This window comes from Myripristis murdjan, chromosome 9 (genome assembly GCF_902150065.1).
Source record: "Myripristis murdjan chromosome 9, fMyrMur1.1, whole genome shotgun sequence".
NCBI classification, from domain to species: domain Eukaryota; kingdom Metazoa; phylum Chordata; class Actinopteri; order Holocentriformes; family Holocentridae; genus Myripristis; species Myripristis murdjan.
The window spans coordinates 1,529,372-1,601,460 of NC_043988.1; the positions used below are offsets into that span (position 1 = coordinate 1,529,372).

A 72,089-nucleotide genomic window follows, 5' to 3' on the forward strand; every position below is an offset into this window, starting at 1 on the left:
CTGAAAAATTCACCAGTTGTTCCTTATTTATCCAATAGGCACACTGTAAAATTTTAGTTTGCTCGGATGGATACTTTTTGAGATACGGCCAATTTAGTGAGGGGAGTATGTGTCAATTTTGGTGCGATTTTGGCATGTCCTTATTTTTCCTCCATTTTCAGGTGTCAGTATCTCAGGAACTACACCACATAGGAAAGTGAACTTTGGTATGATAATACACCTCCACCTACTCTCTCAGAATATACAAAAACATCTGTCATACATCATAACTGGTAGGCATGCCAGCCCCTCAAAAATGGAAAAAAAAATTACACAGGTTTTGTGATCGACCATGTTTGGGCCTTCAGAAAACAACTTTGTTTTTGCCCCAGCTTCTTGATTTTTTCAGAGCTTTGAGATACATACATGGACTGTTCAAAGTATTAATGGTTAGTCAGATATATGCATTGGTTTCTAGATGGCAGCCTCTCCAAATCCCAAAAAAGGTTTTCATGTCACAATTTCATTGGCCCATAACTGCATGTGGGAATGTCTTAAAAAATATGATCTCTGTTTTAAGTTCAAAGCTTGCTCTTTCTTGGGATATAAAACATTTTTTCTTTATGCAAGTTCTTCATTTTTTTTTTTTTTTTTTTTTTTGTTATCCCAAACATGGGGCTATTTCACCACTCGTGAATATTGAAATTCCTCAATATTAGACCATTGTAGCTTCCTTCTGTGTCTTATATTCATTTATTGTTTGTTATTTGGTCATTATTAACCTAAAATATAATGACCATTGCACCAGAAATTAATTTATTTGTCAAAACATCAACATTTTCATGAACTTTTTACCAAATCTCTTAAGCTGCACATTCATACAGTTTGGGTTTTCGCTTCCAAATTTCCACAGTAAAGTACACATTCTGAATTTCACAATACATAAAATATGCATAAAATTGACTGCTTTACAAATTGAAACCATTTTGGTGTGATTATCTTCAAAATTGAAAAACTGTAAAATGTCACACAGTAGGCTACTGTGCAGTAAAGTGCCCATTCTTCATTTTTTCAATGAATGGCTGTGCTGGCTGAGGGCTGCGCCGTGCGCGCGCTATGTGAAAGCCGCTTTAGAGCGTTGCACCACTGGAAACGGCAGTCAGTTTTGTTTATCTACAGTGAAAACGGCGAGCTCGAAAAGTTACCAACCACCTGACGAGAGGCAGTCAGAAGTAAGAAACAACTACCACAAACAGTGTTTTATTGTTACAAGGTAACAATAAGCTTTTAGAGTGTAAATATGATGATGATTTATTGATGAATGAATGAATGAATGAATGAACAGTTTATTTGGTCAACGCAAACATTATAACAGACTCATATTTCTTATCACTACAGTTAATTCAAACAACCTATGAAGATGATGAAGATGATAAGAAGACAGTGGTGTAATGAAGATGTGATGATGATGCTGATGAAAATGCCTGATAAAGATTTTAGAAGCACAAGTTTGTACTAAGTGAGGAGTTGGTCTGTACTAAGGTTACACTGAAAAATAGGATGTTTCCATTGTTTCTGTCTCGTACTTGTGTCTCAAATGTGATATTTTGAACCATTCAGTGTGGTTACAATGGGTAATCACTAGTTTTATGAAAAAAAAAAAAAAAAAAAAAAAAAAAAAAAATCAGATAAAATTTCGAATCTTATGCCCCGGGTTGAATGTGCCCCTCTGACAAAACCTCTGGCCCCAGCCAGGCCCCTTCAGTAAAATTGGTCCAGAACTGCCACTGGTTTATAGACATGTATTTATATAGGGAATATCAGTGGCCACCTTATAATCATCCTGTCTTTTCTTTAATCATTGAGCACGTTTACATGCACACCTTATTCCTGTATTAACCGGAATATTCGCAATATTCCGGTTGCGCACGTGTCATGTAAACACGCACCGAACCGATTAAGGTCATATTCCGGTTGGAGAGAATTCCGAATAAGCCCCCTGGAATATTCCTGTTCCAACCGGAATATTGGGGCATGTAACCACCTTAGTCGGAAAACTCCCCGAACCAGAATATTCAGTCACGACTGCGCATGCTCGATTCTGTAGCGTCTTTGTTGCTATGGTTACCTGCAAGCGGGGAAAACGGCAGGGCGAACAGCAGCAAAAGCCAGGAGACTGCAGTCCACCTTCAGCTAATGAAAGACGGAGTATCACGGAGTATATCGATGGGAGAAAACATAGAAATAGCGACAGAAGAAGAAGAAAAAGAAGAAGAAGACGAGGAAGAAGACTTCTTCGTCTGTTTTTCCGGCAGACCAGACGCCTATACGCGTGCTGCTGCCCCCCGCGGCTGAGTGTCGCATTACGTCAGAGAGTGGAATACGCCGAAACACGGGGGCATGCCAAGTAACATGTAAACGGAATATTCCAGTTGCCGCGGCGCAGTTACCTTAACCGGAATACTGACCCGAACCGGAATATGGTGTGCATGTAAACGTACTCAATAGGATGACCGTGGGGGCTGTATGCCCACCTATTTTCAATTCCTCTACTGGCTTTCAGTGTCTTCCTGCAGGAGAGTGTGAGGTTCATTTATAAATACATTCCAATGCGGGTCATCATAGCATACCAGACATACCTCTAAAATTTGTATCAACACACCACACACACCCTGATCCTCAGGCTGAAACCATTCTCACAGACATTTCTTTGCATCGCACTTTGATATCGATCACTCCAATTTGCTGGGAGATACCATGGAGAAGATAGCTTAGCATAAGGCTGGCATATCCAAGGTTAAGAAAAGCTGTCATCTCCACATGAAGGTTTTCCGTAAATAAATCTTTTATATATCTTTGACAGATTTCATAACTTTGAGACATTTATACGTGTTACTTAATAGCAGACGTTCATAACACTGCAAGCAAATGAGACCGCCACTGAGAAGACTGGGAGCTTCTACACTGTTTTTTTTAGGTTGTGTGCAACTTGTTCAGATTTGGAGCAGTGTTACTTTAGTCAATGATAAATGTGATTAATTATTTATCTAACAACCCTTTTCTCAAGTGAATGATTGTGACAAAGACTAAAGACTAAAACTGTCATGAGAGGAAAACAAGTTTCTCTAATATCACGGACCAGTTGTATTCACGCACAACAAACGAAGGTTTAAGTGCCATGAACTGCATCCCTGTCACTGGCCAAATTTGCCTCCCACTTATTGTCTTCTGAACACTGTAACAGAATAACAAATTCCAGCACTAGATATAGGCTCACCTATATTTGCAAATCTGTGATTGTTAAAGGATAGAGTTCAGAGTGTATCATGTCGAATACAAGAAAGCAATAAATTTGTGGCCTATGAATAGAATGACTGACATATAGTAGAAGCCACTACTAATTGCTGGGTCCAGGCACAATGAGAAGTCTTCAACTTTGACCTTCATAAGATTTGAATTTGAATGCATGCCATTCTATAAGGTTAAGAGAAAAAAATCCTCCATATCAACCATAATTTACTGGATTTAAGCTCATAACCTTGGGGTTGAAAGACAAGTACAGTAAACCATTGCCTAGACCAGTAAACTACAGCTTCAGATATGGTCACTCAGGGTTGATGAGGTCGATACCAAGGCAACTGAGACATGAACCTAGATCATGTATAGTGAATTTTTTACGAATCCATGCGGCTGATTATCTGTATATACACTACCAGTCAAAGTTTGGACACACCTTCTCATTTAATGTTTTTTCTTTATTTTTATGACTATTTACATTGTTCATTCTCACTGAAAGTATCAAAACTATGAATGAACACATATGGAATCATGTAGTAAAAAAAAAGTGTGAAATAACTCAAAGCATGTTTTATATTTTATATTCTTCAAAATAGCCACCCTTTGCTCTGATTACTGCTTTGCACACTCTTGGCATTCTCTCGATGAGCTTCAAGAGGTAGTCACCTGAAATGGTTTTCCAACAGTCTTGAAGGAGTTCCCAGAGGTGTTGAGCACTTGTTGGCCCCTTTGCCTTCACTCTGCGGTCCAGCTCACCCCAAACCATCTCATTTGGGTTTAGGTCAGATGACTGTGGAGGCCAGGTCATCTGCCGCAGCACCCCATCACTCTCCTCAACTTCTGCCCAAATGAGTAGATTCCTTCAGTCAGCTCTACTGTACTGTACCACAGCTGACAACAGAATACAAAATACAGCTGTTAGTTTGAACAAGGTTCTCCTGTGTGTGACACATTCAAATGTGAACTTACAGTAAAGAATTGCATCCAAACTCAGAAAGACTTTGAAGTGAAATTGTACTGTATTGATGGCAAAAACTGAAATATGGTAAGTCGCATACAGTGTTACACAGAAAAACTCAAAGGAGTTGAAAAAAAAAATACTGATACTGATTGATTGGTGAATGGTGATTGGTGGAAAGGGTAGTGATGCAGGTGCACTAGTGATTTCACAGTGATGCAGCTCATTTCTATCAGCTGTGAGCAGATGTTTTGCTTTTGACTACCATAGTGAAGTCAATGGAGTCAGGGCCGTGTAAATGACACATGTGAGAAGTGTTTTGCAAAAGAGCGTGAAAAATGTGTGAATCCAATGAAAAGGTATGAACACATTTGCAAACGAAAACTTCTGCTGTGGTTTGGAGGTGAAGATGACGACAAAGTGGATCCCAGTTTCATTATACTTAAAAAAAAATGATTGAAAAAAAACTGTAAACAATTTATCAAATGTTCCAAGAGATTCATATATGGTATTATTCATGGTATTATGTTCTTGACTAATTTTGACAATTGAACAGACTATTGTGCATGTGATGACTTATACAATGAAATGATGCTGACATGTTTTGGAGAGAACAACCATTAGACTGAAAACCCAACAGTCAGTTTAGATCAACAAGATCTATTCACTTGGAAATTGTGCTAACTGTAGGCTAACTGTACTTTATCATTTGCAAAGATGTACTGAGACATTGAGACATGTACTAAGACATTTGCAATTTCATGAAATGAATGAGAAGTTCCAGTATGTTGTGAAAAATTGCTAAGTGGTTTGAAGTTTTGTCCATGTTATTTTGAGAATGTAATTTCTGTTTCAAGAAATGAGCCAAACCAATGGAGAAAAACTGTAAATAAAAATTAGTTCTAAGAGATGAGCAACAGGAATGCCAGATGTGAATTTAAATAGAGAGGTCACTGGGTCACACACTTAGCTGGAGAAAATGTGGGTGTGGAGAGTGAATGACTCACCCTCTCCTCACCTTAAAGGTTTGATTTTCTTGGCTGTATGTGGAGTGTTTCTACTTTTGCAGAGGAATGTCTCTCATGTATTTTCTTGATTTGCTTTGCTGCTGTTCTCCTCTGCAGCTCACCACAGCATCAAGGCATCTGTGCAGCACATGTTGGCTCACTGCATAGAAAACCAAAGCAGCTAGCAGAGGCTGAGGGCAAGAGAAACACATTACCACTGATGCCGCCTGGTGGCTGGCACTAGGAGCTGCATCCCGGTTTTCCCCTGCATCCTCAGCGCCCTCCAGTGGATCAGTCAGGGAAAAGGCTCAAGGAGCTCCAGCAGTTTTCAATCTGTGTTCACAGAGTCTGCTGAAACCCTGAGAGAGGCAGGCCACACCTCTGTGCTGGTGACTGGTAGCCTGCACCTGGTGGGGGGCATGCTGGACCATTCACTGGACTCATAAAGGAGAATGAAAAATCACACTCATCGGTGCCCAGAGTGACATATGCTTCTGTAAGGACTCAGGATGTCATGTGCAATGCCATTACATGGTGCTCAGCAGTACCTTTATTGTTGCCTTTATTATGGTTTATGGTTTTCTCATCTCCCATGGCAGCACAATAATATTACTCCAGCTTATAGGGGCAGCCTCTTGGATAGAGATTAAGCCTAGTCCTGAGCCGTGGTGGATTGTAAATGTTGACATGGGGTGGCAAAGGGGTGTCATGGAGTTTTGGCAGGGTTTCTACGGGATTAGGCAACCATAATGCAAATCAGTTACATTTATTTAGATCAGAGGTGCAATAATAATAATTACCTACAGCTCCTCAGAAAAGATCCCCTCAATAAAAGAAACAAACTATTCAGACAACCTCTCTCCAGCAAGATCGAAGCACAAGTTCAAAGCAGCTGAGCTGCTGCTATAATGGTCACATTTAATAAATAATATAATCCATAAGGGTTTCCCAAAGAATGGTGTTAGCTGGGGAGAAGTCCACCTCAGTGGCATCCAGTATCCAGCCAGTATCCAGCACTCAGTAATGAGAGGAAGATAGCACCACTGTCCTACAGAACAACTAGGGGAAAGTGAAATATCACATTTTTCAAAATGGGTGAACTATCACTTTAAATTTTTCTTCAATTTAATCAAGGATTCCACAGAGGAGGAATAACTCATTTGAAGTTAAACTGTGTTTCAGAAAAACATGTTTTCGGCCATTTTGGATAGAGGCCTTGTCCTGTCTCAATTTTACCGCCCATTAGTGCTTATTGTACTCAGTTTTATACAGAAGTGACTATTGTTCCTTATGGTCTATGAGTTGTGCTTTGATATTTGCACGATGTATAGAATACTTCTATAGGATTATTACAGCTTATTTTCAAAAAGGGATTGTCAAAGGCTTTCTATAGTTGGGTTTTATGTAGGATTCACAGCTTTCTTTTGTGCTGTTTTTATTTAGAGCAGTGCCACACCCAGACACCTGGGGGCCTTGGGCAAAAAATCAGTGCAGGCCCCTGCATTTTACCATGAATAAATCAGTGCAGGTCCCAAAGATGAAAAACCTGAATGATTTTTGAAAAAAAAAAAGTTAAGTAATTGTATGGTAATTTTTCATGTAATATAATTTTAAATGTATAATTATGCAAATTACAAATAATTGTATAATATTTTTGTATTTTGTATAGTTCTAAAAATAAATGTGATTCCTTTTCCTGTAATTTTGCTGTCTTTTGGAGGTTATTTTAAACTACATATCAGGTCATTTTCTAGTAATTTTTTTGTCAATAATTTCTTGCTAATTTTCTGGTCATTTCTTCCTATCTTGACATACACTATATTACCAAAAGTATTCCCTCACCCATTCAAATGATCAGAATCAGGTGTCCTAATCACTTGGCCTGGCCACAGGTGTATAAAATCAAGCACTCAGGCATGCAGACTGTGAAACAAGACATTTGTGAAAGAATGGGCCGCTTTCAGGAGCTCAGTGAATTCCAGCGTGGAACTGTCATAGGATGCCACCTGTGCAACAAATCCAGTCGTGAAATTTCCTCGCTCCTAAATATTACACAGTCAACTGTCAGCTCTATTATAACAAAATGGAAGCGTTTGGGAACAACAGCAACTCAGCCACGAAGTGGTAGGCCACGTAAAGTGACGGAGAGGGGTCAGCGGATGCTGAAGCGCATAGTGCAAAGAGGTCGCCGACTTTCTGCACAGTCAATTGCTACAGAGCTACAAACTTCATGTGACCTTCAGATTAGCCCAAGTACAGTACGCAGAGAGCTTCATGGAATGGGTTTCCATGGCCGAGCAGCTGCAGCCAAGCCACACATCACCAAGTGCAATGCAAAGCGTCGGATGCAATGGTGTAAAGCACGCCGCCACTGGCCTCTAGAGCAGTGGAGACGCATTCTCTGGAGTGATGAATCACGCTTTTCCATCTGGCAATCTGATGGACGAGTCTGGGTTTGGAGGTTGCCAGGAGAACGGTACATTTCAGACTGCATTGTGCCGACTGTGAAATTTGGTGGAGGAGGAATTATGGTGTGGGGTTGTTTTTCAGGAGCTGGGCTTGGCCCCTTAGTTCCAGTGAAAGGAACTTTGAATGCTTCAGGATACCAAAACATTTTGGACAATTCCATGCTCCCAACCTTGTGGGAACAGTTTGGAGCGGGCCCCTTCCTCTTCCAACATGACTGTGCACCAGTGCACAAAGCAAGGTCCATAAAGACATGGATGACAGAGTCTGGTGTGGATGAACTTGACTGGCCTGCACAGAGTCCTGACCTGAACCCGATAGAACACCTTTGGGATGAATTAGAGCGGAGACTGAGAGCCAGGCCTTCTCGACTAACATCAGTGTGTGACCTCACCAATGCGCTTTTGGAAGAATGGTCAAAAATTCCTATAAACACTCTCCTCAACCTTGTGGACAGTCTTCCCAGAAGAGTTGAAGCTGTAATAGCTGCAAAAGGTGGACCGACATCATATTGAACTCTATGGGTTAGGAATGGGATGGCACTTCAGTTCATAGTATGAGTAAAGGCAGGTGAGCGAATACTTTTGGTAATATAGTGTATTCTTGATATAGAAAGTGATCAGTGATGCTGGTTTGACATTTGATGTCTTGTGTTTGAATGCTTGTGAAAGTGTTTGAGTGCAGCCTTAAAAGCATAAAATTGAACTTTAAAAATCAAATTGGTTGTGGGGGGCTTATATTGAAGAGAGCAGGGCCCTAAGTGCTGTGCTTGATCTGTCAAAAAAAGAAAAAGAATCTGAAAAAACGAATAGTTTTTTTTTTTTTTTTTTTTTTATGAAAATGTATATTTTTTATTTATTTTATAGCATATAATTTACACTCCATTGTGTTTACCATTAAATTCCTGTCCTTGTCAAAGGGTTCTTGATGTCATATCAAAAAATCAAAAAAAGTCAAAAAAGTATAGCATTTGCATTAAAACTACATAAAAAGCGCAGAGCCACTGGCCTGTAATACCCTAACACTGCTGGACAAAGGCAAAAAAAAAACAAAACATTTCTGTCTCGTCTGTCTGCAGACCCCCTCTGTGAATTCCCAGTAATGTCATAACTAAGCTTACAGACAGACACAATCTTAAAAGCTAAATGGAATGCAATATTTTGCCATTACATTTACCTTCAAAGTATTACTGGAGGAAGTTTGCTCCAATCCCCTTAGCTTCGCTCAATCCCTTTCATTACTTGAGCATTTGAGCAGACATCCTTCGGGCCAGCTTTGGGCCATAAAGGGTTAACAGGGATGCTTTGGAGGGTTGCGGGGTCCACTGGGGGCCTACTGGGGGCCCGCTGTCTCTCTGGTTTATTAGCCCCTCATCAAGATTACTCCAGACAGGAGGCCAGAGGACAGGACAACAGATCGAAGCCTGACAGTCTCTTTATACCATACAGAGAAAATATCATTAGTGCTTGAGGTCAGCTGTTTTTCCAAACTGTGGACATTCTCATGCTGAGCTTAGAGATTTAGGCATACATCCTGCTAGTATATTGGAAACAAACTTGTACAGAACGCTGTAGCATGGTGATGGCATCGTCATCACAAACAAAAGGGAAGAGCAGATCCCACTACAAACAGTTTATTAAAGCAGTGTTATCAGAGAAAACAATGGTTGACATGCAAATCGCATCTGATTGTGCTGATCATTATTTAAGACAGCCAGTCATTAGCAGAGTCACCACAGAGGTTTGTTGTTGTGAGCCAGGCCACCCCTGTTTCTGCTTCAGTGAGAAACCCTGGGGCTTTGGTCATGTATGCTGATGCTTTTTAAGATGCTCCAATATCCCAGAATCCTCTTGTTGGGACTCCAACCACTAATTCCTCTTGGATGAGATGAAGTATTGATCCTGGTGATATCACAGACTCAAATTCTGGCAATTCATACAGGTCTGGTGTTGCCCAATTCATGCAATTTCTCAGCTGAAAACTTACCAGGCCAGTTGTACAAACATTGATATAATCAAGTTGTGCCAGAGCCACAGAAGCCATAGCCTATTAACTAACCCAGGCTAATACAAGCAAATGGATAAAGATATACACACTGTTATTGATGTTGTTTTAAATACATTATAACTAAACACACTCAAAGCAGAATGCCTGGAGGCATTTTTTTGACAGAAGAGGATTTTTGTGTTCTGCTGATTTGAAACAGTGCTGTAAACTAGCTAAAGCAGCTACCATGCCATAACATTTCCCACATAGATTGAATGGAGGTCAACTGGACTTGTTTGTAGATTCTTGAAGACATTTCACTTTTCATCCGAAAAGCTTTTTCAGTTCTGACAGAGTGGTGGGGAGTCCCGGGTATTTAACCTGTGTGGGGACAGGGACCTCAGCAGAGGTGGTTCCAACATTAGTATCCGGTGCCAGATCCTCTCTCAAACTTGTGCCAGCCTCTTATAACCTGTTTACTAAAGTGCATGTAAACAGTGATTGTCAAGCTGCGACCTCTTTGCTGTACCAGTTCATTAATGCGCTTCACCAAAGAAAGCCTCGCTGCTGTGTGTCCTGTAGGCTAATGTTAGCAAGCTAGCTACATATAAAGAAAGAAGTCAGTTCAGTAGCCGACTGGAGACAGCCACAATATTACTGGGCTTCAGCCACTGCAGATAGGGAAACGTGCAACTTTCCTCCAATCGGGCAACAGCAGCAGTGGAATGCCTGAGTAATTCTTAGTACTTTCTTTGTTTTTCCTACTGATGTCAGTGTGGAGGCAGCTGTCCAAGCCCTAGAACAAGCAGGACAATCCACTTCTTCCATCAAAAAATAATGGTGCTTCACTTCCATGGCAGTCATTATATTTCAGTGCAAGACCACTTTGTTGTGGATTGTCCTTTATTTATTAGATGGCAAAAAAATTCTAATGTCTTGAATTTTGGACTGAATGACATTGTTAAAAAAAACAAAAACAAAAACAAAAAAACCCCACACCATATTGTGATAATTTTGGGTTGATATGGTTTGTGATTTTTGTGGAAATGCAATTTTTTTTGATAGATAGATAGATAGATAGGATCTGAATGCTGAAATTTTGGGCTCCCAAGATTGAACAAATCGAATCAGTTTCAACCACATGCAACGACCTCTATATGTTCATTAAGAACTGTATGTGATCATCAGGACCTTCATCGGGATGTGATGGAAAAGTTTGATTTTATATTTCAGTGGATGGGCTATGGTGTGCTCTATCACCGTTATCTCTGAATGTTTTTTTTTTTGTTTTTTTTTGCATCATAATTTTCGTTTTCACTGAAACAGACATCCTTGTGTCTGGAGATGATTTGTACACCAGAGCATCTCTGTAGTACCACAATAGGTCATTTATAATGTTACACGTTTTCCCCGTATCAAAAAATGGCAGTCTCTGTATCTGGATATTGCATTAGGCCGTATTATGATTTTGGTAATATTTCAGTTGACTGTTCAGCCCTCCATAAATCCACAGTAAATATCAAGGGTGTCAGAGGATCAACCTGATGAAAGTTCTATGCAGATAGGGACCGGACCTTTTTCGGTCTCGTTGCTGTTGTTTTTTCACAGTGCCTAGAGCAGTCACTGCACTTCTCTTCCCAGAAACCACCTGTCAGTCAAACAGCATGTGTTCAGTGTGACATCAGTCATGTGGGATTATCTGTTGATGAACTCTGACTGTCTGTAGGTGGTGCCCTTTTCTTTGTCTGGATGTTCAGCCTGGCTAAACTTAAAGACAAAAAAAAAAAAAAAAAAAAAAAAAAAAGTTTACTCCAGAGTCCACCAGCTGTGGCTGCAAATAGGAAATGGAGGTGAGACCACACTGATAGTGGATTGGCTGTTAAATGCAGTTTGAATGCCTCCCCATCTTAGCTCTAGCAGCATTCTTTGTTGACAGAGTTAAAAGAAGGGGGAGGGGGTGAATTTAGGGGTCACAAGGCAATTGGACCTCTTTGAGATGCCATTGTTTTTTAGGGTCAGACAGCAATGGATGCCAAGTGAATGTGATGTGTTTTGTGTGTGTGTGTGCGTGTGAAAGAGAGAGGGAGAGAGAAGCAGAGACAGAGAGCAGTAAGAGATGCTGTGAGACCACAGCAGATCTCCTGTCCAGATCTTTATAAGGAGGCTCACAAATTATACACATACACTCCCCCTACGCTAAGGAAGGTGGCAAGGGTTTTCCAGTGGAAAACACAGACTCTCTCTCACACTCTCTGTCTCTCTCCTTGTATACTTGTATATATATAGATATAGATATAGATATATAGATATAGATATAGATATGTATATATGTATATGTGTGTGTGTGTGTGTATATATGTCTTTATATATATACACACACACACACACACACACACACACACATATATATATATATATATACATATATATATATATATATATATATATATACATATATGAACTGAATGACTACCTCTATTACTGTGACAAAAAGACAACATGACAACAACAACACAACAGCACCACTAACTGTGCTCAATATATTTGTATTTTCTTTGATGTTTTACAAAAAATGTTTTACTAAAAATGTTTTTATTTATATTTTATGTTGTATACATATTTAATCATTTTTAATATATGTTTTGGTTTGTTTTATATTTTATAGTTTTATTTTTTCTTTAGTTAGTGTTATTTATTTATTTATTTATTTGTTGGATGCTAGTCTTATCCTTCCAACAACAACAGAAAATTGCAATTTTGAATTACATTTGAAACAAAATAAGAGGAATTTTGTTCTCATGGTGACATGTTTAGGTTTCAGAGGTTCAAGTAAAAAGCCTGCCGATGGCGTCATGAATTTCAGAGGATTCCAAAAAGTTGCCTATAAGTTGCTTTTACACACTTTAACAGTGCATATGCCTGTTTACACCCTCGAATACTGCTTCAAACCATTTAACATAAAGGAGGTTTGTGTTTTTGATGTAAGCATAGTGGGAGGCAGGGATGGTTGAGGTGTTAATGGATGCACACTCAGCAGGAAATGATGGACCGTCATAAACCTTAATTACCATTCAATGGTAAAATTAGTATGGGCCGCCTGTTAGCACCCCGACACCAAGCACTGTGTCCTCTGACAATAGGCACACTTTAGTTAGGTCTCCACATCTGTCTGTCTGTGCTCACTTCACATTACAACCCTCTCAATATAGTGTGCGAGTGAACAGTGAACATTTTGTAATTTAACACTGCCCTTCACTGCCACCATCATCCCTGTGCCTAAAAATGATCTAAATGACTACCGCCCTGTGGCACTCACCCCCATCCTGATGAAGTGCTTTGAGAAACTGGTTCTCCAGCACATAAAGAACAGCATCCCTGCCAGTCTGGACCCTCAGCAGTTTGCATTCAGAACCAACAGATCCACAGAGGATGCCATCTCCACTGCTCTCCATTCAGTCTTCACTCACCTGGAGAAAAGCAGCACCTACATCAGAATGCTGTTTGTTGACTTCAGCTCAGCTTTCAACACAATCTCCCCCATGAAGCTGATTGGAAAACTGAACACTCTGGGCATCAGCACCACTCTCTGCAACTGGATACTGGACTTCCTCACAACAGACCCCAGTCAGTTCGGATTGGCAGTCTCTCCTCCTCCACTCTAGTGCTCAACACCGGAGCTCCCCAGGGCTGTGTGCTCAGCCCCCTCCTGTTCACGCTGTACACCCACGACTGCAACCCCCGACATGGAGAGAACTCTATTGTGAAGTTCACAGATGACACCACCATCATCGTCCAGATCTCCAACAATGATGAGTTTTCATATCGGGAGGAAATCAACCATCTTGCAGAATGGTGCACAGAAAACAACCTACTGCTCAACGTCAGCAAAACCAAAGAGCTGATAGTTGATTTTCGAAAAAAGGAGGCAAAGACACACAACTCTGTCTACATCAATGGAGCTGAGGTGGAGCAAGTGAGCAGTTTTAAGTTCCTGGGAATCAACATAACAGAGAACCTGTCATGGACTTCACATATCTCTGCCCTGGTTAAAAAAGCTCAGAAACGGCTGTATTTCTTAAGGAAACTTAAGAAAGCAAAATTCCCACGCCAAGTTCTTGTCAGCTTCTACAAAGGAGCGATTGAAAGCATCCTGACTGGAAACATCACAAACTGGCATGGGATGTGCACGGCCCACGACAGGAAGACTCTGCAACGAGTGATTAAAACTGCCCAAAACATCATTGGTACCCATCTACCAAGCATCAGTGATATCGGGGAGGTGAGGTGAGATCCTAAAAGACAACACCCACCCCAGCCACAGCCTGTTCACCCTGCTGCCGTCAGGAAAAAGATACAGAAGTATCTGCTGCCGTACCACCAGACTACAGAGCAGCTTCTTCCCTCAGGCTGTGAGACTACTAAATGCACCATCTGCACTCCTCCATGTTTAATATGTATATTTTTTTTTTATACAATCAATTAATCAATCAAGAGGGAACCACATTTTAGTTTCATTATACAACCTGTTGTATAATGACCAATAAACTTCCTTGTATCCTTGTATCCTTTATTGGCATCCCAAAAGTTTGTGAGTGGGTGCGTGGAATGTTTACAAGTAAGATTTTACATTTTTTGCATAAAAACCCTTTGAATTTTGATTTTTTTCACCTCACCTCAGCGACATGAAATGTCACACTGCCATGCTTTCCTGTGGTGGACTGGCAGCTCTAATGCATGCTTCACCATGATACTGGACTGCTGTGTCAGCTGCACGCTCCAGTGTAAAAGTACATTTGTGTACAAAGCAGCTGTAAAGGAGGAGGCAGTGTTGGCTTCCTGTTACAGCTGTGTGTGTATGTGTGTGTGTGTGTGTGTGTGTGTGTGTGTCTGTGTGTGTGTGTGTACTACATGCAGACACTTAAAGACACTTAAAGCAGATCCCACTGAGCCTCTCATCTCATCCAGTCATAAGCTGCAAGCACAAACAGACTGGTAGGTTTGAAATCTGAGCAAATTCACTTGAACATTCCTCATTTCAAATTACATTGCAGGAAAATCACCTTAAAATTAGAGCATATATATATATATATATATATTTATTTAGTTTAATGGTTGTTTGCAATAAATTGCTTACACAATTTTTTTTTTTTTTTGTCTCACTCCCATTTCTTCTTTTTGCATTTTGAAGCTCTACTTAGAACCTTCTTAAGATGCAACAGTGCAAAATGTAAATTCTTGCAATTTCTCAACTGGTCTTAAGATTTTGATCAGGAGTGTATATATTTTTTTCTTTCGTTCTTTTTTGTAACCCTTTAAAAATTATTTTTTTCTTTTCTTTTTTAGTTTCTTGCCAAATTTCGGCTCATTTTTGCTAATTTGCTCGTCATTTCTTCCCCATGTTTTTCAGAGAAATGCAGTGTATTTTCTCAGGCTCCAGATGGTGAAATGAAAGGCCTCTGAATGAAGCCTCAGACGCCTTTCACAAGCATTTACAGAAAAAAGTCAAACAAAAAATAAAATAACAACAATTAAAAAAATCAGTGGGGATGAGGCAGGCTCAGCGACTCATGAGAGTGGATGAATGAACTAACAATTTGTAGTTGGGACAGGTGCAGTGGAGGGCTGTGCCCTGCACCTGTCCCAACTACACCTGCACTGCACCTGTAGTGTGTGAGACAGCTCTTAAAACTCTACATTGTGTTTTAGGAGATTTTCCTACTGGTCCGCATAGCCATTCAGTGATGAGAACATGACCACCAAAATCATCCTGGTGTTCCCAGTAGATCACTGCCCCATGCTAACTGTTTAGCATACAGCATGCTGAGTAACACCAGGCTTCATGTAAAACATTCTCATTTTATATTGGCAAGTGCAAATTGTTGAAGCAAGTTGATTTGTTCCTCTTGTTTGATTATTGGAAAGAAATGACAGATTTATTTAGGCTAGACTATTTGGGGAATGCAGGATGAACTGATTTGTCATGAGGGTTATTTACTGTAAGACAGGAAATGGACAGGGAGTTTTTCCTCTGAAATTCCTGTGTTTTTACTCACTCTGGAGGTGAGTGACTGTGAATGGTGGTGTGCTGTCTGTGTGAGGTTCCCCACCATAAATCTCCTCTGCCCTCACACACAGCTTGGCCACTTCTCACCTCCATAAACTGTACGCTCATGTTGGTGTGGGGCAGAGACAGAGAGCACAGGAAACTCTCCTGGGCCTTGCTCTGTGAGTTGATATAGACATTAGGGGGCCCTTGTGTTTTATGATAATGTAGGTCCAAAAGATGAAACCTGAAAAAAATGTACTAGTTCTTTTTATTTTCATTTTATTTATTTGTGCAATTTTCTTGTAATTTTTAAAACAAATATGGGGCTAATTTTGTGGGGTTTTTTTTTTTTTTTTTTTGGGTGGGACATGTAATTTTTTTTTTTTTTTTTTTTTTTTTGCTTTTTTTCGGCGATTTTCTTCTTTTTTCCTATATTTGCTTTTTTGTGATTCATTTCAATTTTCTTGTAACTTTTTACAAATTTCTTGCTAACTTGCTAATTGTTATTTTGTATTAATCTGCTCAGGCCAAAGGAGATTAAACAGACGAGGCACCAGGAGGAAAGCCATCACACATGCTGTAATTGCAAAAATGTGATTTAGGGGAAATGCAATATAAACTATGTATCTTTCTGAGGAAACCCCCTCCACTGAGCATTATCCCTGACAGACAGACAGACAGACAGACAGACAGACAGTGTCTTCACTGTGCTCTGTGTGTGGCTGGCTGGGCTGCAGCTCCATGTCCGCCCTCTGTCCAGTTCTCTCTATTGTTTGGCGGCTTTTAATGAAAGCAGCAGCCAGCCACCGAGGAATGTGAGGCTGCCGAGCTGCTGTCTGCAGTCTCTCACACGCTAGTTTACATATTTGCATGTTATTTGAATGGAGTGAAGCAAGGAGCTCTGTCTCGCCCCCCACTCCCACACCCCACACCCCTACCCCCACTGTGTGTTTAATTAAACTTTGGGACGTTCCGATCACAGCAGGTTGGAGTTAAGCCTGACACGGGACTTAGGCCCTGTCGAGGGGGCAGTGTGTGTGTGTGTGTGTGTGTGTGTGCGTGTGTGTATGTGTGTGTGTGTGTGTGTGTGTGTGTGTGTGTGTATGTGTGTGGGTGGGTGGGTGGGGGGTTAAAGCCTCAGCCCAGCTGCCACTGGGGGGCTCCGCCATCGCTGACCAGTGAGGTGTTGAAACAGTAGGATAAGTACACCCCTCCTCCCCTCCCCCCTCCGCTCCCAAAGGTGGGGGCGGCAGGAGAGGTTGTGGTTGAGGGCTGCTGAGCCCGGTGCACACATGACAATCCTGGACTGGACCCCCGGGCCAGCTGCTCTGCACGGGACAGGTGAGGAGAGCGTGCACCCAGAGCCAGCCTGCAGATGCTGATGATCTGCAGCTCAACCCTCTGAAACCTGAAGGAAATCCACTTCATTTCTTTCAAAAATATGTGAAAGACTGCTACCTGGGCATATTTTTTGGAAAGCACAGACTCACAATTTTCCCATATTTAAAAAAAAAAAAAAGAATTTTATATATTTAAAAAAAAAAAAAATTAATATTTAAAAAAATGACTTTTGACTTTTTCTTTTACTTGACTTTTTCTTACTTTTGTCCTGCCAAACTGTTTTTTTAATCTTTAAACTTTTCTTTCTTTCTTTCTTTCTTTCTTTTTTTTTTTTACATTTTGTTGTCAGTTGAGTCTCAATCCTTACTTCCATTCATTCCACCTTTAATTTGACATAGTGCACCTTTAAAAATGAACACTATACCAGTGTTTTTATCAGGCCCCGCCTATTAGAGTTGATTAATCTCATGAGTTTTGAATACCTGTCAACTTCCTACAGCACGTGTCCTCTCCTGTTGAAGTGCCCTTGAGCAAGATGCTCACCTGTCAATCAGGCATTCATTGTATATAGCCCTGTGTTACAGACTACAGTGTGGATACCGGACCCGAGCCCATCAGGAGTTGTCAGGCCTGGTTCTGTATCTATATCTATATCTGTATCTGTATGTGTAATTCCAACAGCATTTCCACTGTTTAATGTTCACTTTTTTCACTTTTATTTTGTAATTTGCTTTGGCAATGTAATCACCTGTTTCCCCTATCAACAAAGCCCCTTTGAACTGAACTGAACTGAAGAGCAAGAGAGAGAGAGAGAGTGAGAGAGAGAGAGAGAGAGAGAGAGAGAGAGAGAGAGAGAGACCCTGCGTTCCAAATCACATACTTATACTTTTTACTTTTAGTATGTACTGCAGCTGCCCTTACAAAGTATGTAGTGTAGTATGCAGTATGCATGCGTATGCATACTATTGGGACACACTACATACATCGTCCCTGACCTCTGCCCCTCTTGCTCACTTCCTCCTCCGTCCGTAGCGCCACATTTGAATGTTCTTGTCAAAATGGCGGTGCTGTTTCACACTGCACTGTCCTCTGTCATATTTATTATCTTCTGTCTTCCTGTCTCTGCTGCTGTCACTGAGCCAGGTGAGTGCGACATGTGTGTCGTGTTGTCTTCCGTATGTGGGCGTGGCTTGCACAAGCAGCTCAGTCAGTGCGAAGTACCTTCCACTGCGCAAAGGATTGTGGGTCAGAATGGCCAGAGAAGCATACTGACATCCATACTGCGAAATCTGACCGGATGTAATAGAACATCCTGGTACTCTTGGCATACTGCATCTGACATACTATGTATTGGGACATACTAATTCTTTTTTTTTTTTTTTGCCTGTTAAATAGTATTGTAGTATGGGTAGTGGAATGCAGGGAGAGAGAGAGAGAGATTTCTAAGAAGGACAGAGCATGTGAACCAATGGTCAAAGGAGTCCAATCCAATGGCTCCGCCCCATGTTTTCCCCCCATCACTCTCTGCTGTGATTACTCTACTCTCCTCGAGCCCAGCTTGGTCCCCAGAGGACTCCAGCACACTTGAGCACACACACTCCCAGTGTCCCAGTGCCCAGGCATGGAGCTGCTGCTCACTTAAACTTTGAACAGACTGGATGGACTGGTCCCATACGCTGGATGGGGAACCTGCGGACTGACAGCATCGTGCTACTCTGACCTGAAATCTCAGCAGCCGACTTTGCCATGGAGTTTGAAGGAGTTTGGTCCAAGGACCACAGGACATTGCTGATTGCCGTGATGATGTTCAAACTGGGTAGGGCTGCTTGTCATCTTCTACCAGTGTAGTGGAGGATAGTGCAGAATTAGAGTTTATACTCCTTTTTGCAGGCTGGAATCACTCTAAATGTAATAAACATAATAGAAAGTAATGGTCTTTTAAGAGGGAAACGCATAAGGGCATGTTTTCCTCAATGCATGATTGATTGTACGCACCTTTTTATTTACCACCACATGCTTGTGTGTGGAGTGAGTGTACTGTGTATGAGTGTGTCTGAATCTGCGTCTAGTCTGTTTACATGTGCATGCATGTGTGTGAGGCCACTGTGAAGGGTTTTATTACAACTGTAGTAGCAATAGTTGAACTTTCTCATGAGTTTTCAATGGACAGCCAAATACAAGAATGGGAAAAGCCTCAAAACGTCAGCCTGTTGATCTCACTGCAAAATATGAAATCCGACTTTGAAAATTTAATTTGTCTGTCGTATATTTTATTGATTTATTGGGTCAGTATTTTAGCATCAAGTAATCTGATCAGTGGAATATGTGGGAATCTAATGATTTGATCAATACTATCCTTAATTCAAACTGTGTCAGTAATGAGTTAATTCAGGAGGATGTAAGTGGCTGGTGTTATTCTGACTCCCTGAGGTGTCGAAAGTGTGATGAAACTTCAGGATTATTGTGTGTGTGTGTGTGTGTGTGTGTGTGTGTGGTAGGGTGGTTGACCCCACCACCTAATGAAAACCTCTTGACCCATTTTTCCCGCGACCCTCATTTCTGGGAAGCGTCTGAGCCTCGTTTAAATGCAGGACGGCAGGGATTGGCTGCATGACATTGTTAAAGATCTCCATGGCGACGGGCTGAGCGTCCGGCTGCACTGCTGCACTGCTTTTTGTCTCAACTTTGAATGGAGGGAGCAGTGGGTATTAAGGAGCGTGGCAAGAGACTTAGCACTCTGCGCTACTATGGTTTAAAAGAAAAAAACAAAAACCCTAAACAGAGGGGATCTAATGATTCTTTCGCATTAATCATCACAGGCTGATGATTCAAAAAACTGAGGAGGAAAAGGCTGCTTAAAATGCAGTATAAAACATTTTGGCCATGTTTGCCATGTAAGTCCACTGTGCCTAAGACTAAACCACCTGCTTTTTAAGGAAAAAGATTAAAATTAAGCAGACAGAGAGCAGCTGTGACTAATGTGGAAGGGATAAATTCAAATGATTTTTGTTCATAGGAATACAAGGAAACAAAACAAACATTTAGAGGGATGTGGGTTTCAGGGTAACAGATTCTAAAGCTGTATGTACCTCTCCTGTACTCAAGCCAAAACAAGCTAATTTCTACGGACAATAGTTCAAAACCTGGGCAGGATCGTCCTCCCCGTATAGCCCAGCCTCCTCGGAGAGCTGTTAAATCACTGCCAACTCCAGATGACTCATCACAACAAAGAGCAGTGGATTTGGGAAAAGAAAGGCCAACCAGCTTAAAGGATAACAGCTATGCCTTTAGCTTGTTGTGGAAAACTAACTAACTAACTAACTAAATTCAAAACAGCATTCAGTGGCCTTTTGTATGTTTAGACTAATATCTGCAAAATGTACACTTCACATCTGTGTTCATCCTTTCCCAGAGCAAGCAGTCATATATTAGAATTACTACATCATGTTTCCTCCCTATTTCCAGCCACTGGTTTCTATTCATTCCACCACAATATGAAAATGAACTTTCAGACACTTCAAACTTTCTTCACACCAGTATTCCATCACTGTAATAAAGTCGTCCACATTCATTTTCCTAAAAGCAGCAGCTCTGTTGTGTTTTGATGACTTGACATTAGGAGAGGTAAAAGTCTTTCTGCTAGAAAACAGTCCCAGGGAAACGTTTGCTTTCCACAGCCAATTATCAGTTTGTGGTTTATCAATGATAACCAAAAATTCAATTTGAAAATGCAGGGATTAAGATTATATGTTGTTAAATAATTAGCAAATTGGTTCGTTGCAATGTTAGAATGTGGGCAAATTGTTGTAAATGGACCAAATCACTGGTAAGGTCCTTTAAAGGATGCATCATTTTTAACCCGTCTGTGGGGCAACATACATACACCACATATGTTAACATGCTTTGCCTTATGCATATGTCCCCAGCCAGGCTCAAGGATGAGTCAGAAATGGCAGATTCTTTGTCGGCACTTACAAAAGAGACAATGGGAAGTCGGCGTACAGCAGTGATTGATTCAGCGAGGATTTGCGCATTTTTGTGTACAAAGCAAGGCAGCCACCTGCTGAGCAGCCTTTAGAGCACGGAGCTGAGCCCAGACAGAACTGCCAGTCTCTCGTGGTGATTCAATAAAATTCCTCTGGGCTCAACTTGTGTGTTAGCCAGGGGCTTCCCTTCTCTGTGATTCATAGTGTTGCTGCTTCCTCTGCCTGTAGCATGACTTTCTGCCGTCGTCTGACTGGGGGCAAACCCTTTCTTTCCTCCCTCTCTCCGGGCCCTTTACACCGGGAAGGCATGAAAATACATCCAGTTCAGTTTCAGAGTATCTCGATCATGTGGTGCATGTGGTAACAATGTGCCTGCAGGTGCTTTAAGAAGTCTCAATTTAAGGCCTTTAGGGATTAAGATGTCATAAATTTATAAGTTTATTAGTGGTCTTCAGTCGTTTCATCATGCAATAACAGTCTCAGATTAATACAGAACATGATTAATAGAACAATCTACATCATGAATGCTATGCTAATTTTTTTTTTTTTTTTTTTTTGGAATTCTACCCATTTACAGTTTCACAGCTTTCAGTAGCTATGTCTTGACAGCTTTTTTTTTTTCTTTAGTTTGTTTTTCGAATAGATATTATAAGATATTAGCACACCTTGAATTTTGCTTTCTGGAACTGGCAGATGCCCTGAATATGAGATGCTCACTTACTAACCAAATCAAAGACTGACAAAACAACACCAACTTTTGTATGTACTCCCTCCCTCCCTGCCATCAGCAGTACTGACATGGCTCTCCTAAAGTAAACTCCTCTTGAAGAGACACGATAGAGTCTCTGGACAGCGTCGGGGGTTAGATTTCGACATCCCTCTACCTGTGAATACACTGTGATGAGTCGCTGCCTCTGCTCAGTGTTATTGTTGGTTTTGCGAGGCTGGTACCTCCCGGTGCCAGAGATCAGCCCCGTCTGGCCGTAACCATGATCTATGAACTGCTTTGTGACATGATGGGTGATATAAGCCTTCTGGAATGTGTCAGGGGTTGATTGGGTCTGGAAGGAGGGGGTGGAGACCAGGAGACCCACGCTGGTTTTGCCTGTCTGGCCTTATCTGTAAGACTCACAGCAGTACAGGTAGTGCAGGCCTCACTGCACGGCTGTGATGTATTTAACCTCTTTTTGTCATGGGAAGATCTGGGAAGATCTGGGATTTTGTTTCCAAAGAAGGCCTCGCTGATAAAGGAGAGAACAGTCATAAGTAACATATGATCTCACAGAAAGTGAGAGAGAAAGCAAGCGAGGTAGAAGGGAGATACAAGCGGGGGTGGGAGTGTGGTGGATCACTGGGGAATCCCACAGCTCTGGTTCTTGATGCGGTTGTGTTCAGGATTCTTGAAACCAAGGTGCTAAGTTGCAAAGTCACCTCCTGTGTTCCAGTTTGAAGTAGAACATTTGTGTCATGGTCATTTGCAACTTCTGTTTTGCTGGTATGTGACCCAGCACAACATCAAGAAGCTCATTATATATATGTGTATATATATATATATATATATATATATATATATATATATATATATATATACACACACACATTAGTCCAGCACCACTTTTCTGTAGGCCCTTTTTGGAGCCTCTGTATTCTTTCAGTCTTTGAAGTTGTTGATCCTTTGGTCCTGGGTTCTCACAGACCCAGACTTCACGAACTCTTCAGCAGTTTACTTTTTCTAGATCTTCTTTCCAGCTTTTTCTAAAATGCAGGAGATGTCCAGACTGAAAGCAATAGTTCTGCTTCTTCGGCAGACCGCTCCATACTCTATGATTTCTCCATGATCTCCATCTTTCCCTGTAGAATAATATGCCCACTTTTATTGTCCTACTTGTCCTACTATTTTTTAGACCAGGGAAATTCTGTTTTTTTTTTTTTTTTTTTTTTTTTTTTTAGATAGATAGATTTTTGGTTCAAGCAGGAAACCAACTTCTTGGGTTCTGAACCAATTAATTTTTGGTCCAAAAGGTCAGAACAGTTCAAAATTAGGTCTGTGAACCAGAGTGGATCCAGTATTTTGTTGGTCACAAAGGCCTAAGTTTGACACAGTTTTTAAATCTGACCTTATCTGACCTAACACTTCTCCAAAAGACAATGACCTCACAGGTTGGAGCAGGACAATAACGGGGGAGAAAGAGCAAACGAGCAAACCATTACCATTAGACCAGTTAAATAAAAAAAAAAAAAAAAAATCATAATTTTCTCAAGTGAAAAAGTGCACAAGCCAAAATCTGCAGCAACAGTTAACACTTGTTAGCAGCATTCAGATTGAAACAGAGGCAGCACAAACAACAGCTTGCCACTTCCCAGGATCAATCAGGTGACAGCAAGCATCAAGGTGCTGGGAGGAGACGAGAGACTGACGAAAGCCTGTGAGAGGGGGAGGTTTGGTGTACTGCAGATAAGGAAGTGACAGCAGAGCATGCATGTGAGAGGAACTGGGAGTGTTTAAGCGGGTTCAGTGGGAAATGAAGCAGGTAGGTGTTATATGGTAGATTGAAACGGATTATTGAATGTTGAGCCCCTCTCACACATGCAGACCTTTCCTAAAATGTTCAGGAACTCAGGGATGGATATTCAGGGAAATCTATACCGCTAACTTCTATCCTCAAGACCTAATAACATTTTGGGGAAAATACCAGCAAGGCTGTGTTGCAAATTAAAGTGGTAACATTACAAGGAAGGGTGTGTAAAGATTTATGTCTGTCTGACCAAAGACGCTTTCACGTGGAGCGAACAAATCAGTCACAATACACAAAACACTGATGACACATTTGAATCCACAACTTTGTTCACATCCTTACAAGTTCTTCTCTTTTTCAAGAGTGGACAGAAACTGGACAGATTCAGACAGATCCTCAGACAGAGTATGTCCTCATATGAATTGATAGGCAGCTGTCTGGAACAATTAGGCATGCTGTAGTGTATGAGAAAATAAAATAATAAATAAGGAATTCTATGTGAGCATGGCATAATGAGGCAAGCCTTAAAGTCCCTTGCCCCACCTGTTCCATTGCCATAACATGTGTGAAAAGGCACAAAACGGAAATGTGCCTGAACGTTGCTGCATGTGCGAATATGCAAGAAGGACAGAGGATGTTTTATTGCTGTAAAGCTCCTTGAGGCAAATTTGTAGTTTGTGATATTGGATGATACGAATTAAATTGACTTGATTTGACTAGACTTCTTTTTATTTCTGTGCCTCACAGTACATGGGTGGTCACAGAGGGTTTTGTCAAGATTTGATCCCTGGTCATCAGGGACTCTTGTGGATGCACTAGCTCAGTGTACACAGGTTACCCCTAGTACATCATGTAGCTTGAAAAAAAAAAAAAAAAAAAAAAAACAAACTCCTGTCGTAGATTGTGTGTATATTGTAAACCTAGAGAGCAAATAAAAATCTATCTATCTATCTATCTATCTATCTATCTATCTGTCTATCTATCTATCTATCTATCTATCTGTCTATCTAAACTGCTGTATTTGTTTGGTGGGATTGCAGGTTTGGTGGTTTCTGATTTTAGATGAGCTCACCTTTAATTAATGAAGTCAAAAGTGCAACTTTTAGTATACACTGCAAAAACGCAAAATCTTACCAAGATTATTTGTCTTATTTCAAGTCAAAAATGCCTTATTTCTAGTCAAAATATCTCATTACACTTAAAATAAGACATGATCACCTCAGAAGTAAATTGTTCACTTGTTTCAAGTGAAAATTCACTTGAAACAAGTGAAAATTTGCTTGTTTCATTGGCAAAATTTGCCAGTTGGAAAAAGTGAAAATTCACTTGAAATAAGTGAAAATTAGCTAGAAACAAGAAACAAATTTTGCCAATGAAACAAGCAAATTTTCACTTGTTTCAAGTGAATTTTCACTTGAAACAAGAGACAATTGTCTAAAAACAAGTTACTTCTGAGGTGATCATGTCTTATTTTAAGTGTAATGAGATATTTTGACTAGTAATAAGACATTTTTGACTTGAAATAAGACAAATAATCTTGGTTAGATTTTGCGTTTTTGCAGTGTAGCGTGTATTCTTCTTATTCTTCTCCTTATTATGTTTTTTTCATTTTTTTTTTTTTTTAGCTAGTTGTGATGTTCATGTCAGCTCTGAGTCTTATCTGCCTGCGTTAGCAACTCACCCAATGGCGACCAGCCAACATGGTGTTCATCTCTACAGTATAAATGGAGAAATCTCTGTCTGTATGCGTGTCTGTGGCTCGATTATCTCAACGGCTGTATGTCCCATTGACTTCAAACTTGGTGTGGAGCCTCTGCACTGCTGTGTCGAGTGTGAGCATTTATGGTTCAGTAGCTGCAAAGATTGGTTTTATAATGGTATTATTAACGTTATGTTTCCAGGCTGCTAAACTCAAATGCAAGGGCAGTGCAACACCCAGGCAGTCTACAGCGCACACACACTGCAGTTTCCATACACAAGTATATTTCTCCGCTGTCAATGAAATAAACAGGAAATAAAAAGTGCTGTTTCACCAATTGTGCTGCAGCGGCAAGTTTCTCCAACAGCCACAGTCACACACTGTCATTACATACCACCACAATGCACAGCTGTACGGCTCTTTATACCGTCCATATAATTAATTCAGCACATGGACCTGTAAAGCGATATCTCAGAAATGCATGGATGTTTTGTTTGTAGCAGTCATATCAACATGTAACATTACAAAGTGTGTCAGAATAAAATTAAAAAATGTTAACATTAAATGTTAATGTTAAAAAATGTTGACTCTGACTTACTGTACATTAAAAGTACGATAAAATTAATCACACAAAGTAATTAATCAGTGTTACCTCAATGAATGGGCCTTTGATTGACATTTTACAAATTTCTCTGTAAATAGCAAAAAAAAAAAAAAAAAAAAAAAAAATCACCTGGTCTGAAGAGTGTGTGAGGTGCACACATTCTGGTATTATAAATACCAGTTTATGTGAGGGAAATGGCATAGGCCTGTGCGTATTTTTACTGTATGCATCATTTATGCATCTGGTGTGGCTCATTTTAATAGAGAGATTTTTTTTTTTTTTTTATCATTCCAACCAGTCAGGAAGATCTAAGATAGTTGGTAGGATTTCTCATTAATGTGTGTGAGTGTGCTGCTGCTCCTGACTGTGTAGTAAGGGTGTGAACAGATCTCCAGTCAGTTTTTAGCAGGATGTCAGTGTTCACCAATCACTGTCACCATATGCCAGGCCTGAGCATCTACACAAGCTTAAGGTGGGCTGAGTTTCCAGCACCAACAATTAAATCAGTGAGGATAATGAACACAGAAATGTTTCACCCAGACTAAAAATAACGTACACCTAAATAGTGCAGTCTAAACTATCCTTGCTTTTCCCCAACATTCACATTTGTGCTTTGTGCAAACACTTTGGGGGGCTTTAAATGCTTTGGTTTCATGGCCGCACCTGGCAGAGATACAGCAGTGTTGCATTTGAACTCATTTCATAAATACTTTGATGTGTCATTTTTAGCATACGCTAAACTGCAATGTTTGTCCGTAGTTGAGCCTTTGTTAAAACACTTATACATTAAAATTAGCCATCTATTGATTATAATTATTAGGCTATTCATGACATTATTATTATTAGTAGTAATAGTAGTAGCAGCACCAGCATCACCAGCAATATTGGCAAGAGTGGTAGTGAAAATGGTATAGTAGTATGTTGTGATTTGAAACAGTACAAATGCCACACTGCACCTGTCTGTATCAGGCTGATGCAACATGGACCAAGGTGTGTACAGCAGTGAATGAAACTTTCATTGACGGAACTGACAGCTGCTGACTTGGTGGTATAATAAGTTTACTCTTCACACCATCTGCTCTGAGCTTTAAGCCCAGTGGAGAGAGGGGCTTTTTACTCCTCATTAGCAGATTGGTTTCTAAGCACCTCTAAAGGTCAAAGTTACAGGTTGCCCACTGCATAAGCCAGAGGGCTTTCTCGTTTTTATCACATGTCGGTGTTGCGTAGTCGGGTTTAGGCAACAAAACCGCTTGGGTTAAGGTTAGGGAAGAGTTAGGTTTAGTCAAAGTCAAAGTGCCTTTATTGTCATTATATTGTGAACAATACAACAAAATTAAAAGTGCCGCTCTGTCGGGTGCTACGGGTAACACAACACAACAATTCTCAAAATAAAAGATAAATAAATAAAAATACATACCGTATTTCACCAATTCATCGCCTGGCCGCAAATAGCCGCCTGGTTCTTATAAACGCCTGGGGTCTGTACCCATTTTGCGTATTAAACGCCCACCTGAATAACCACCGGGGCGATTATTTGCATTATATTGAGGTAAACCCAAAATAAGGCTATTCACCTTATTTTTGCAGAAGTAAACAGTTAGCTGCACAATAACTGTGCAGCACTTCCGTTTTCTGTCAAAATAAGAGTGCTAGCTAACGTTAGAAAAAAGGGTGTACCGTAATCATAAAGTGACTGACTGTAAATATGTTGGACAGTAACTGTCATCACAATAATGGCCTGGTGCAGGTCTGTGCAAAAATAAATAAAGGCCTGCAGCCAGTAGCCGCCTGGTTCTTTTAAACGCCCAGGGTCCAAGTTGATTTTGTGTATTAAATGCCCGGGCGATTAATTGGTGAAATACGGTAAATAAATATAAAAACAGGCAACAAAACCGCTTGGTTAAGGTTAGAGAAAGGTTAAGTTTAGGCACCAAAAGCACTTTGTTATGGTTTAGGAGACGTTAGGTTTGTGCATAAAACCCACTTGGTTAAGGTCAGCGAAAGGTGAGGTTTAGGGATACAAAAGGCACTTGGTTAAGGTTATAGGAGAAGTAATGTTTAGAAATAATGGAATGTGGCAGTCTCATATGTGTGATTATTTCTTGCTCTTTACACTACATCACCATCCTCCACGTCTCATACAGATGCCAGAGGTTGCTTTTGACTTTTAATCGGTGCCTTTTGCATCTGTATCAGACACTGAAGGGCATGAGCAAGCCGTGGTATTTGACAGCCCGCTACCTACCACAATGTTCTAGGTACCTAGAACATTATAAAGTAGGTGTTTCAGCCAAATCTCAAAATTTTAAAATCGAGTGATTTCAATGTAGCAAAATCTACCACTTACTACCACTGTGATTTGCAAAATGGTTTGTTGAAATGTAAGATGTGAATAAATTGTAGCAAACATTCATACATTAAAAACACTGATATGATTCTTTAAATTTGCATTAGCCCAGGGTTTATCAGCCCTGTGAGGCATCAGCCACTCTATGCCAGGGAGGAGGGTGGAGCCAGTGATACTACCAGCCAAGCAGCAGCCAGCAGCTCATTAATAATGAATGAATGTCTCGGCTTGTGAGGGGCTAGAGAAGTGCTGGAGAATGAGTCAAGTGAAATATTTTCTGTGCTGTGTTTTAGACGAAGGTGACGCAAATAAGATGAGTGTATTTTTACATAAACTCTTACCTAGAGCAGCTTTAATACCATCTGTTTTTTCCTCCTCTAGGGCTAGTGTGCACAGCCTCAGCTGACAAGTGTCTTTTGTCTCCCTGTCAAAACGGGGCCACTTGTCTCGACCACATGGGTGACTACATGTGCCTGTGCCCCAGTGAACCGGTTTGGTACATGGGCAAGAACTGTGATGAGCTCTACGACCCCTGCAAACTAGCACCCTGTGCCAACTGTACTGGCACCCTCGGGACACAGGAGTTCATCTGCCATTGCCCACATGGTATCACAGGACCCAACTGCACCCAGGTTATGGATGAATGCCAGAGCAACCCTTGTGAAGGTGTCCGGTCCCACTGTGTCAGCGGGGTCAGTGGCTACTCCTGCCACTGTCCCTATGGCCTGGGAGGGGAGAACTGCCAGGATAACATCACCTTTTGCTCTGAGGAGACATGCCAGAACAGTGCCACCTGCATCGATGTCCCTAATGTTGGGTACCAGTGCCAGTGTGTCGCCGGTTACCAAGGAAAACACTGTGAGGAGAACATAAATGAGTGCCAGTCTGGGCCCTGTCAGAACGGGGCCATTTGTAAAGATGGGCTCAACGCCTACCAGTGTTTCTGCGTGCCTGGTTTTCAAGGCTCCCACTGTGAGTTGGATATCAATGAGTGTGCCTCGCGACCCTGCCAAAACAACGCTACCTGTGTGGATAAGGTGGATCACTACTGGTGTGATTGTGTGCAAGGCTTCAAAGGTAGGGGCTTTCGTGTCCAGTTTCTATTTTGTTGCCTAAACCTAACCTTTCCCTAACCTTAACCATGTGTATTTTATACCCAAACCTAACCTTTTCCTAAACCTAAACGCAGAACAAGTAGGATTTTCCTAAAAAAAACAATGTATAGACTCATTCAAAAATTATCCCTCTCAATCATCAATTCTGTGACCATAGGTGTGTTGGTGTGTGTATCTGCAGAGACCCTGCCCCCTGCCTGGATTTTCTTGTTTTGCTGAGCTCGGGACTCTTCTGGGCATCGGCCTTTGGGCAGTGGATGTGTAGCTCCCAGCCAATAGCAGCACACAGTGCCAGATCAATAGCACGACATCTAATAGGAAGCTAAAAAAAAAAAGGAAATCTAATGAGGCCAAACATCAAGCGAACAAAGCTTGTTCCCCAACGAGAGTGAATCTCGTTTTCTGTAGCAGCTGGGGGGGGGGGGGGGCAATTTTTCTTTTCCTAGGATGGCAGTATTACATTTTGAGCGGGCGTTGCTTTCTGTCACCATCCTAGGAAAAGAAAACTTGCTGCTGGTGGTTAGCTCAGCCAGGGAGAAGCGGCCAGCTTTGAATGTTGTGGTTACAAATTGCAACAGACACTACTCATTCTGCGTTTAACCAAGTGTTTTTATGCATAACGTGATGTCAGCATTTGACACTGACGTGATAAAAGTGAGAAAGCTCGATGCATCTCAGCCTGATGTGTCAGTATCAGAAGAGAAAGGCCAAGCTGCTGTATTTGATGACCTGGGAAAGAGAATCACTTATTTTCCCATACTGTGCAGGTGATTAAAAAAACAATGAAAAAGGGTAGAAGAACAAAAAACTGTGGGCAAGACAAAGAAGAGACATTTCACTCCAACAGAGACAGACAAAAAAAAAAAAAAATCAGAAAAAAAAAAATCAGCACGACAGACAAGGATGGAGGAGTGAATTGCAATTAATTGAATCAAATACAATACCTTACCTTACAATACCTTTTATTCTTTACCATAGGTTACCACATTTTTACCATTACTAGCTGGACATCCTTTGTATTGACACAGTGCAGCTGTGCAGCTAAGGCTCTGCAGCCGAGGCTCTGGCTGCTACTATGTTGTATCTGTACGTGTGCTGTGATCATTGTGTGCATTGCTAATCTGATTGGCTCAGCCCAACACCTTTCCCTTACTGTTCCCTGAAGGCATTAACTGCCAGGTGGAGATCGATGAATGCGAGGTGTATCCGTGCCAGAATGGCGCCACCTGCCGAGACCATGTTGCCATGTACACATGTGAGTGTGTGGCTGGCTTCCAGGGCCGAGACTGCGAGGTCAACATCGACGAATGTGCCAGCATGCCCTGTCTGAATGAGGGCAGGTGCATAGACCTTGTCAACAGGTAGGAGAACTCACACTGGCATGCATGCTGTGGTCACACTTACTGGTAAACACAAACACAAATAGACTGATGTATGTTTTTGAAGGCAGGTACATGTGTTTAGACTGAAGCAGTAGATGATACTTTGTGCCAACAGTCCCGGAAATGTCAAGGAAAAGTATGTGGTCATACTTACATTTCGTCAGTGTGGATATGCCTCTGAAATGGCAAGTGAGATCATCACTGGACATTAAAACTCTCTACTGAGAGCTACTGAAAGAAATACTAATAATAACATTCCTAGGTGGCTTTTAGGTAGGTCCCTTAAAGCAAAATTGATCTTTGGTAGTGTTGAGTTGCACAGTTCTTGGGTGTAATATGAGTTCATATGGTGCCAAAAGATCTCTGTCTATATCCAGAATACTGTTTTTGTGTCTCTCCATTCAGTTCCATAGCACAGCAAAACTGCTTAAAAATGACACATTTAGAGAATAAACAAACACAAACATGCCAATGTGCCACTGTAAAAAAAAAAAACAACAAAAAAACCTTAAGTCACAGTATCATTTTTTCATGTAATTATAGTTATCTGTGAAAATATCAGGTAATTTCTTCCTGGCGTAAAGTTACAGTGCTGAAGTTTCCTGCAGGCGATACTTTCCAATTCAATTCCCATTCAGGAGCCATTAAAGTTCCTCAAAAAATTGATGCCATGACTTGTCATAATTTGCTTTGTTTGCATTTGTTTATGTACTAAAAGTTTTATATTGGGAGCTGTTTTGTTATGGAAATGAGTGGAGAGATATAAATACAGTATTGTGGATTAGCAGCCCATAGCAGCATGGAAGTTCAATTTTGCTTTAGGTGAGGATGATATTAAATGATATAACATAAACCCTACTTGAGTGGAATCTGATAAATAAATAAATAAATAAATAAAATTAGTGTTAGATGCATATGTTGAGTCAGACTGGCTGGAGAAATAGTGGATCCTTCATCACACTGAAACTGGGGGACTCTAGTCAGGTTTCCATCCAAATATATTGAAATTTTTGAGCGAATTTTGTCAAAATGCGTAAAAGAAAATGCGAATTTATGCCTGTTTCCATTAGTTTTGTTTTGCGATTATTGAGAGGAGAGTGCGCCGTGAGATGATGCCATAAGATAGTGTCTGTGTGTCCACTGAACAACAACAAACACTCAGCTGACACTCAACAGCTGATCAGGGACAGATTCCTGCTGAACTTGTCGGCTCTTGGGAGAAGTCTGCTTACTATTTTGGCAGCGCTAACTTCGTACCGAACCATCCTAAATAAGGAATAAGAGACTAATAATAATAATAATAATAACTAATAATAAGACTGTAGCGTAGAAGTGTGACGTGGTATCCGGTCCAGTCATCGTTTATTCACAAAACCTGTTTCCACAGCAAAAAGTCGCATTTTCTTTTATCGATACGCTGAGAAATCCACCCCTCCAAGCGTAAAAACTTTTTTTGCGAATTTTCGGCCGTTTTTCGAATTTCTCGCATTTCCATCCAAGTTTTTTTTTTTGCAGTTTTTGAAAATGCGAATAAAAATAGGTGGATGGAAACACGGTTACTGACAGTTTGAAATGCAGTTGTTAATAAAGGCAAACAGCAAAATCAACCTACATATTGGTTTGATCCTAATTTCTGTACCTTCTTCTCTCAGCCTCTGTTTCAATTTCCCACCCAAGTTGAGTTGTAAGCTTAAGCCCAATGCGTCACCCAGCAGGGTGCTGTGCCAAACTGCGACCTCATGGCAGACATTAAAGTTGACCAGGGATAAGTTTTAATCCACTTACTGTTGGTCATGGTGATGAGTCATTAGATGAGGGTGGGTGTTGTAAATACCTGGTAGCAAAACAAACAGATGGGAACAGGGAGAATGATGGAGGCTTTTGGTCTGAGGTTAAGGAGGGAACAGCTGACACCTTGGGATGGATTTATGATCGCTATTGCTCTCTTTATTTATCTCAATATGTGATAAATTTGGTACAAATTGTTTTTATTATCCTTGGGATTGAAAGTTTGTTTGCCATATGCTTTTCCTTGTCTAGTATTTTCCTTGATACCAGAAAACCATTTTTTTGGTCAAATAATTTCAGCTTAAAAAATGATCCTTGACCCAGTTTCTGTATAAGCCAATGTTGCGACAACACACACACACACAAAAAAAAAACAAAAAAACAAAAAAAAAAAAAAACAAGAAAAAAATAAGGGTTGTATTTCCTGTTGGTCGTGTGCCATTTGACAGGTTGTTTCATAGATCTCCAAAATCCACTAACCTCTACAGTGTAAGGAGTCTAATATCTCTGTCCACTGTTTGCCAGCTACGAGTGTGACTGTGATGGGACGGGCTTCGTGGGTGACCACTGTGAAGAGGATATTCCTGAATGTTCCTCCGACCCCTGTCAGCATGGAGCCACCTGCCTGGAGGGGATCAACCAGTACAGCTGTCTGTGTTGGCCAGGTACACACTCACACACCGGTTCCACCAGCATGGCTGATGCTGATGACAATTTTTGCTTTCAGTTTCCCTGTGCCTACAGAAATCAGCTAACGAGGGGCAATTTCACAGTAAACAACGGAGTGACAGTGGAATGGTCATGAAGTCTGAATATCAGGCTAGTAGGCCTTGAACTCATCATCTAAATGTTACACTGCATTATAGTCGCATGTTTTACCATCTGAACACTACTATTAATTTTACTTAATTTTACTTAACACTTTAACACATTACTTAATTTTCAATAAAAAAGCAAGAGCCCCAGTGGTTGAAGTGCTCAGTTTCTACACATTACACTGTCAAACATGAAATCAAATGCATGCTAGTCTCCAGGCAGTTATCATAAAATCACTAGTAAGAAGATGCACACATAAAGAGTCTCTTCTTGGGGTTGGTTTCCCACATATACATCAAGCAGCCTAGAGTTGCAGATTATGAGGCTGGAGTTCAGAGGACAACACAGGTGTACAGAGGTGAGCTCTTGCACCATGCTGTCTTTCAGGGTGGAGGGATGATAGAAACAGCAGTATGTCATTATTCAAATCTTTTAGGGCTGTGTTGAATTATGGAAAGTGATGTGTGAGCACATTGCAACAGGAAAACATGCAGACGTGTGCAGTTTTACTGTGATTTTTTCTGTCATAATTCCTTGTGTGTGTGTGTGTGTGTGTGTGTGAGAGAGGGAGAGAGAGAGAGAGAGAGAGAGAGAGAGGGAGGAAGAGATTTGCCTGTAACAACTAAATGATGCATTTTGTATCCTTAAATGTCCTTCCGTCACACAGAATCAATGTAAATGATAACCTTATGTAAATTTCACTGGTGGATTCATAACTTTTACACTGTCCATATGTGTGGTTGTGCAGGTTATGAGGGGGAGAACTGCCAGGTGGATATAAATGAGTGTGAGCTGAATCCTTGTGAGAATGGAGGAGAATGTTTCCAGCGCTCAGATGTCCTGAACTACGGAACGCTGCCTGAACTTAGCAAAGCCAATTTCAGCTATGAGGAGGCAGCTGGCTTCATGTGCCGCTGTCTTCCAGGATTCACCGGTGAGACCTTTTACACTTCTATAGCACACACACACACAAATAGGTACCAACTTGAACTGAAAATGGTTGCTCAAGAGTTCAGAAGAACCTCAAAGAGCTGTAAAAGCGGTTCTTTTAGGTACCAGCAATGGATTCTTCAAAGAAAACAGAAGAGCAAAGCTTCATGGAAATTTCAGTTAATTCTTTTTTTTTTTTTTTTGGGGGGGGGGGGGGGGGGGGGGGGGGGGGGGGATAAAAAAAAAAAAAGTGTCAATTGAAACCAAAACCAGTTCTTCATAATGGTGATATAAGAACCATTTCTGATTCCACAAAGAACCTTTAAAAATCACTGTTCTTTGAGGAATTATTTCTTCCATCCAAGGTCCATCCAAGAGTTGTGAGATGGTGATTAAGAACATTAACAACAAACAAAACAAGTTGTCTAAAGAAGGTTTTTTCAAAATAGTAATAGTACTTCGTAGAGCCCAATAGCTTCAATGAATGACACTGTTTTTCAAGTGAGGGTCCATCTATTATATAAAGTAGTTCTTTTGTAGATAATGGTTCTTTATGGAACCACATGGTCTTTTAAAGAACCATTTTACAACTGTTATTTTTCTGTGCGTACTCTAGAAACAAATAGCACAATAATAGATTTCAAACAGTGATTTGTGATGTTTTTGAACAGATAAACTTGGTTTAGTCTCACACATGTATGTCCTCATGCCTACATGTTGAAGTGAGAAGTGACAAAGGTTTCCTCTCACAGGGGAGAACTGCTCGGTGAATGTGGACGAGTGTGCATCTTATCCCTGTCAGCATGGAGGGAGCTGCGAGGATCTGGTCAACTCTTATCAGTGTGTGTGTCCAGACGGCTTCACAGGTAGGAGACACTCTTTATCTCCAAACAAAACACCTTGGCTCACTTGCTCTTCCTCAGTATCAGCCAGTTCAGACAGATAACCCCCCGGCCAGATCCCGGAATCTCCTTGGCGAAACAATAAAGGGTTAATCCTGCTCCTGACGATCATTCCTCATCGCCTGCCAAGGCTTTAACTCCTCATTAGAGGAGATTTGTCGCTGCATCACTCAAAACAGGGGGAGTCACACCAAAACCCTGACCTTGAAGCACACAATTTGGACTTAGAAGTGAGGAATTTCGGCCAAAATCTTTCAGCAACAAAACGAGAACCTAATTGGCTAATAGTATTATGGTCACGCTGTGTGGCGCCTATCACAGAGTGAGAGATAGGAGGGGATGAGAGGACATATGGTATGGAGGAACATAGCAGAAAACAACAAAGCCAATACAAGCTGCCATATGTCAGCTGTCCAGCTTGGGCATTATCGGGGGTCTCTCAAGAAATGTATCAGGGGGAGGGGAGATTACAGCAAAGCTGCTTATGTGCCTAATTAAGGCTTGATGGTTACAAGAAGATATGAAAAACAAGAACCTTTTTCCAAATGAGCTGTATTTCATCGCTCTGGTTTGCTGCAGAGTAAACATACCACAGTTGTGCAACAGCAGCCAAAAATCCAAAAATAGAGGGAAAATCCGCAAAAAATATGATCCTATTAACTTTCTATAGCAGGTGTGCAAGAGGTTGACTTTGCATTAGGTGGTCGCCACTATAACTGGCTTCTAAGCCAATTTAGATGAGCCCCTCTTATGGCCACCTCACTCCACTTGGGCCATGCTGAGGGGGTGTCGCACCCACCCTATATGGGTTGTTGATGACCAATGGCCCCAACAGTATTTTTGGACTAAACATGGCCACAGCATATATTTTACACAGGAAGTCAGTTTCTTTAAACCCTTTAACGCCTGCAATTCACTTGATTTCTTTTAAATAATAGGAATGAGCATATTTCAAAGAAATTCACATTAGCAAGAGACCTTACAAGAACTTACAAGAAAACATACATATCAGAACATTAGAAAGAAAAATACAAGAAAATTTGTTAAAATTACCAAACAAATTAGTATAAAAATATTTTTAAAAAACTATTAATTAGAATGATTATTATTCTAGATTTAAAATTAAATTACAACACATTTTTTAAAATTAATTAATTATTTAATTAATTAATGACCAAGATTCGCCCCCCAAAAATTATTTAAAAAAAAAAACAAAACAAAGGAAAACAATGAAAGTGAATTTTAAGAGGGTGAAATATAAGCCACCATCCACGGGGTCTTAGGTTTCAAAGAATTAAAGTTCACTGCTTTCATGCTTTCAAGTGCCTTTAAATTTTTATTCTTAGTCTGGGTGAAAAAGCCTGTGGGACAGCATTTAGACTGCAGTACACCAGCACTTTCCATTGAAACGACAATACTTCTAATACTGCTACTACTATCACTGTCATTACAACTACCACTACTAGTAATACTGCTACTAATAAAACACAGCTAAATATACTTGTGTGGAATCTGATCAATATGTGTTATTTTAAGCAATTCAGATTAAGGGCTGACCACACACAAACAGTGTAGTTTTGATCAAGCCTACAGTAAATACTGGTATCGGCCCCACATATCGGTCCAGCTCTACTCAGGCCAGGCCAGGCAGCAGCCCCCTACCTCCAGCACCTCCCTCCTGTTCATTATAATAACTCCTGCCGCTAGTGGGCATCCACAGGCCGGCACATCGATCAGGGAGGGACTGCAGCGCTGCATTCCTCTTGTCAACACTGACAGGAGCCAGCTGGAGGCTGGAGGCTTACCGCCTTGCCAGGGCTGGGCTGCAGACAGGAGGGGGAAGAGGAGGAGGAGGAGAAGGGTGGTGGGTGGGAGGGAGGGAAGGGTGGGTGGGTAGGTGGATAGAAGGAGGGAAAGCACGGAGGGAGGAGGAAAAAGAAAAGGTGGACAAGGCTGCCTGTAATCACTCCTGCCTATATGTCTGGCAGAGAGTGGAGGAGTAGAGGCAGTTCTGCTTTGTAAGCTAGATAGATAGAGAGAGAGAGGGAGAGAGGGAGGGAGGGAGCAAGAAAGAGAGAGGGTGAGAGAGAGAGCGAGAGTGAGGGGGGGAGGGAGGGAGGAGGAGAGAGGACCGGCTTGTGTCACTTCTGTCATCTGCTAGTGTGAGGAGTTGGCTGTTGACTCAGTGGATCATGGGGGGAAGAAGGTTGCTGCTGCTGCTGCTGCTGTGCTGCTGTGGGCCTCGGGGGCTACCAGGTACAGTACGGTGCAGCAATTTTAATGCTACATTAAAAAAGAAAGTTGTGTGTTAGAGTGCATTTTTATGTGTGTGGGGGTGGAGTCTTGGCAGCAAGAGGACAAGCAGCTGTAGGGTTTCTCTGGTGTAGACTAATTTAAAGGACTATGTTAATGCAAGTTGACTGCTGTTGCCAGGGCTCAATGTTGAATGCGGCTTGATGAAGAGGTTCCAATCATTGCTCGACGTCTGAATCCAAAACCTACAGATAGCTAATCTGAATTTGTTTGTGTCACAGGAGTAAGCAAGTTTATTTGCCAACATTTCCAGCTGATCCAATCAATGTACAAGAGACATGGGTGTAATTGTGTTAAGGAAGACTGCAAATCGAATTTGCTGCTTTGTAATTATTGGCCATTTTCTGCAGTCATTTCCTCATCTGCAAATGATGATGATGGAAATCTCCTTGCTACCTCTGTGTGTGTGCATAGCTGTGTGCATCTATCTGCTTGTGTGCTTACTTAACTTTGTGTCTCATTAAGTCATTCCAGACACAGTCTCTGTAAAGATGGCTCTGTGAAACGACATAAATTACAACTTATTACCACTGCGATTCATTTAGAAGAATCTTGGTCACAGGTGCCTCATTATTTATCAGAAATGCAATGCTTAGGTCAGGTTAGGACCTTCGTCAGGCATTAAGATAACAATAAATCCATGATACATATATCTAAAAAGGTAGTGCCAAAATCAGGTCATCAGGCAGTGGTTGTAATCAGATGCAGACAAATTACATAACTTACAGGTTAAAAAATGTTATAGAAAAAAGTAAACTAAACATTTTCAATTTAGAAAATGACCAAGGCACACACTGTTCTCAAACATGAAGAAAGCTCTCTATTAAATACCACATAATACAATACAGTAAATGCAAAATTCAAATACACATAGGCACTACAAACATTGTTGTGACGGGGAGCTGGATCAGTATGATTAAATCAAACTGCTTGGCTGTTACGTCTTATGTGTAGTACTTTGTAAATGTCATTCTCTGTAGCACTATATTATCCTCCATGCAGGCGTGCACTGTGAAGTGGACATCAACGAGTGTGAGAGTGATCCCTGCCAGAATGGTGCCACATGCCAAGACGCCGCCAACTCCTACAGGTGTCACTGCCCTGAACCACAGTCTGGTGAGGATCCCTGGGGTGGACACAACTGTGATGTACGCCTGGTCGGCTGCCAACAGCACCAGTGCCAACACAGGGCTACCTGTGTCCCTGTGCTGACCGATGTTGGAGCACACAACTACACCTGCCTCTGTCCGCCTGGTTGGACTGGGGAACGCTGCAACACCTCCACCACCTTTTCCTTTAACTCCGAGGGCTACGTCCATGTCCAGCTGCCTGCTTCTGGGAACAGGAGTCGGCGAGAGACTGACCACCATGAGCCTGGCCAGGGACTCCACCTTCAGCTGCAATTCAAGAGCACCTTGCCTGATATGGTACTGTTCTACCGGGGCACCATGGACAGCTTTGTGTCCCTGGAGCTAGTGAAAGGCTTTGTCCATGCTAGGATGAAGGCAGGGAGGGTGCTGCAGGTTGTCTACCCTCAGCCAGTTAATGATGGAAAATGGCACCAGGCTACTGTGACCATGGACGAGAAGCTGGTTCTGGTTATACAAGGGCCAGGATGTGAGGATTCAAAAGGGTGCACAGTGAAGAATGAAGGCCACAACCATCTCTTCTTCCTCCAGCCCAGCTCCCTTCGGGAGCTGTATATTGGAGGGGCACCAAAGGAGTATTTGGCCCACACAGTCAGCAGGACAGGATTCATTGGCTGCATGGAGGACCTTCAAGTTGATCATAGGTTGCTGCTGCCTCAAGACCTCATCAGAGAGGAGAACCTTGGCATGGAACTGGGATGCATCAAGAAAGACTGGTGCCTGGCTGACCCCTGCTCGCAACGTGGGAAATGTGTGGACATGTGGGTTCGTGCCAGCTGTGAATGCCACCGGCCCTACTATGGGGAAAGCTGTGAGGAAGGTAAATGAACTCATGTTAAAGGGATGAACAGCTTTTTGGCTTTCTTTTATATCAGTGATTGTTAAAGTGAGGTCTTCAAGCGTCCATTAGAATTAGAAATAGTTAAAATTAACCGTAATTGATTTTGCATGTTTAGCACCATCTCTACAGAATGTATATACTTGACATTTCTTTCTCTCATTCTTTCATTTCTTTTCACTAAGCATCAAGGTATACATAAAATCTTCAAAATCATTTTTCCTACCTTCTATCTAGCCACTGGTTTCCATTCATTCCACCATGAAATGAAAATGAACTTTCAGGGCCTTCAAACATTCTTTACATCAGTATTCCATCACCGTTATAAAGTTGTCCACGTTAGTTTTCCTTGTATTAGTTTTCTTTCCACAGCCAATCATCAGGTCTGTGGTTTATGGCTGTTTCAACTTCAAATTTGTAAAGTGATTTTGATTATATGTTCTGAAATTCTTTCTTAGGTAGAACAGTAAGAGCACTCTTGACCAGTCAAATTTTCTCTTACCTAAGAGAAAAGCAAAAATAAGAAAACACTTGTGAATCCCAGACATCTTTGGGTACAGACAAAATAAGATTGGTGGATATAAACAAAAATAAAAGGAAATCTTGTTTTATATATGTTGCTATATATGTTGAATACGTTGCCTCCTGCATCTGGTCCATTGTTATGTTGTTGACAAAATTCTGTTTGCCTTTTTTAGAGTATCCATCCTGGACCTTCAGTCATGAGAACACAAGCAGCTTTGCCTCCTTCAACATCTTGGAGACCCATGGGGACAACTTCACGATATCCTTCTTAATGCGCTCCCTCAAACACAGCGGTCTGCTCCTGCAGCTTCGCCGAGAAGGAAGAGCCTACCTGACCATCTATCTAAAGGAGGGAACCGTTGCCATCTATAGCCCCCACACAACACTGCTGTCAGAGGCCAAGTTTGTCACTGCTGGTCACAACGAGCTGGTGACAGTAAAGGTGCGCTACGGCCACATGGTCTTCCCCAAGGCGGGGAATCATCGTGCCTTAGGGAATGTGAGCGTAGAGGCGGGGGATGTGGCATACATCGGAGGGCTCCCTGTGGGTCAGAGCGTCTCTTCCTGGGGGGGAAACTTCAAAGGCTGCCTGCAGGACATTCACCTGGACAGCAAGCATCTGACCATCGGAGATCACCCAGAGGAAGTGGAGGTTTACCGCTCAATCACAGCGGAGAATGTGCTGGAAGGATGCCACAGTGATGACACATGCAAGGTAAAGTAGAATAATTGATGATACTCTAGAACCCATCCTAGCCTTTCTGGGGCCCTCAGCAAACTTCTTCTGGGGGCCTCACCCTACCTGACTTGTCCAAGGGCAACCACTGATGAATCCTGCCACCTGTTTTAATCTTGTTGACTAATCCAAGGACTCAGTGTTTGTCAATGACAAATTGAGACTGAAACTCAAATGAACCTTTAACTATGATGAATAAACTTACTGTTTAACACAATATATTTTGGCCCATTTACTACAATTTACCCACATTTTACATTGCAACAAACCATTTTGCAAATCCTACAGATTTAACAACATATAATCAAAATCCCTCTATTTGAAATTGGAATTTTTGGTTGATATGCACAACTTATAATGTTCTGCTTCTGTGGCTAACAGCGTCGTCAACATTCATAAACCACAAAACTGATAATTGGCTGTGGAAGGAAAACATTTCCCCAGGGACTATTTCCAGTGGAGATACAGTTTCACTCTGCCAAATTTCAAATTGTCAAAACACAGCAGTGCTGCTGCTTTTAGGAAAACTAATGTGGATGACTTACAGTGATGGAATACTGCTGTGAAGAAAGTGTGAAGTTCATTTTCATATTATATTGGAATGAACGGAAATTAATGCCTGGATAAAAAGGTAGTAAAAATTATATAGGAGCTCTATAATACAAGAGCAGAAACATGAAGCATATACATTTTGTAGATATTAGGCTAAACATGCAAAATCACTGGTATGTTATTTACCTGTAGGACTACTGTGAAGTACTATTTTCAGTTCCACCTGACACCTTGTTTCTTGAATAAATGAGAATTAACATTTTTTTTTTTTTTAGCATACACACAACTTGTAGTCAGGCCATGAACCTTTTCTCTTTTTTGACGTAACCATTGCATAACTGTTACTTAACTGTAACTTAAATAACTGTTTTAATGGCTTCTGGAGACACCTTGGAACCATTTGAAGAAACAGTTCTTCAAAAATTCATGTCTAAAAGGTTCTTTGTGGAACCAGAAAAGGTTCTCCTGTGGCATTGCTCTTAATTTTGCAAATGTTGTCTGATAGCCTTTGCTGAGTAATATAGTGTATTACTACCTCACTGCTAACGCTGATCTAGCCCTGATTGCCCATGATCTCTGTGATCCCCATGATCTCTCTCATGATCCCTAAGTGAAACCTCAATCCTCTCTGCAGCTTGCAGCCTTGCGGTCACATCAGGTGAGAGATTTTTCAAGAGCTCTTCTAATCTATCCATCCATCTGCATGTGTGTCTCCACAGGATGAGCCCTGTTTGAATGCGGGACAGTGTCAAGTCACCTGGAATGACTTCAAGTGTAACTGCCCCCTGAACTTCTCAGGCAGGATCTGTGAGATGCGTTTGTGGTGTGTCGACAGCCCTTGTTTTGACGGAGTTAAGTGTGTTGACCTCCTGGATGGTTACGAGTGTGAGTGCACCTTTCACTCTTGCTTTCGCTTCACGATTACAGTCTTGAGGGGCTTCACAGCACCCACATTATGACGTATTAACTTGTAATGAGAACAAGGATAAACAAAAACCTCATTAGGAAAACAGATCCACCTACCAAGACCTGAAAGTCTTGGTAGATTGTCCTTATCCAAAAATAGAGCATATTATAACATAACTAAGATGTGCACAAAATGGAAAAAAAAAAAAAAAACAATTATTTTGACAGATACAGCAACAGCTGATGATTTTAAACAATACAAAACATATTTCCCATTTGTTTCCAAGCAGTTTCACATGTTTCAGGAATTTTGAGGAAACAGGTATCACTATCTTCCAAGAAGGCAAAGCTTTATCTTTTTCAAACTGTAATATTTTGCTATGATTATTGTATACCACTGAGATGAGATGTCACAGTAGTCATGTTGGTAATGCTAGTATTTCTCAAAATCAAAGCCATATTTCCCATAAACCCTGTTGCTTTCTGCTCCCCTTCACCAAGCAGTATAAGCTTGCTGGGGTTTTTCCATTCTGAAAAGGTTGGCTCTGTTTGCTCTGAAAAAACAGCGCCCTCTTCCTGTTTTGTGCTGTAGAGCAATACAGCAGATTTCCCTCCTACAAATGAGATCAATGCAAAATGCAGTGTCAGTTTTCTCAGAAATAGTCATGTTTCTGTGTATATAAATGTCTCAACATAAACTGTTTTATTTAATCCACTGAGCAAAATTTGGATGGGTGGTTTGATGTTGGTTTTTTTTTTTTTTTTTTTTTTTTTTTTTTCAGTAATTCTGCTGCAATTTTCTTGCAATTTTAAATATTTATTTATTTATTTATTTATTTATACTTTTTTGCAAATTTTCCTGGAATGGTCATTATTTTTTTTTTATTCATTTACTTACTAAATATATTTTTCTTTAAGAAAAAAAAAAAACGGATAATTTTGAGGTATTTCTTTGCTAGTTTCTTTCCTTTCTTTCCTAATATTCTGGTATTTTTTGCTAATTTGCTATCAACCTTTTGCCATGTTTACTGAAACAAATCAAATGAATTTGCTCAGGTTGCGGTTAATGACTTGTCAGATTATATTTTGCAGTGCATATATCTCAAACATGCCTAATATTAGGATCTGATTTTTTACTCTCTCAGGCTTAACTGAAGCCACATTTCAGGACAACGCTCTCCAGTACGTTGCCAACAGCTCCCTGGTAGATCCTGTAACTAGCATCACCATAGATGTGCGAACGCGGGATGAGAATGGTGTCTTGTTGCGGGCCACCAACAGAGCCGAGGTCCTCTGCCTGGGCCTACTCAACTCCACGCTGCTGGTCAAACTCCGCAGTGGGGCGGGCCCAGAGCTTCTGGCTTTCACCAGCGAGATGACCATCGCCGATGGGGCCTGGCACCACGTCCAGCTGGCCATGGCCAACCCCGCCGAGCCGACTTCCCGCTGGCGCCTCACCGTGGACGGGCAGAGAGCGGGCAGCAGCTACGGCCTCGGTGGCAATCTCAACTTCCTCAATGATACTGACGTGTGGCTTGCTGAGAACTTCACAGGATGTTTAGGAGAGGTGAGAGTGGGCGGGGTCTACCTGCCACTCATAAACCTACCGGTGCACCCCCAGGTGAGCCAGTTCTCCAAGCGGGGTGGGCACGAGCCAACCATAGGATGCCACGGTGCCCCGATTTGTGAATCACAACCCTGCCTGAACCAGGGTGTGTGTCTGGACCAGTTTAATGACTTCAACTGCAGCTGCAGCCCAGGATGGGAGGGGGACGTGTGCCAGACAGAGATAAACGAGTGTTCGTCAGGCCCCTGTGTCTACGGTGCATGCACTGACCTGCTGGCAGACTACCAGTGTGACTGCCAGCCTGGATACATAGGCAAGGACTGTCAGGATGAGGTGGATAACTGTCTGGAGTTCAGCTGTGTGAATGGTGGAACGTGTCTTGAATCCATGGGAACTCACACATGTTCATGTCTGCCCGGCTACACCGGCAAGCGCTGTCAGTAAGTACTGAGCCACACCTCAGAGGATTTAGGAAGCTAATGCTGACATTTTGATTTGATAGGCATTTAGTTGGGAATTTATATTTGTTTTCATAGGAACTTAGAGGGCCATAAAGCACCAGTGATAATAATAATAGGCCAAACTACAAAATGGGTGTACGGTATGTCAGGGTTCTGTTCATCTTTCCCCAAGCATGCAATCATATTTTAGAACTGCAATATCATGTTTCCTCCCTTTTATCCAGCCACTGGTTTCTATTCATTCAACTATGATATAAAAATGAACCCTGAGAGACTTCAAACTTTCTTCACACCAGCATTCCATCACTGTAATAAAGTCTTCCACATTAGTTTTCCTAAAAGCAGCAGCACTGTGTTCTGATGACATGACATTGGGTGGACTGAAAGTCTCTCTGCCAGAAAATAGTCCCCGGAGAAATGTTTGCTTTCCTCAGTCAATTATCATTTTGTGGCCAAAAAGTGGACAGTGAGTCGATTCTGAGCATAGGCATGTGGATTCAATTAGCACATGGGTCGAAAAAAGCAATTCATACAAAAGAGGACAAAAAGATAGAAAGAAGAAAAAGAAATGGGGAAATGAAATATGCATATGTATGTTCATATTTTTTTGCTACCATCACCTATGAAATTGGTGATGAAATATAGAGTAGTATAGAGAGAAGTATAGAGATGAGACTGACAAAAAAGTGCATCTTCATTGGACAAAGGAGTGCTTTTTTAACATTACTGAAAGAAATAAAAGGAATTTCATTCAAGTGTCAGAGAGTTAACATTGTATTGCAGTAAAGCATTTTGGATTACTGCACTTTCCATTTAAAAAGAAAAAAAAAATACCTGAATGGCTCTTAAATTAGCCGATGTATGGTAAAACCATAGAATCATATATTAGCTTGTTTATTAGAAAGTATCTGTGTGTATCCAATAGGTGGCGTTTCCCTCCTGTGGCATGCGATGCAAACACAGAGTGTCTCAATGGAGGGGTTTGTGTGGGGGGCATCTCCGGCGGCAACTGTACCTGCAAGCCGGGATACGCTGGTGCCAGGTGAGAGCAGCACTATGTACAGTGCACTTCATGTTTCTTACAAAAGCAGAGGATTATTTAGTCATTGCTGTCGCTGAAAACAGGGGGCTTATGACTAAAACCCAAGTAAGATATCTTGAGGACACTGTCCCAGACGGAGGTTTAATTAAGAAAGGTCTGAAAGGTGCTATATAAATAAGCTTGCCTTGTCTAATACACTGGTTGAGTGTGTGTGTGTGTGTGTGTGTGTGTGTGTGTGTGTGTCTGGGAGCTGCCTCTGTGTCAGTCAGAGTTGTGCTAAAGCCCTGGTGATGTGTTTCAGATGTGAGACAGAAATAGATGAGTGTGAGTCCAACCCGTGCCTCAACGGTGCAACCTGCCTGGACAGACTCAACCGCTTCCAGTGTGTGTGTGTGCCCGGCTTCAGCGGCGCTTTGTGTGACAGCAGTGTAAGTGACTGGCAGATATTTGCTGATACAGGTTGGGTATATATGCTGGTTGTGATTCTCCATTTTAACTGTGCAATCTCTACTCATCATTCAGGAGAACAGGAATAAAGGAAAGAACGGGAGAAACCTAATGTCAAAAATCTAACTTTTGAAACATTTTTTATCACTTCACTAACAGAACTGTGCAGAGGTAACAGCTGGAGTCCTGCAATCTTTGAGCAACCAGTTTTGCTCATAGATTGTGATGAAAATATAGAAAAAAGGCCAGTGCTACTTTGTAGTCATGCACCTAATTTCTTTTCAAACAGGTTGTTTCATTTGCACAGATCTGAGATACAATTAATTTAATTTAATTAAATTTATTTGATTGTATTGCTAAAGTAGTAAAATGTTGAAGAAGCCACTTTGATTTGTCTCACAGTTGCTCTTCACAGTTAGGCATAACACTACAGGTTGCTGTGACTGCACTTATGTGATAGAGATAAGTGGGATCATTTTGACTGATTCCACAAAACACAAAGTGCGGTGCCTGCTGTGTTGATCTGTACAAGTAAGACCAAGTGGAGCTGAATTAATTGACTTTAAGTTTTTTTTTTTTTTTTTCCCTTTAAATTTTTCAGGTGTTATGGGAATTTTGGCCTTCACAATTAAACACACCAGCATCACAAGATGGAGTTAATAACTGAATCCTGATTAATCAAAGAATCAGGATTAAATTGAATTGTGACCCAAGAATCATTCGTTGTATGATCACTAGTGGTCCTAGTAGAAACTAGTAGTCCTTTTCATAGATGACACAAATGACAGTTTTGCTCCAAAACCTTCATTAACATTGGTTTTAATGAAGCCTAACAAGCAACACAGGCCTGCATCATCAAATTGAATACAAAACATTAAAACTGTTTTTTTTTTTTTTTTTTTTTTTTAAAGATCTACACATTGAAAGTCTGAGTTAAACACACCACAGGGGGGAGAAAACTACAGAGCCTCATAAATTTATGAGGAAAAAATCACAACTTTATGAGAAAATAAAGAATATAAAGTCAGAAATTTGCGAAAAAAAATGTTACAAAAATTCTGAGAAAAGTCATAAATTTCAACTCATTTAAAAATAGTATTTGTTATACTATGGGATTTAGTAACAAAGAAATCCTGGCAATTTTAGCCTCACAATATTATCATAAGCATCAAGACATTGAGGAGATGTTGCTGTGACTTGGGTCTGTGCAGAAGAAATCAACATTGTGATTCACTATGTTTCCTTTCTCCTGCTGTAGAAACTGAGAGAGGAGAGAGTCCCCTGGCTGGTGGTGGCCATTCCCCTCACCACCCTGTGCGCGCTGCTGGCCATCCTGGCCGTGTTCTTCCTCATCATGACAGCGCGCAAGAAGCGCCAGTCGGAAGGCACCTATAGCCCCAGCGCCCAGGAGGTTGCGGGTGCAAGACTGGAGATGGGCAGCGTGCTCAAAGTGCCCCCTGAGGAGAGGCTGATCTGAGGTCTGCAACCCTGCCTCACAGCTATTGATTGGAAGTATCTGAGGGCCAGAGAGGATGTGTGCTGTTACTGCGGTGCCTCCTGCCTGAGGGGCTGGATCCTGGAGCATAGGTCAATGGCTGGATCCCTTTGCTTGGGGAAAACTACTGACGTTTACAGTTTGAGCCTCGGAGGTGCAGAGGCTGGGAGAGACGGGCTTCTCTTCATTACTCAGGCATTCCTGTTGGGGCGAGTGTTTGCAAAAGGACACTCTGCCCCTTGTGATCCCCCTGAAAAGCTGACACTTGAGGACAATCTCAAGACCTCTTCGCATGGCTCTAGTATTATGTGAGGACTTTGTGTAACTGAAAAATTGGTGTCTGAGTTATTTTTTCGTCCTCTAGAAGCATGATTTCTCTCTTCCTCCAGTCTTGAAAAATGGAGGCGGTGGTGTAATCTCTAGTGAAGTTGTAGACATTTTTGGAGTTTTGTTTCTTGGCTAAGCCACCCACATAATACTAGTCCTGCATGTACAGAGCTGTAGTTTAAAGGTCCACACCAGTGATTTTGCATGTTTAGCATTTTATCTACAAAATGCACCTGTATGTACTTCATATTTCTGCTGATCTGTTCCCAAAGCAAGCAGTCGTATTCGAGAGCTCCAGCATCATTTTTCATTCCTTTTATCCAGCCAGCTTTCAGAGACTTCAAACTCTCTTCACATCATTATTCCACTCTGCAAAAAGTCAAATCTTACCAAGATTATTTGTCTTATTTCAAGTCAAAATGTCTTATTTCTAGTCAAAATATCTCATTACACTTAAAATAAGTCATGATCAGCTCAGAAATAACTTGTCTTTAGACAATTTTCACCTGTTTCAAGTGAAAATGTACTTGAAACAAGTGAAAATTAGCTTGAAACAAGAAACAAATTTTGCCAATAGAACAAGCAAATTATACTTATGACACAAGTGAACAAGTAAAAATTTGCTTGTTCCACTGGCAAAATTTGTTTCTTGTTTCAAGCAAATTTTAACTTGTTTCAAGTAAATTTTCACTTGAAACAAGTGAAAATTGTCTAAAGACAAGTTATTTCTGAGCTGATCATGTCTTATTTTAAGTGTAATGAGATATTTTGACTAGAAATAAGACATTTTGACTTGAAATAAGACAAATAATCTTGGTAAGATCTTGACTTTTTGCAGTGCATCACCGTAATAAAGTCATCCGCATTAGTTTTCCGATAAACAGCAGCACTATTGTGTTTTGATGCCTCTTTGAAAGTGGACAGAGTGAAAATTGTTCCCCCACCAACATAAATAGTCTGCTGGGAAACATTTGGTTTACACAGCTAATGGTCAGTTCCATGATTTATGAATGATGATGACTTTATTAGCTGCAGAAGCAGATTATTATAAGTTAACTGTTTCAAACCAAAATTCAAACTTGAAAATTGAGAGATTTTGATTGTATGATGTGAAAACTTTGGTATGCCTGCATGATTTCCAAATTGGTTCACAAAAATCACTGGTATGATCCTTTAAAGCAGTGCTGCACCATGGAAAGGCAAGTTCATGCAGGTATTGGAGCTTATTGTTGTTGGCCATTTTGTTGTGACATCATATATGGATATTTTGGCCAACTTCAAGTTGTCACATCCCCCTAATTCCAAGCTGGAGGTCACACTTCTGCGCTCCTTTGCACTTTTCCATGTAGGAAGTCAGATTTATCCAAGTTCTGAGTTTAATTGAAAGCTTCAGAACTATGCCAGCTGATTTCTCTAATTTGTTTCCTCCTGTGTTAATCAGTGGTATGACCTGGTGTAGTCTTTGGCTGGCATGAAAACTTGCAGAGCCTCAGCCCCCTGTGGCACATACTTCAAGAACCACTAGTCCTTTAAGTCTGTGGTCCAAATGCTAGTGACACCAAGTGTTAGGTCTGTATTGATACCACTGCACCCTCTGCAGATTCTGTGGCAAGTCACAAGATTCTGACTGTCAATAACTGTTTTCTGATCCTAGCCATGTGCACTGCATAGCTCAGTAGGGCAAACCACTGTACCTTCTTTATTTGTAAATATGCTGTGAAAGTTTTGTCCATGTCTCTGTGTCGTGTCAATGATGTGATGTGCTCCAAAAGTTCAAGTCACTGTGTGTGTCCCTTATGATCTAGGACTGACCAATTAGTATTTGCTAGTGGAACAACTCTACAGAAAACACAGAACTGCAACATCTGGGAGGCTGATTTTGTGTGCTGAATAATGTTTTGCATTAGATTAAATAATTTTTCATTATGAAAGAGCTCTGAATCAGAGAAGATAGCCCTAAACCTAGAAGACAGTCACCATAATCACATTTTTCATTCCATTTGCTTTTGGAGCACATCCTCTTTGCTCCAAAAGCAACACTCCACTTTGAACACTGTTTGGTCTCTGACTTTGAAAGAAAGTTTGTCATAAACACAAATATTGATTGGACTGTCCTAGACCATGCAATTAACATGTAGGATTTCTTAAATTTAGTGTTGTTCCCCTTTAAACTCTGATGTCACTGTATCCCTTTCTGCTCTAAGTCCCACCGCTCAACTGCCTTCACTCTGTACTCACCAGTGTACTTATTCCTGTACTATACTACTGTAACTTATTTCCTTAGATTGACACACTGTACCAGTTCCATATTCATGGCAGTGGCACACTGTAAAAGCTATATTTTATGCAAGCCATGACTGAAGAATATTTACGGAGACATCAGCCTGTAATCATTATTACATGTATTTTAAAGGGGGACTAAGTAAGGTTTTCACTGTCCTGTTGCACAAAATGATGTTCACCAATATTGTTAGCTGTCTTTCCATAAAACATTTGAATTAACTGCAAGTGAATAATTCATGCAGCAAAAAACAAAGCAAATAATGGTGTATTTCTGAAACACTTTTTTAAGGGAATAAGACACAGCTCATCTGCCATGACAGCCAGCTTTGCCTGAGGTCAGAGGTCAAGCAACAACCAGTAATGTGATTTAATATGCACATGTCCTGTTTTTATTTGAAAAATGTTTTTTCCATAGCCAAGTATCGTGCTTGTTTTATCAACTAAAAAGTTTATCCTCCTCAAGCGAGGATATGAACTTCGAATATTGGGGATTTTATTTGTTTGTCATTTCCATTAAGCATTTATTTATTTGATGTGGCAAAAGGTGCCAGAAAAAGGTGCCCACCAGAACTGAGACAAAAACTTGTGTAGGGAGATACTGGTTCTATCATTGTTGCTGCAGTTCCTACTGGCCACAGCAAAGGTCGATAAAGGTCATAGAATACTTAGTGCCCCTTTAAAATGGTCACATGAAATCTGCGAGCATGATGTGTTGTGCCTTTATGTTTGCCTATATCTGTAGAACACAAGAAAAGCCATCCTGTGATTTTTGATTTGTCCCTGTTAAAACCTTTCTTTGAAAGAGAAGGTCCATGAACTCACTGTGCTGATTGTATTCATTACACATGCAGAGAGCTCTGTTCAAGTATTAGGAAGAAACGACAGTATTATACCAGCACAGCAGTATTATGCAATACAGACTGAGCACTCGTGACTTGTACATCTGATCATAAGTATAGGTATGATAAATATTTCAGCTATGTACAGATGGTTGTTATTTTACACTGGAGCTGTTTTTACTAAAGCTGTACCATGTACAGTACATTGTAGGTCAGTACAGTGTATGAAGAGCTCTATTCTAAAACTTTCCATTTTAGTAAAAAAAAAAAAAAACTATCTCTTTCAAATATAAATCAAGAAGTGGTTATCTTATTTTGGAATGGAACTCTTCATTTGTACTGAGAACACTGGTCAATGTGAGGAGTACTCTATGACTGCTCTATCAAATGACATGTAGATTCAATCTGACTGAATAGCAACACTGTAATTTTATGTGTGTAGTGGGAAATGGCGCCGACCCAAATGCTTTTACTGGAATCAAAGTCAGTGGGTGTGAGATGCATTTTATACTGTGTGGAAGGAATAATAAAGCAAAAAAGCAGCTAAGCATATTGCACGGAGTGTGTTGAATTTCTATTGCTGTATCACACCCTCTCAGCATTATTCATTCAGAGAAGGGTTTTACTGAGCATGTATACTCAGATATATAAATGGCATATTGGTCAAACTGTAATATTATCAACCTCCTCCTCCCACACTCCCAACACACTCCCAACACACACACACACACACACGCATTTACATTCCATTTTCCGTCTCTTGCCCAGTTTGCAAAGCACACTCCTCCTCCCCTGCTCCCACCCCTCCTCCTGGGTCTCTTTGAAGGTCTAATGGTGAATTCCTTTGTGTTTTGGAGCAACTCCCACTGCGGGTGGGTGCTGGCCTGGTCAGTGCTTCTCCTCTTAATGAAGGGAAGTGAAGCAGGACAACAGTGTGGGGGCAGAGGACAAGCCAGGAATGCTAGAATGAAATCTAGGCAGACATGTTCCTGGTATGTTTCGGGCAGGTTTAAAAGAAAATAATGATAATAATAATTAGGGCTAGCAAATAATTAATTACTTGCAAATAATTAATTATTTACTAGCCCTGCTGGACCCAGGTCTCACATAAACATCCACTGTCTCCTCATCATCAGAGTGGAAAAGAAAGATCAATGGGCTTACATTGAAATGTCAGATATGGAAGCCTGAGGGACATGAACAACAAATAAGACTCAAGATGAATTTATTCACTTGCACACACACACACACACACACAACCTCACATGACCTCAGTCAATGATGATCATCATTATGCTGGCAACCATTAAGAATAATTTCAGATAAACATTAATTAATTGTTTTTATACCTTTAAATAGCCCTGACTTTACACATTTTTTTTTTTACACATTTTTTCAGGCAGGGGCAACGGGCCATACAATTATGTATTCTTTTAATTTATGGTGTAAAAATTTAGTCTAAAATGATGGCTCGAACGCAGTGGTTCAACTGATTTCAGTCCCAGAACCCACTGGCTATCATCTGACAATGGGGGCGAGGGCCAATTTTGGGGGCTTTAGCCAGAAATAAACCGGCAACCACTTTGTTTCAGTTTTTTTTTTATTACGTGAGTCAAACGTTTCTCCACACATTACACAAATATCAATACCTTTTGTCGGTGTTCAGGTCCAGATGACACTTCTGCCAATTCATTCCACCTCTTTTGTTGCTCACATGGACTGTTGACCTGCATAAAACCACTTGGACTACCAATGGCAGCTACTCAATCAACTACTAATATGCAAATGGAAATGGACACCAGAATGCTTTCAATACCAAAATCTTGTTCCTTGCCCACAGACTATATATACATGTGTTGATACAGTCTGTAGGCAGACGATACACACTAGAGGTCAACTAAAACACAGAATAAAGTAACTGCAATAGAGACATGGCAGACTTTAAACTAAGTTTTTTTTAAAGTAGACTACATCACAGATATTTTTTTTCAGAAGGCAATTCTCCATTCCAGCAAGAGGAGAGGAGTGCTCTCTGTAGTATTTGGGATCCTCTATACCCTGAAAATATCCACAAATATAAATGGTTTGTAAGAGTGCCATGTAGCAATGTCACAGGATGCACAACAGAAGTAATCCTGGCCCGTCATGAGCCACAGAGCAGTGCATCGCCCATTGTAAACAGAAGGAATTCCAACAATGTAATCCACCAAATCACACATCACAGTGTAATCCATGACAGACAAAACTGGTTTACCATATTTCCTCAAATAATGGCCAGGGCCTTTATTTACCTCAACTGCTGAGGGTACCAGGCCTTTATTGGAGGCAGCTTTTTATTTGCGAAAGGCCCTTATTTCTAATTCCCTCTGTTTGATAGTATATTTGCCCATATTTTAGTCAAAAGCCTTGTTTTTTTTTTTCTTCTTTTTTTATCCGATCCATTTGGCCTGTTAAAGTTTTGTTCATGCATTATGCCATTAATACAAACTCAACACTTACTGATGCATTTCAAATCAACCTACCTCTAGTGTTTCTGTGGAAAGAACACTAGAATTTCTTCACAAGGCTTTTATTGTGAAGTATTTGCAAGCCCATGTTGTGGAAAATTTAGTGACTTGCTTGGCTTATATGGTACTGATGTAATGTAATGAAATGTAACTAATGCAGTGTAGCTACTGCCATCTTGTGGCACTTGTATGTTATTCCAAAATACAGTTTGAGACAGCAGTGACTGAACAAAGAAGTAAAAATCGCATGGTTATGCCAATATTTTTAATTAAACAGAAAAAATTGCTCAGAAAATAAAAATAGTTCCCACCCACTGGGTTATTTTACTTACTTTCTTTTTACAGTTGATATTCAGTTCCAGATTTATTTATTAATTACTTTGAGTTGATGTTCAGTGATCCAAATGTATATATTTAGGTATGTATAACTTGATAATGTATTACTTGACTAAGATATTCTGTTTAACATCTTAACTGGCTATGTGCATTTTCCTGCTCCAAACTATTGTTATTATATTGACCCCTGAAAATCGGTCAACCACTACCTTCTTCAGAAGTGTACACAGCACAATCTCACCATCACCCTAGTGGCAAGAAACTCACCACTCTGCTGCAGCTTCCTGTTGGCCTTCAACACAGTCCAGCAGGGAATTCATTTTCAGCCTCTCAAATACCAAACTGTCCTGTCTGAAAACAGAAAAAAGGATATCAAAAATGTCTTGAGACTGTCCACAGAAGAGGTTGCAAAGCATGGCAAATGGCAGGTTTTATTTACAATTTATGACAATACCTTGCCTTTGTAACCCAGTAAAAAGGCTAGGATTATGCAAACCGGTTCACTTATTAATACAGAGGGCTGAAAAAGAAAGGGCCAAACAACTGACCACACTCACACAGCTAAATGAAACCACACAAAAAAACAAAGACAAACATTCTTCAAATCTTACTCTACACACCCACACCAGCAGGTACAATAAAACCTTACTGGGTAAATTTACATTAGTGGCATCTGGAATATATGATAAACCACATGAACAGTGTCTTCTGCTGGGTGCAAAAAGGCACCCTGCTACCCCTTGTTGACCTGATATTCAGTCTGAATATCAGGTTAACGTTTGGTCTGAATCATTCAGACTGAATGTCCACTTAGTTTCCACTCCATTATCCAGGCTGAATCTGCCCCTGCATTGGCCGATTTCTGCGGGGATTTGAATCCCACTAACTGATCACAAACAACTGACGTGTCCCCCCGCTGTTTGAGCTAGTTTCCATTGCTGTTTCCAATTAGTGAGGCTTAGCAACATTAGCCGCCTACAAAAATATCAGTCAACGCTGACATTTTGTGATGTTTACGCCAGGTCAAATTTGTTGATGAAAGGGGTCATAACAAATGCAAGAGCTCTACATTGTATGGTTGAAACATCTACCACTTGGGCCAGATGAGCGATGATTGTTCTCCACACTTTTCTTGTCCAATAGCCTCAAAAAAACAACTCGAAATGACCTCAACCTTAACACCTTAATGTGAGTACAATAAACTGAGCTGGTCCATGGAGAAGCTTCAAGTTTGCTTTAGACGTCATTTTATAGTCAGTAACTCCACCCAGTGTGGGGCTTAACTTTCAGCCCCTCCTGCCTTTTTTATTTTTACAATCACTAAGAAACCATTAAAAATCAAAATCTGACTCTCAAACCTAATGGTGTCCAGAACTGACACTGCTACCTATATGACTCTCAGTGTCTAGTGTTGATACTCCTGACTAAAAAATAATAATGACATTAAATAAAAATGATTACATCTTCAGGTTACATACTGCAAGTGTCATCTAAATAACTATGTTGGTTGAGTAAAAATATTTTCCACAATTGCCAAAAAACTCAAGGAAAACATTTGGATGAAGGATTAATTGAAGAGAGAAAGGCCACTTGCTCAATTTATGTATCAAACAAAACCAACTGGCCAACTAAAAATGAAGCATAAATAAATGAATGAATGAAAATGAAAGTGTAGAAGTTGCATTTTATGAACTGGCCAAGTAATTATCTCAATGAAAGTGCAAAACAAAGATATCTTTTGTTGGCCTTTTTACCTATGCAATTCTGTCCTGTTAATCATAAAATTGAGAAAATTGAAATGTGATTTTGATTGTCACCTTTAATGTATAGGGGAGGTCACGGTGAACAAACGTCTTTGCTCGATGACCACGGCAGCAGATTTAAATCACAAACACGCACATTTGACACCTCTGGAAAACCGGGAGCCAATACTGAATATAAAATGTGGTTTATAAAACTTACATTTATATTTTTTATTTAACTTATTATAGCATAGGCTAATTATTTTAGGAATGAATGATAGTTAAGATGTTTTTTTAACATAACATTTTAACATTTCAAAAAAATCTCATATACACCCTGCAGTACTCTAATGTACCCCTAGGGGTACATGTACGCCCTCTTGAGAATGACTGCTTTAAAAAGGATGGAAAAGGAAACTCCCTGCTAAGGATTTTAATGTTGGCTAGAGCATGCATGCCTCTGACAGCGGGCAGCAATATTTGACAGCTTAGATGGAGCTCAGTCAGACTTTATTAAACATTAGACATATGGGGAGCAAGGCCAAATCAGCCCAAAAACCTATAACCCATGACTACCAATATTTGGAGCTGCTTATAATAAGCGGACCTGGCAACAATGATCAGTGGCTGTCCTCTGCATTCAGAAACAGCACTACTATGGTGAATGTCTGTTTTAAGATCATGCTATACAAATAAATTTCATTATTATCACTACCTCCTCCTTTCTGGCCCTCATAGGTTGCACCCCCAACCCCACCCTCACCCATCTCCCCCACCTATCTCCCTCCATCTCTCCCTTCCTGGATGGCTGGCTGGCGAGTGACAGGGCTGACAGACGAGGCCTGTTCCTGGGTTAGTATCATGTCGGCGGGGAGCGAAGCCTCCCGGCGGTGTCAGCCATCATGGTGCCAGCTCCAGGTCTAATGAGGGAGACGGCCGCCTCGGCGCTCCCTCCTCGGTGTCAGGAATCGGCCGACAAATCAGCGGCGCGTCACGGGCCCACCACAAATGATATGTTGACAAATGCAGATATTTCACTTTTAATTGACACTAAGAGACGGAGATGATCCGGCTGCCAGGGCTTCTGAGGAGACAAGGCCAAGACGAGATGGGAGAGAGATATGGAGGGGAGAGAGAGGGAGAGGAAGCAGGGTGGGGTAGGCGTGTGGGGGGGCGGGAAAGTGTTCGAGAAAAGAAGATGTTGGAATAGGCCTTGGAAGATGTTTAATATTTGCGCAGGGTGTCATTTTCCCCCCGTGTGTTATGGTTGAGGGGGAGAAGAAAGGGGGGGTTGAGATTAGAGGTGTGCGTTTCTGAGACTTGTCACCGCTGACAGCCACAGATATATTGCTGCATTGTACAGCAGGCTCACAGCCGACTGACTCCTCTAAATCCTGACAACACTGCCTATTCATTTAGCCAGGTAGGCGTTCTCCGTAAAGTCCCCCATCTCAACTCTGCCTGACAAAGGCTGGATTAAGGAACACTTTATATTCTACATTGTTTTTTTTCCTTTTATTGTCTGGTATCAAATTTAGGTTTTTGGGCTACAAAGGCCCGGTTTTAATATATAAGTGCTACCACTGCCCATCATACATGTTACCATGATATCTTCCCAGGTAAATCATGAGAAATCACAATGGTGTAGCATGTTTACACCAAGTTGGATAGTATCACCATACTGCCATAGTACATTTTCATTGATTTACAACACTAATGTACCAATCAGCAACAAATGCTCCAATGTTGTATTTTCATGACAAAATATTTTTCTGCCTTGATATGCTTCACTACACAAAAAACAGGACATGGACATAAAAAGCATGTGTGCAAATGACAATACGCAGTCATTTGCAAGTTTATCCAGTTATTGTGCCAGGTAGTGTCCCGGAACATTTGGGATAGAGACCTGACAGTATATTACATGTACATGTATTATATAAGGTGTCTAATTGATCATCAACCCCAGAATAAATACCACATCTTTGCCCTGTTCTCTGTCACATATTTTACTGTTGTTTTTGGGAAACAATGTATGACCATTAAAATCAACTTGTTAAACCTCAAAGATGCTAACCAATTAGCATTTTTCCACACAGTTTTGTAAGCTTAAAGGTATTTGTAGAGCAGAAATGTGCACAGGAAATACACTGACTGAGAGAGACAAGAATACATTAAAATGTTATAAGAGATAAAATGAGCTTGTTGGCTACAAATTTGATCACTAGATATCACAACTATGCAACATAATTTCTGACCTGTCCCAAAACAAAGTCTCTTTATATGCCTGTGAGTCTATATATGTGTATGTTATACTTACTACTACCCAGGGCTAGTTATGACTTGGTTATATACAATAATTACTTCTCATCATTTGTCCTCTATCCATCAGTATCCCGACAATCCTGTCAATACCAATCATCCAGCAAAATGTTATAATCTGAATTGCTTATTGCCTGCTTGATTTTATGAGCTTCCTGGTTGGTGGTGTGCCCTAAAGGTAATTTACCTTTTGTATAGTTGCTATATTTGAATTGTACCGACACGTGTGTCTTCTGCTGGGTGCAGGAGATGAATTGTACTGACATGTTGCTTTTTATGAGGCCAAATTTATCATGGAGAACTTCTGGAGCTGGTTTGGGTGATTAGATTTTCACTGTGTCTTGGGTGCACTTCCACCTGGTTTGGATTTTTTTTTTCCTCTAACCTATTATATAGGGGGTCAATGAGACTAAAAATAAGTCAGAACACACAACAGAGTTGGGCTTGTTGGTGAGTAAGCCCCTGCTTTCCCTTCACTTCCTGGATGAACCTCCTCTCTAGGTGCATCTATAAACTTTTTCCTATCCTTGACTTTCCCTTTGTGCCTCCCCCTGGAGGAATCCCTGCTGCTGTTCTGTTACACTGATAACTCAAGACAACCAGTGACATGGTAGCTCAGTTGTTAGCACTGTCTCCTCATAGCAAAAAGGTCCTGTCTTTGTATTTTGGTACTTTATGTGAGCAGTTTGCATGTTCTCTCTCTGTTTGCATGGGTTTGCGCCCACAGTCTAAATCAGGTGAACTGAAAGCTGTAAATGGCTGTGATAAAGGGATGAATAAATAAACTTGACCAGCAACCAGACCATGCTGGCCTTTATCAATGAACAAGGCTAGTTTTGATCCACACCTTTGTTGAAGGCTGCTGAGAACTTGTGATAATGGGCCACGGAGAATCTCCACTCTTAAGGTGCTGCATATTCTTCTTCTGAACATGGGGCCAGGCCTCATGAACGAGACCAGTTGAAATTGCGCCCCAACATTGTGACCTTGTTTACACTTGGTTTTAACATTCATGTTGGTGATCTGAATGCTACCGGACAGTCAAGACACAGCACTGCTCCCACCTGTCTGTACATCACATCTTTAGAATGCCTCAGCTGACGACTTGTGTTCAAAGTCCATCACTGCCTGCATCACTTCATTTACTACATCAGGATGCATTAATGCTTATACTATAAATGATATGTGGTCAAATGCATCCCAGACTACATTGGCAAGTGGCTTGAGTGACTGGGTCACAATGCCTTTTGTGGTCATTTACACTTGTATTTAGAACTATCCACTTGTGATCCAATCACCTGTAACACAAGTTAAAACCATGTGTAAACAGAGTCTGATCTGGTCTCTAGCAGAACAGGATATCTTTGTCAAGAGGCAAAAGGCTCACTGTCTGCTGTAGTTGTCTCTGATGCCCTTCTGGATGTTTGCATTCACAAACACCCCATGGCCACAAAAGCTGCTATACACCATTCACCCACTCCTACTTATTCCTTCCTAACATTGACCCCAGCCTTTCTTTGGACAGAATAAATAGCCCAGAAGAAGGTTGCTGATTATTCTGGATAAAGGAGCCGCTAATAAGAACCAACCACATTCTTGTCATTGGTCTTTCATTGTCCATTTGAATTTGAACAGGAAAGCTCAACTTATTAAAGGGCCATACCAGTGATTTTTAATCTTTACACATTTACTCCAATTCACAGGCAGTCTCATTTCTCTGAGGACTATTGGAGAGACGATTTCACTCCGCCCAATCTCAAGTCACCAAAAGACAACAGTGCTGCTGCTTTTCAGAAAACTAATGTGGACGACTTTATTACGGTGAAGGAATTCTGGTGTGAAGAAAGTTTGAAGTCTGAAAGTTCATTTTCCAGTCGCAATGGAATGACTAGAAACCCATGGCTGGATAAAAAGGCAAGAGAAATGCTATCAGAGCTCTAAAATATGACTCCATGCTTTGGAAAAAGATTAGCAGAAACATCAAGTATGTTATTAGATATAATGCTTATACCCAGGGCCAATTATGACTAAATTATGATATTACGGTCCCAATAATTTGCACAATAGCATGACTGCAAATTTACCTTTGCATGATCCATATTTCTCTAGCCACTTGTTTTGTTGATTTTCTTTTCCTGGGGAAACATTCTGTAGGGTAGGTGGAGACGGAGACCCAAAAAATCCTCATCCAGTTAAAAAAGTCTAAGCAAATAGGGGAGCTTAATCAAGGCTCTGATCCTTCTGTGCTGGTGATGGTGACACAGGAGAGGGTGATGGTCATTCTGTTGACCCAAGAATGCACAATGTCATCATGGAGATAGAATAGAATAGAATAGAATAGAATAGAAGCCTTTATTGTCATTGTGTACACAAAATGAAATTGCAGATAGAGTCAGTGCTCAGTCTTACATGGCCTTTCAAGGATTGGCTCCTGAGTGGGACAGACTGACATGTTCCGGATTGCCCACAGAACTATCCAAGGTGCAATCTACCATTTCATGATACAAAGCTACAAGGTTGGGAAAGAAGAAGTAATGATTGGAAAAAGGTGCTGATCTGCTAAATTGCTAAAGTGTCCAGTATCTAAAAGGACCAGTGTCAGCATCTCCTCGTGTCATGAGGGTTGAGAGGCTGGTTTTTAGTGAACCTGCTTCTGGCAATGTGATCTTCAGGAGTTTAGGATTAAGCATGCCATGATGTGTTCTACTGGAACTCAGTGGGAGTTTTGCCAGTCAGATCATATTCTGCATGTAATCACAGTGAGGTCAGATACTCTGGCAAAGATACACCTGTCCATATGCCTATTCAACTGGCTGAGTATTTTGAGTGTGAAGTTGCTGCACACTCAGAAATGAGAAATTCATGAAAATGAAAAATAAACCAAAATATCTGCTAAGATATGTTTTTCTACATGTTGAGATTATGTTTTTTGTTTGATAGCCGTTTTTCAAATTTGATGTTTGAAAGTGACATCCAGACTTAGGTCACATGACATGTTGTATCACTTCCTATCAGTAAAAAAATGGTGCAGTATGTTGAATTTTGTTCCTGCTACTTGCCAAAACAGTATATTGTGGAGATGAGTATACTGTGGGGAAGGCTTAGTGATAGCATGTAGTGTGCTTTTAGGACACAGGGCAGACATGGCTTTTCTCATCTCCTCCACTATTGCAGCAGCAAGAAACATGGTGGCAGCAACAGTTATTTCAAGGAGGAAGGAGGAGTTATTTTTGCTGTTTTGGGCTGTTTTGGCATTCTCTCTACCTGTGTGTACCCTTCCCATCCATAAATGTACAGCACAGCAGAGAAGCTGGCTACCCTCATTACTGCAGTTCTCTGTTCTGACCACCAGAGAGCAGACACGAACTGTGGCTACAGCTGAACAGGGCAATGAGAGACAGAGGGAGAAGTTTAAATGTGTTTATTTCACATCCTTGGGTTTTGCTCATCAGATCAATTTAAATAACTAACCCTCCCAGCTTCCATATCTCTCTCATGAATAAAGCTATGGCCCTTAGTGGTGCTTGCACTGTCTCTTGGCAACGCAAGACTGCTCTCTGAAGCTTAATACACAGTCACTCACAAAGACACACACATAAAAGCACACAAATATACACACACACACACACACACACACACACACACACACAACGGGGCTAATAGTTGGGGGTCACAACGGAAACATCATTAGATATCCAGCTGTCAGCGAGCTTCTTGGATTCTAAATTGGACGAGTGGGTGAGAGTGATACAGCACAGCCGAATAATGACTCAATTGCATATTGTGTGATCTGTTTAAAAAAAAAAAAAAGAAAAGAAAACAGTGTCTTTTCACCTTTAAGTGTCTATTGGAAGTGAGGAGACAGACTTAAAGTAACCCAGGAATCCACCGAGTTGGGGCTGAATCGCTTGACTTGTGGCGGGCGGAAGGTTTGGTTTCTCACGGAAGTAAGAGTTTAAAAAGAGGAGTATGTTTCACACAGAGGCGAGGGAGTATATTTACTCTGCTGATGAATATGTGGTTAATTGTGAGTGTTGGTGTGTATGACTATGTGGGGGGAATGTTAATGCGTACCCTTGGGTAGGGCTGATAGAGAGGGAGACATCCCTCATTAAAGTAATTAGACCTGCAGGAGAGGATCCCCCGGCCCAGGAATAGATATGCACAGCCATCCACAGCCATGCACGTGCGCGTATGCACAAACACACACACACACACACACACACACACACACACACACACACACAATGAGCTGTGAACATCTCTCACACTCTTGTTGTTGCAGCCACACAGACACGCATGCTATGCACATAAAATGCACACATGTATGCATACACACAAAATACTTTCAAAAAGGCAAAATAGTTTTTGCATAAATCTACTCTACAGTTGAACAATTCATCAAAATATCAAAATCACACTTAAGCCAAGCACAATATCCAACTTGCAGGAGCTGCAATTTCTTGATAATGGTAAAATTTGTGACAGAATACTACAATAAGTGTTGTGGTACTACAGAGATGCCCTGGCCAACAAACTGTATTCACCAAATGTAAGAGAACATGATTGTTTGGTACAGATCCCATGCAAAAAATAATATTTTTCAGTGAAAATTAATATTATGCTGCAAAAAGTATCAGTCCCATTAAAATCATTAATCATATAACAATCACAATATCTGTCAAATCAATAGCAATGATTTATTTTACTATTTCGTTCAGCCCTAATCTATACAATATGCAATACAGTAACAGTAAGGTAAGTTACAGCAGTGATGTCACATGTAATGATAAAGCCTGATTGGAGCTGCCAAGCAAAAAACCCTCTGCACCAGCACTCTGCACCTCTTCACCAGCACTCTTAAAAATGCACCGATAACACATTCAATCATATTATAAAAATGTATTTTAAATCAGGAGAAATGTACCCCTAGATAACTAAAAGATAACTTTTTCTTTTGTTCCAAAAATTAACTCAGTTGTATCAGTTCCAACATTTGAGTTCTACTAAGCTGTACTATGTTACAATGAGTTCTGAATTAAACTCTGTACCAAATGAGGCCTGCTCTTTGGATGGAAATGACAGCCATAAGGCTATTCAGGCACTGGCATTCATGCTTAATTCTGCTTTGTTTCTCATATCTGATTTGTTTTTGGATGACTGTTCATATCTATTAAAATATAAAATGTGGATACTTATCATAAGCAGTCATGTTTTAGAACTTTCGTATTGTTTTTCTTACCTTTCTTACCTTTTATGCTTTTATGTGTTCCATTCGTTCCACTATGATATAAGATCAAACTTTCAGAGACATCAAACTTTGTTCACACCAGTATCCCATGACCGTAATAAAGTTGTGCACATTTGTTTTCGTAAAAGCAGCAGCACTGTTGTGTTTTGATGACTTGAAATTGGGCAGAAATCTGAAAGCCTGAAAGGTGTGTATTCAGGAGGCGTCAGACACCAGTAATGATCATTTTAATTTGAAATGGGGCAGAGTGAAGCAGTCTCTGCACCAGAAATAGCTCCCAGGGAAAAGTTTGCTTTACCCAGCGAATTATCAATTCCGTTTATAAATGGCAACAACTTTGTTTACAGCAGAAGCAGAAGATTATAGGATGGGTGTTATAACCAAAACTTAAAAATTGAAAATCAGTCTCAGGTAATTTGTGCAATAGTTGCAAAATTTAATCAGATTATGCCTTTTTTTTTTTTTTTTTTTTTTTTTTTTACATGTATATGGACACAATTTGAATTTGTGTACATGAACACAACACAGTGGCTAAAGTGGCTAAATTCATTTTATCCTGTTAAACAACTTTAGTTTAGGTTAGGAAAAGGTCATAAGGTTAGTTACATTATGTAATGTTACATCATGTAATGTTAGCAAGATAAAGTTAGCTAACTAGGCTAACATTTGGAAATCAAAGACTGGTCTTGATTAGAGCCAGACTTAAACTCAGATTTTCTTAGTGAAAGTCGTGTTGATTGACCTAAAGTCATGCTGACTGTCACAAAAGAAATGGACAATTTGTGTCCATTCCTATCAAATAGCATTCATATCTCCTGCAATAATAGGGAAGTCATGAAGACGGGGGTACCTTGTGCACAACGGATTTGCCATACCAAGTTCCAGGCAATGGAGTTGTTCGTGTATCTTTGACATAAAGTCTGAAGATACTATACTGACTTCCGAGAAGTCGACGCTGGATGCTGGATACCTATCCATCCATTGGCGCTCGACTGTAACTTTTTTTCACATCATGCCCACATGTAGCCTTATATCGCTGCTGCACAGCCCAGTTCATCTCAGTTCAGTAGACTCAGTCTCAGAGAGCGATTCACCGTTAACCCTAACCCATAGCTAAAAAAAAAAAAAGTCATGAGCCAAAAGCAAACCTCCTTGGAGAATTTTTTTTGGAAGGGGTAAGCGACCCCGTGATGATGACAGTGCAAAGCCTGCACAGAGTGGTGCAAGCCACTAGGATTCTTTCAGCGTAAAAAACGTGAACAAGAGGGGCAAGTACTTAAAGCTACCACCTCAGTAAACATGGCTGCACTGAAAGCCTCATACTTAGTGGCCGATCGCATAGCAAAAGCCAAGAAGCCCTTTACTATTGGGGAAGAACTTATTTTGCCCGCAGCGAAAGATATTTGCCATGAACTCCTAGGAGAGGCTGCAGCAAAAAAGATTAGCCAGGTCCCCCTTTCGGCAAGCACAGTCACTAACAGAATAGACGATATAGCGGAGGACATAGAGGCACAGTTGCTAGAGAGAGTTAATAGGTTGCCGTGGTATGCCATCCAGGTTGATGAGTAAACCGACATAGATAACAGGGCAATGATGCTTGTCTTTGTGCAATATGTATTTGAGGAGGCAGTGTATGAAGACATGCTGTGTGTGCTCTCGCTGCCGACCAACACCATGGCAGCAGAAATATTCCGTTTGCTGGATAGTTACATGTCAGGAAAACTAGACTGGTCGTTCTGTGTTGGAGTATGCACTGATGGGGCTGCTGCAATGACAGGATGACTGTCTGGTTTCACGGCAAGGGTGAGAGAGCTTGCATCTGACTGTGAGCCCACACACTGTGTCATTCATAGGGAGACGCTGGCTGGCCGTAAATTGTCTTACCGGAATTGAACGGGGTATTGAATGATGTCGTTAAAATGGTCAACTACGTCAAAGCACAAGCCCTGAACTCCCGTTTATTGAAGCAACTCTGCAAGGAAATGGACGCAGAGCACAAATGCCTCCTCTTGCACACAGAGGTCAGATGGCTGTCCAGGGGACGGTCACTGGCCAGGGTGTTGGAGTTGCAGGAACCCCCGCAGAGATTTCTGACTGAGAAAAAGTCACAATTGACAGTGCATTTTAGTGACAAGGGCTGGATGCTGAAACTCGCCTACTTGTGTGACATATTCAGTCTGCTCAATGAGCTCAATCTGTCACTTCAGGGGAGAATGACCACTGTCTTTAAAGTGACAGATAAAGTGGCTGCATTTAAAGCCAAACTAGACTTGTGGGGGCGACGAGTTGACAAGGGAGTATTTGATATGTTCCAAACATTAGTGGGGGCTTTGGGAGAGAGTGGGGCACAGCCCTCTATCTCGCAGTTGGTGCGTGATCACCTTGATGAGTTGTCAAATTTGAGTTTGAGCGCTACTTCCCATCATCAAACGACCCCAGGCTTGCAATCGGGTGGATCTGTAACCCCTTTGTTAATGTCCCAAAAGATTTATCAACACAGGAAGAAGATCAGCTGCTTGAAATGGCAAATGACGGTGGTCTGAAAAGTGTTGAAAGAAATTCTCTGATTGCCTTCTGGATCAAAGCCAAGGCGGAATTTCCCGATATTGCCGCAAAAGCTCTGAAGACGTTTCTTTCATTTCCCACAACATGTCTCTGCGAAGCCGGTTTTTCGACAGTGACAGCAACTAAACAAAACTGCAGAATTGATTGGACATTAGCAACACACTTTGGGTTTCACTGTCTCCCATCACTCTGAGATGGGACTGTCTTGTTGCAAGCAAACAAGCGCAGGGCTCCCACTGAATCACAGGCTTATATTGTGTGACCTCAATTTGCCTATAAAAATGCGTGTCTAATGTCAGATTCAGATTCAGATATCCTTTATTTACCATTGTGTAACACACATAGGAATTTGTTGCGGCATTTACGTGTGTGCATTAAATTCTTTTTTCACAGTAACAAATAACAATAACAAAACACAAAAAAACACAGTGCAACGATGATGCATAAGATAAATATGACAAATACATATCAATATAAAGTGCAGTGTTTAAGTTCAGGCCAGTGCATCATTTTACCGGTGACATTGTGCCGGTGTCACTAGGGGGCAGGGGTGGGAGGGAAGCCAGAGTCATTGAGCAGCCTGGCTGCTGAGGAGAAAAAACTTAGTCAGTGGAGGACTTTCACAGCCTTCAGCAGCCACACCCTTCTCCTCACCCTGCTCCCCTCTGGGAGCAGGGTGAGGAGAAGGAGGCAGTGGCCAGGGTGGGAGGGGTTGGCCATGATCTTTCTTGCTCTCCTCAGCGCCCTGGAGTCGTGCAGGGACGATATCTCTAGCTGCACCGGGGAACCAGGTGATGATGGAATGTGTAAAGATGGACTCGATGATGGCCATAATTTCATTACACCTGCCTAACCTATATTGACGTTAAGATGCTGTGTTGTGTAGTGCAGTATTTGAAAATCTCTAGAGTTCAGTTCAGTGGTTGTAGTTCACAGTGAGAGTTAATTTGTTCCATTCCATTCTCTGTTCCTATGAACTAGGCCTATTTACTTTCAAGTAATGCATGCACAACACTGCCATGGAAAAGTGGCCTTAAAATTAAAAAATGAGAGTGCGTCGGCAGCCTAAAACGCTTAAAACTGCCTAAAACCTAAAACTGGGCATTTTAAAAGTGTATTTACAAATCCCTCCAACCCACCATGCTTCTAACATCTCAGCTTTTGTAACTCCTACAGTTTCCTACAGTAATGCATTTTGGGATGCATAATGCCCCTTTTCAGATAGTTGTTAACCTGATTCTTGGAAATGTCCCAAACTACAGGGCGTATTTAGATGACGTTGTGTACTCTTCTAATGTGAGTTTGAGAAAGGTTATTCCTCTACCTTAGTCAGCAGGTTGGATAAGGACAAATCTCCACTTTCCCAGTGCCAAAACCTTGATGAGAGCTCTGCTGTTTCCTAGGGATAGCTGGATACTGTCGCCAGTCCTGGAGGAATTTCTCCTCCTTTGCTGCTCCACTCACAACGTCGACCAACCTGGCAAAACAAACAGTTTTTGAAAATTTAAAGGCTACGAAGCTGTATAATCCTGTTTTGTCTGTCTCAAACCTTGTTCTCTCATTCAAGTTGGAATTAGACGGAGTGCTGTTGGAGCTGGGGTAGTTCTACTGCAAGAGGATACCCAAGGAATTGATCGTGCTGTATGAAGCACAATCTTAAGTATTTAAAGAGAAAGAAAATCTTGCATTGCTTTGAGATCTACCTTAGTTCACATGCTAGTCCAATCAAGGTATGCAAGATATGCACTGATCACAAACCCTAATAAAGACCATTTAAAATGCATTTATCTTAGGTTGAAAACATGAAGAGAAGCACTTACAGTATAGAGCATCATACCTCTCTCATCTTGAGGAAGAGAGAAGACCTCAAGGAGCAGAAAAACAAAACATGAAAAAGAAAACTCTAATGAGATCAATGAACTTAAGAAGCTTCCACAAAGATACCTCAGCCATGGAGCATTAAAGGCAGAAAGTGCAGGGAATCTTCATTATGCAGTCTTAACAGTCTGCGAACACTAAATATAAAGAAATAAAAAGACTGATGAAAAATGTGAAAAGATGAACAGAAAATCCTTCAAAGCGTTTAGCCCCTAAAAGCATAAACGCCATAAGTGAATTGCTGGAGAAATAGTACAGGAAAAGATCTAAGTGCATTTAATGGCCAAAAGCAAGCAAACCAACAAAAGTAAATGGTAACTGGAGAAACAGTACCGAAAAAGATCTAAGTGCATTTAATGGCCAAAAGCAAGCAAACCAACAAAAGTAAATCGTGTGTATGTGTGTCTTTGAAGGGTAGTCTGATTGTGCTATTTGTTGTTAAAGGCAGTGTTATCAGAATTCAATACTTCAGAGTTAAGTTCCTATAAGTATTCAAGGAAGTTTTATCTGTGTAAATTTGCTAAATTTGTTCCAATTTAAATACAGTTATTTTGCTCAAAGTAATTGCATAATCTGCAGTGGGCCTAGTAGTATATGATCATAATTGTGCACCATGTTTAAGCCGGGGAAAATTTTATGATTTGTACTGATAACATTGCGAACTAGTAAATTAAGCTCACAAATTGAAGGGTTTAAAATACTGTGGGTGATTTTTGTCTGTCCGCCTGCTTTTCCGTTCATTGTAGATCATGAGAATTCAGTAGATCATGGAAATTCATCTTTTTAGTCAGTGAAAGTCAGGAAAAAGTCAGTTTGACATTTGTTCTCTCTCTCAGGAACTCGTACCAAACTTAGCTGTAATATGGATGGGAGTGTTGCATACCAGGAACAGGAGGCTTCTGTATGTTTTTTTTTTTTGTTTGTTTGTTTGTTTTTTTTTTTTGTGTGTGTGTGTGTGTGTGTGTGTGTGTGTGTGTGTGTGTGCATGTCTCTACAGTTGTGCTTTCAGGTGTAGCTGGTTAATGACTTGTCTGCCTTTTGTCTCTGAGGGCAGGTACAGCCAATTTCCTCATCAAACTATATGGTTACATTTAGGCATCAGATTACAGATGGTTCAGGTTAGGTATGGGTTTAGCACGGTTCCCAACCGTAAGCCTAACAATTAATTGTTATCCTTTATTAGCTGATTTTCCCATAAAATTCCTCTTAAAATCTGCGGAGCCCAGGGATGGGTTGTTTTAGGTTTTAAAAAAAGTATACAGAGCATTCCCAGGCCAGCCGGGAGATACAGTCCCACCAGCGTGTCCTGGGTCTGCCCCAGGGCATCTTCCCAGGTGGACATGACCACAACACCTCCATTGGGAGGCGGCCAGGAGGCATCCAACTAGATGCCTGAACCACCTTAACTGGATCATTTAAATTATGGAGGAGCAGAGGCTGTACTCCAAGCTCCTCATGGATGTCCAAGCTCCTCACCCTATCCCTAAGGGTGCGCCCGGCCACCCTGCGCAGGAAACCCATTTCTGCCGCTTGTATCCATGACCTTGTTAGGGTTAGGGCGACCATAGGTGAGACTGCCCAGTAAATCAAAAGCCTTGCCTGGTGGCTCAACTTCTTCACCATGATGTTTTGGTACAGCAACTGCATAATTGCCGCCACTGCCCTGATCCACCCATCGATCTCCCGCTCCATTCTACCCTCACTCGTTAATAAAACCCCAAGATACTTGAACTCCTTTACTTGAGGCAGTACCTTGTAGAGGGCAAACCACCTTTTCCGGCAGAGAACCATGGCCTTGGACTTAGAGGTACCGATTCTCATCCCAACTGCTTTGCACTTGGCTGCAAACTGCCCCAGTGACTGCTGAAGGTCACAGCCTGATGAAGCCAGAAGAACCACATCATCTGCAAAAAGCAGGAATGCGATCCTGTGGTCACCAACTTTGACATCATCCATTCCCCGACTGCGCATTGAAATCCTGTCCATGAAGATCATGAACAGAATTGGAGACAAGGGGCAGCCCTGGCAGAGTCCAACACCCCTCAACACAGACACAACTTTTTTTGTAGTTATGCAAGGACCGGACGGACTGCAGCAGTACACTCAGTACCTCATACTCCTGCAGTACTGCCCACAGGATCCTGTGGGGGACATGGTCGTAAGCCTTCTCCAAATCCACAAAGCACATGTAGACTGGATAGTCAAACTCCCATGCCCCATCCAGTATCCTGCGAGGGTGAAGAGTTGGTCCACTGTTCCATGGCCAAGATGGAACCCACATTGCTCCTCTTGAATCTGAGGTTCAACGATCCAGCACCCTAGAGTAAGCTTTCCCAGGGAGGCTAAACAGTGTAATACCCTGATAATTGGCACACACTCTTGTCCCCTTTTTTTAAAAAATAGGAACCACCACCCCCGTCTGCCACTCCCTGGGCACTGTGTCCGACCTCCACGTATAATTGACACTGTTGAGTTTGAGTTTGAAGATGGCGCCAGTGTGTCAGGCAGGCCAGCAGCAGCTCCGACTGTTTTGTGTGTTTCTGCTGCTTGCAACTCTTGTTGCACATACCAATGCTCTGCTGGTGTATGATCGCCAAACGCTGCTTGATCTGAGAATCTCCGCCAAAAATCTTGTCAACTTTGACTTTTATGGACTCAAAACTGAGCCTCATTTCCTATCGGATATCCTGTCAGGGAAAGCGTTGCGGCTGTCTGGTGAGGCTGAGGGCCCGGTTGGTACGTCCTGATCAAGGTGGTTATGGAGCTGGGCCTCGCCTGTGTATCTCTCGACGTTTGCTGGACCCTGTCGCTGCCTGGTTGGTACCGGTGGCGGGCTCGGATGTGGTGTTCCAGCCCCGTGGACCCTGCTCTCCTTGTCTCTGCTGGCGCAGAGTGAATCTGGGGAACCTGCAGCCTCTGTGTCGGGCCTCCCTGTCAGCTGTTTGCCCTGACCCGCCAGCTCCTGCCAGGTTTGGCCTGGTTAACACCAGATCACTTGCGAATAAATCATTTATCCTTAAGGATTTCTTCATATCCCGGGAACTGGATTTCCTCTTTATCTCCAAGACTTGGCTGAGTGTTGGTGAGTCCAGTGTTTTCACAGAACTGTTACTGGATGAGTGCTGCTATTTTAACTCTCCTCGGATGTCTGGCCGAGGAGGAGGAATTGCGACTTTTTTTAAGAGTGACCTTAAATGTAAACAGATATCGCTGTCATCCTCCTTCTCTAGCTTTGAACTGAGTTTTTTTAGCTGGGGCATTCTCACACAGTGTTGTGTGCTGTGATTTATCGGCCTCCCAAGTATAACAGAGACTTTTTAACAGATTTTTCTGTGTTCTTGGCTGATATTATGCCCAAATATGATCGGGTCCTTATTGTTGGAGATTGTAATATTCATGTGTGTTGCCCTGAAAACCCTTTGGCATGAGACTTTTTAAACATCATTGACTCTTTTAATCTTGTGCAGTCTGTACATGGGCCTACACATGAACGTGGTCACACACTTGATCTCGTTTTATATTATGGTTTGGCTGTTTTTAACCTGGAGGTCTGTGACACTTTTTTCTCTGATCATATGCCTGTCTTTTTTGAAGCACCTAAACCTAAACCTGAGCCCTGGCTAAATGAAACAATCCGTGCTGCCAGACAGGAGTATCGAAGAGCTGAGCGAAAGTGAAAAAAGGACAAATTGCAAGTGTCTTTTCAAATGTTGAGGGATTGCTGGTGTCATTACCAAACCACTGTGAAAGAGGCTAAAAGAAAATACTTTTCTGATATTGTACTGTTAAACTGCCACAAGCCTCGTGTGTTGTTTAAAGTTATCAACTCTGCTCTGAATGCTCCACAGACTGTCGGAATTGAGGCCCCCCCTGCTGTGTGCGAAAACTTTCTTCACTTTTTCATTGATAAAGTCACCTCTACCAGAGCTCTTATTTCACCTCCTGTCTTTTATCCTTCAGTGTCTGCTCCCTGCTCTGCTGTTTTGGACAAGTTTGAGCCTGTGACCCTGCCCTTTGTCCAGGAGATTGTTGGTCATTTCAAGCCCTCAGGTTCTCCCCACTGTTGGGCCATCTTTTCTCACAGTTATTAATAGCAGTCTGTCCTCTGGAGTGGTCCCTGTAAATTTTAAACATGCAGTTGTGCAACCTTTGTTAAAAAAAAAAAAAAAAATCCTAGTGGATCCTAGTGTTCTGGCAAATTTCAGGCCTATCTCTAAATTATTTTCTAAAAATCCTAGAAAAGATTGTCTATTCTCAGCTCATGGACTTTTTAAATGAACAGAATATTCTCAAGATTTTCCAATCCGGTTTTAAAACATTGCACAGCACCAAATCAGCCCTTATGAGAGTTTTTAATGATATCTTTTTAGCTACTGACTCTGGTCACTGTGTTGTACTTGTACTTTTAGATTTGACTGCAGCATTTGATACAGTGGACCATGAAATCCTGATTGCTCATTTGGAGCCTTGGGTGGGCATCAGGGGCACAGCACTTGAATGGTTCAGGTCTTACCTGTCACATCGGACCTTCTGTGTCAGCCTTGATGACTCTGTGTCCTCCACTGCTCCTCTCATGTGGGGTCCCACAGGGCTCTGTGCTATCTACTCCTCCTTGGTTCCATTCTCAGGAAACATGGCATTTCTTTTCACTGTTATGCGGATGACTGTCAGATCTATGTCCCCCTAAAAGGTCTGACTCCTACTGTGTTAAGCCATTGCTAAAATGTTTACATGACCTTAAAACTTGGATGTCCTTAATTTTTTTTTAATTTTAATGAAAAAAAGACAGAAGTCATGGTCTTTGGAGGCACTTCTGTGACTCCCTTAGTTGATCTGGGTTCTTT

The 72,089-nt window shown here is 41.2% G+C and overlaps 1 protein-coding gene across 1 annotated transcript; it reads left to right on the top strand.

Annotated features, from left to right (window-relative positions):
- Positions 1–18,826: 18,826 nt before the first annotated feature.
- LOC115365853 (protein crumbs homolog 1) lies at positions 18,827–47,965 on the top strand. The gene is made up of 13 exons (XM_030061049.1): positions 18,827–18,896; positions 28,614–29,309; positions 30,513–30,708; positions 33,043–33,182; positions 34,082–34,267; positions 35,016–35,129; positions 38,481–39,446; positions 40,163–40,704; positions 41,997–42,162; positions 43,329–44,190; positions 45,137–45,253; positions 45,555–45,681; positions 46,959–47,965. Exons 1-13 carry the CDS (start codon positions 18,827–18,829, stop codon positions 47,175–47,177), a joined length of 4,401 nt encoding a protein of 1,466 aa, XP_029916909.1. The 3' UTR covers positions 47,178–47,965.
- Positions 47,966–72,089: the final 24,124 nt, after the last annotated feature.

Excerpts from the sequence above, each read along its gene's own strand:
- LOC115365853 (XM_030061049.1), top strand. The coding sequence starts at position 18,827 with ATGGAGTTTGAAGGAGTTTGGTCCAAGGACCACAGGACATTGCTGATT. Across the intron at positions 18,897-28,613 it reads CGTGATGATGTTCAAACTGG|GGCTAGTGTGCACAGCCTCA; the intron begins GTAGGGCTGCTT and ends TTCCTCCTCTAG. Across the intron at positions 33,183-34,081 it reads CAGCTGTCTGTGTTGGCCAG|GTTATGAGGGGGAGAACTGC; the intron begins GTACACACTCAC and ends GTGGTTGTGCAG.